Here is a 71,742-nt window from a genome sequence, read left to right as displayed (position 1 = left end):
AGAGGATGGGAGGTAGCCATTGACAACGGTGAAACCCTACATACAGCTTGCCATGGAAGGAGCCTTGCGTGTTTGAAGAAGAAGACAGTAGGAAAGCAGAGATTCAGAAGATGGAGCATCTCCAAAACCTCAACCTATTCTCCATTACTGCAAAACAAGTAATCATTTCATGTTCTTTTGTTCTTTTTCACAATCAATCCTGATAATTTCTGATATCCTGACTAAGATTTACAAGATAATCATAGCTTGCTTCAAGCCGACAATCTCCGTGGGATCGACCCTTGCTCACGCAAGGTATTACTTGGACGACCCAGTGCACTTGCTGGTTAGTTGTGCGGAGTTGCAAAAGTGTGATTGCAATTTCGTGCACCAAGTTTTTGGCGCCGTTGCCGGGGATTGTTCGAGTTTGGACAACTGACGGCTTATCTTGTTGCTTAGATTAGGACTATTTTGTTTTGTTGGTTTAGAGTCTTTTAGTTGAGTCTAGTTTCATATCTTAAGTTTGGTGTCAATTGCATGCTTTTGTTTTTCTTTTAATTTTCGAATTTGCATGTTTTTAGTCTCCTTTTGATCTTTAAAAATTCTAAGTTTGGTGTCCTCTTTGTGTTTTTCCTTAGAAATTTTCGAAAATTAGTGTGTGATTTTCTAAAAATTTTAAGTTTGGTGTCATTTTGTTGTTTTTCTCTTTCCTCTTTTCAAAAATCAAATCTTTTTCATAAAAATTTTTCAATCATACCTTTTTAATTGCTCTTTTCAAAATCTTTTTAATTAACTAATTGATTCAGTTCTCAATTTGCTTTGATCTTATTTTCTTTTTGATTTTCGAATTTTTATCTTAATTTCCTTTTATTTTATTTTATTTTTTTCGTTTAATTCAAAAAAAATAAAAAAAAATAAAAATAAAAATAAAAATAAATATATCTATTTGCAATCCATTATGGATCTAAGTGGAATTGATCAGTCCAAAAGGACTCTGGGGTCATATGCTAACCCCATTACAGCTGCATATGGGAGTAGCATATGTACACCTCCCATCAAAGCAAGCAGCTTTGAGCTAAATCCTCAACTCATTATCATAGTGCAGCAAAATTGCCAGTATTCCGGTCTTCCACAGGAAGAACCTACTGAGTTTCTGGCACAATTCTTACAAATTGCTGACACAGTACATGATAAAGAGGTGGATCAGGATGTCTACAGACTATTACTGTTTCCATTTGCTGTAAAAGATCAAGCTAAAAGGTGGTTAAATAACCAACCTATAGCAAGCATAAAGACATGGAAACAGTTATCAGACAAATTCCTGAATCACTTTTACCCTCCAAAGAGGATGACACAGCTAAGGCTGGACATCCAAGGCTTTAAACAAGAGAATAATGAATCCCTTTATAATGCCTGGGAGAGGTATAGAGGTATGCTAAGAAAATGCCCCTCCGAAATGTTTTCAGAGTGGGTACAGCTAGACATCTTCTACTATGGGCTCACAGAAAAAGCTCAGATGTCTTTAGATCACTCAGCTGGTGGATCTATCCACATGAGGAAGACAATTGAAGAAGCTCAAGAGCTTATAGACACTGTTGCTAGAAATCAATATTTGTACTCTAGCAATAAGTTCTCTCCAAAAGAGGAGGTCATGACAATAGTCACTGACACTAATCCTCAAGAACAGATGATTGAGCTTAATCAACAATTGCTCCTGATGACAGAACAGTTAGCAGAATTTAAAGAGATGCTCTATGAAACTAAAGTTGCTAACAAGAACATAGAACTGCAGTTGAATCAAGCAAAACAGCAAATATCTAAACAGATAACAGAGGAATGTCAAGCAGTTCAACTGAGGAGTGGGAAGACACTGAATAACACTGCTCAAGGTAGCAAAAAGCCAAACAATGAACAATTGACAGGGGACAACCAAACCACTGTTCAAAATCCCTCTGAGGACAGTAAGAGCCCGGAGAGGAATGTTATTGGCGTTCAAACGCCAGAGAGGGAAGGAAAGCTGGCGTTAAACGCCCATTCCTTGCCCAGTTCTGGCGTTCAAACGCCAGAAAAGGGGGAAAAGTTGGCGTTAAACGCCCATTTTCCACCCAATCCTGGCGTTCATACGCCAAGGGATGATCAGACACCTGAGAGTGCTGACAGTAATCCCTCTAACAAGGCTTCTTCAACCACTTCTGTAAGGAATAAACCTGCAGCATCTAAGGTTGAAGAATATAAAGCCAAGATGCCTTATCCTCAAAAACTCCGCCAAGCGGAGCAGGATAAGCAATTTGCCCGCTTTGCAGACTATCTAAGGACTCTTGAAATAAAGATTCCGTTTGCAGAGGCACTTGAGCAAATACCTTCTTATGCTAAGTTCATGAAAGAAATCTTACGTCATAAGAAGGATTGGAGAGAAACTGAAAAAGTGTTTCTCACTGAAGAATGCAGTGCAGTCATACTAAAGAGCTTACCAGAAAAGCTTCAAGATCCAGGAAGCTTTATGATACCATGCACATTAGAGGGTGCTTGCACCAAGACAGCCCTATGTGATCTTGGAGCAAGCATCAATCTAATACCTGCATCCACTATCAGAAAGCTTGGGTTGACTGGAGAAGTCAAACCAATCCGGATATGCCTCCAACTTGCTGATGGCTCCATTAAATATCCATCAGGCATAATAGAGGATATGATTGTCAAGGTTGGGCCATTCGCCTTTCCAACTGACTTTGTGGTGCTGGAAATGGAGGAGCACAAGAGTGCAACTCTCATTCTAGGAAGACCTTTCCTAGCAACTGGACGAACTCTCATTGATGTACAAAAAGGGGAAGTAACCTTGAGAGTCAATGAGGATGAGTTCAAGTTAAATGGTGTAAAAGCCATGCAGCATCCAGACACACCAAATGACTGCATGGGCGCTGACATTATTGACTCTCTAGTAGAAGAGATCAATATGGCTGAAAGCCTAGAATCAGAGCTTGAAGACATCTTCAAGGATGCTCAGCCTGATCAAGAAGAACTAGAGGAAGCAAAGGAATTTTCGAAAATTCCTCAGGAGGAGGATAAACCTCCCAAACCTGAACTCAAACCACTACCACCATCCCTGAAATACGCATTTCTGGGAGGGGGTGAAACTTTTCCAGTGATTATAAGCTCTGCCTTAAATTCACAGGAAGAGGAAGCACTGATTCAAGTGCTAAGGGCACACAAGACAGCTCTTGGGTGGTCCATAAGTGACCTTAAAGGCATTAGCCCAGCTAGATGCATGCACAAGATCCTGTTGGAGGATAATGCCAAACCAGTGGTCCAACCACAGAGGAGGCTAAATCCAGCCATGAAGGAGGTGGTGCAGAAAGAGGTCACTAAATTACTAGAGGCTGGGATTATTTATCCTATTTTTGATAGCCCCTGGGTGAGCCCTGTCCAAGTTATCCCCAAAAAGGGAGGCATGACAGTGGTTCATAATGAAAAAAATGAACTGGTTCCTACAAGAACAGTCACAGGGTGGCGTATGTGTATTGACTACAGAAGGCTCAATACAGCCACCAGAAAGGATCATTTTCCTTTACCATTCATAGACCAAATGCTAGAAAGATTAGCTGGTCATGACTATTACTGCTTTTTGGATGGCTATTCAGGCTACAACCAAATTGCAGTAGATCCTCAGGACCAAGAGAAAACAGCATTCACTTGCCCTTCTGGCGTGTTTGCCTACAGGAGGATGCCTTTTGGTCTGTGCAATGCACCTGCAACCTTTCAGAGGTGCATGCTCTCTATTTTCTCAGATATGGTAGAGAAATTTCTGGAAGTCTTCATGGATGACTTTTCAGTATATGGAGATTCATTTAGCTCCTGTCTTAATCACCTAGCACTTGTCCTGAAAAGATGCCAAGAGACTAACCTGGTTTTAAACTGGGAGAAATGTCACTTTATGGTGACTGAAGGAATTGTCCTTGGGCACAAAATTTCAAGCAAGGGAATAGAGGTGGATAAGGCAAAGGTAGAGGTAATTGAAAAATTACCACCACCTGCCAATGTTAAGGCAATCAGAAGCTTTCTGGGGCATGCAGGATTCTACAAAAGGTTTATAAAGGATTTTTCGAAAATTGCAAAACCTCTGAGTAACCTGTTAGCTGCTGACACACCATTTGTGTTTGACACACAGTGTCTGCAGGCATTTGAGACCCTGAAAGCTAAGCTGGTCACAGCACCAGTCATCTCTGCACCAGATTGGACATTGCCATTTGAATTAATGTGTGATGCCAGTGACCATGCCATTGGTGCAGTGTTGGGACAGAGGCATAACAAGCTTCTGCACGTCATTTATTATGCTAGCCGTGTTCTAAATGACGCACAGAAGAACTACACAACCACAGAAAAAGAGTTACTTGCAGTGGTTTATGCCATTGACAAGTTTAGATCCTATCTAGTGGGATCCAAAGTGGTTGTGTACACTGACCATGCTGCTCTTAAATACTTACTCACAAAGCAGGATTCAAAACCCAGGCTTATCAGATGGGTGTTGCTTCTGCAAGAGTTTGATATAGAAATAAGAGACAGAAAAGGGACAGAGAACCAAGTAGCTGACCATCTGTCCCGGATAGAACCAGTAGCTGGGGCGTCCCTCCCTTCTACTGAGATCTCTGAGACTTTCTCAGATGAGCAACTCTTTGCCATTCAGGAAGCTCCATGGTTTGCAGATATTGCAAATTATAAAGCTGTGAGGTTCATACCCAAGGAGTACAGCAGCGTGCAAAGAAAGAAATTAATTTCAGATGCCAAGTACTACCTCTGGGATGAACCATATCTCTTTAAGAGATGTGCTGACGGAGTGATCCGCAGATGTGTACCCAGAGAAGAAGCACAAAGGATCCTATGGCATTGCCACGGATCACAATATGGAGGACATTTTGGAAGTGAGCGAACAGCCACTAAAGTCCTCCAATGTGGCTTCTACTGGCCTACTCTCTATAAAGATTCCCGAGAGTTTGTGCGTAACTGTGACAGTTGCCAAAGAGCTGGTAACTTGCCTCACGGATATGCCATGCCTCAACAAGGGATATTAGAGATAGAGTTGTTTGATGTATGGGGCATTGACTTCATGGGGCCATTCCCACCATCATACTCAAACACTTATATTCTGGTGGCAGTGGACTATGTATCCAAGTGGGTAGAAGCAATTGCTACACCCACTAATGATACCAAGACCGTGCTAAAATTCCTCCAGAAACACATCTTCAGCAGGTTTGGTGTTCCCAGAGTACTAATCAGTGACGGGGGCACCCATTTCTGCAATAGACAGCTATACTCTGCTATGGTTAGATATGGAATTAGCCACAAAGTGGCAACTCCGTATCATCCACAGACAAATGGGCAGGCTGAGGTCTCTAACAGAGAGCTAAAAAGAATCCTGGAACGGACTGTGATAGCCCGAAGAAAGGATTGGGCAAAGAGCTTGGATGATGCTCTGTGGGCATACAGAACAGCATTCAAGACTCCTATAGGAACCTCTCCATACCAACTGGTGTATGGGAAGGCCTGTCATCTGCCCGTGGAACTGGAACATAAAGCCTACTGGGCAACCAGATTCCTAAACATGGATGCTCAGTTAGCTGGTGAAAAAAGATTACTCCAGCTAAATGAGCTAGAGGAGTTCAGACTCAATGCCTTTGAAAATGCAAAAATTTATAAGGAAAAGGCAAAGAAATGGCATGACAAGAAGTTGTTAACCAGAGTCTTTGAGCTAGGACAAAAAGTTCTGCTCTTCAACTCTAGGCTCAGACTGTTTCCAGGAAAACTCAAATCCCGGTGGAGGGGTCCATATGTGATTACAGGAGTATCACCATATGGATATGTTGAGCTTCAGGATATGGATTCTAACAAAAAGTTCATTGTTAATGGACAGAGAATCAAGCATTATCTTGAAGGCAATTTTGAGCAGGAATGCTCAAAACTGAGACTTGAGTGATTCTCAGTAAAGGTCCAGCTAAAGACAGTAAAGAAGCGCTTGCTGGGAGGCAACCCAGTCATTAGGAGATTGTATGAATTGTTCTTACAGAGGCAAGTATCAAAAATGAAGGAATTCACAGAGTTACAGAAGGATTCAGCTCAAAAAGCAGAGAAAAAGAGCTTACTGGCGAAAAAACGCCAGTAAGGGGCATTTTGGGCGTTAAACGCCAGAATGGGTACCATTCTGGGCGTTTAACGCCAGGAATGGTGCCATTTTGGGCGTTAAACGCCAGAATGGGCACCATTCTGGGCGTTTAACGCCAGGTGTGCAGCACCCTGGGCGTTTAGAAAAACGCCCAGTGATAAAGGAATTCTGGCGTTTAACGCCAGCCAGGGCACCTGGCTGGGCGTTAAACGCCCAAAAGGGGCAACAAATGGGCGTTAAACGCCAGAATGGGTGCCATTCTGGGCGTTTAACGCCAGAAAGGTGGGGGGACCACAATTTTGTTTTCAAATCAAATTTTTTCAAACTTTCCTTTTCCTACCCATACTTTTCTACAAAAACACATTTCAATCTCTCATCATTCACTTTCAAATTTTCAAAAATCTAAAATCATTCTTCAAATATCTCAAATCACTCCCAAATTTTGTTCAAAAACTCACCCTTCTCTCAATTTCTTTCCATATCTTCTCAAATCTCCTTTCAATTTTTTTCTTTTTTCGAAATCTCCTCCCCCCCACCTTATAAATACACGTTTGGCCCCCCTCATTCCACCACACCATTCGAATTTACTCTTCCTCTCTCTCCCTTCTTTCCTTTCTTTTGCTTGAGGACAAGCAAACCTCTAAGTTTGGTGTGCTTTTCCGTGATCACTAAGCCAAGATTCATCAAGATCATGGCTCCTAAGGGAAAACAAACCAATTTAAGAGGAAAGAAAGAGAATAATCCAAAGAATCTTTGGAATCAAGAGAAGTTCTTAACCAAAGAACATGAAGACCATTATCACAAAATAATGGGTCTGAGGTCAGTGATCCCGGAAGTTAAATTTGATCTGAAAGAAGATGAATATCCGGGGATCCAAGAGCAAATTCGAAACAGAGGATGGGAAGTTCTAACCAATCCTGAAATAAAGGTTGGAAGGAACATGGTTCAGGAATTCTACTCAAATCTGTGGCTAACAGATAAGCAGAGAATGACTGGAACTGCTTACCATACCTACAGAACCATGGTCAGAGGGAAAGTTATGTACTTCCATCTGGACAAAATAAGAGAAATCTTCAAACTACCTCAACTGCAAGATGATCCTGATTCCTTCAATAGGAGGATGGTGAGAGCAGATAAAGGGTTGGATCAAGTTCTAGAGAACATATGCCTCCCTGGAACTAAGTGGATAACCAATTCAAAGGGTGTCCCAAACCAACTCAAGAGGGGAGACCTCAAACCAATTGCAAGAGGTTGGCTAGACTTTATTGGGCGTTCCATATTGCCCACTAGCAACCGTTCTGAGGTCACCATCAAGAGAGCAGTGATGATTCATTGCATCATGCTTGGAAAAGAAGTGGAGGTTCATCATGTGATTGCTTGTGAGATCTACACAATTGCAAATAAGAATTCCACTGAAGCCAAATTAGCTTACCCAAGCTTGATTTCCTTGCTCTGTAAAGAGGCTGGGGTGAAGATGGGAGTAGATGAGTTCATACCCATTGAACACCCAATCACCAAGAAGTCAATGGAAGGACAAATGCAAGACAACTCTATCAAGAGGAGAGCGCAGGAATTCCTCCCTGAATTCCCAAGAATTGACTACTGGACCAGCTTAGAAGCATCTATTACCAAATTGCAAGAGACTATGGAGCAACTGAAGGAAGAACAGCAGAATCAGAACTGCATGCTCTGCAAATTGCTGAAGGAACAAGAGAAGCAGGGGCGTGAGCTCCAAGAGATGAAACGCCAAAAGTTCTCCTCTCAAGCTGAGGGAGCATCCACTTCTCAAAATCAAGGTTGTTGAGTCCTAACTCTGTGAAAACCTCTATCATTAGGAGCCTATGTTTTTGCATTTTTTTTGTTTTATTTTCTATTTTTAATTTTTTTAGTCTCATCTTATACTTATCTTTGAGTCTTGTTCTTAATTCAAAGTTAATAAAATTGAAATTTTATGCCTTAAAGCTATGAATGTCCTATGAATCCATCACCTCTCTTAAATGAAAAATGCTTTAATCACAAAAACAAGAAGTACAGGATTTCGAAATTTATCCTTGAAACTAGTTGAATTAGTTTGATGTGGTGACAATACTTTTTGTTTTCTGAATGAATGCTTGAACAGTGCATATGTCTTTTGAACTTGTTGTTTTGAGAATGTTAAAATTGTTGGCTCTTGAAAGAATGAGGAAAAAGAGAACTGTTATTGAGGATCTAAAAATCAATAGATTGATTCTTGAAGCAAGAAAAAGCAGTGGATACAAAAAAAAAGAGAGAGAGAAAAGAAAAAGAAAAAGAAATAAAGTTGTGATCCAAGGCAACAAGAGTGTGCTTAAGAACCCTGGACACCTCTAATTGGGGACTTTAGCAAAGCTGAGTCACAATCTGAAAAGGTTCACCCAATTATGTGTCTGTGGCATGTATGTATCCGGTGGTAATACTGGAAGACAGAGTGCTTTGGGCCACAGCCAAGACTCATACACTAGCTATGTTCAAGAATCATTATACTCAACTAAGAGAATCAATAACACTATCTGAGTTCTGAGTTCTTATAGATGCCAATCATTCTGAACTTCAAGGGATAGAGTGAGGTGCCAAAACTGTTCGGAGGCAAAAAGCTACTAGTCCCGCTCATCTAATTGGAGCTATGTTTCCTTGATATTTTGGAGTCTATAGTATATTCTCTTCTTTTTATCCTATCTTGATTTTCAGTTGCTTGGGGACAAGCAACAATTTAAGTTTGGTGTTGTGATGAGCGGATAATTTGTACGCTTTTTGGCATTGTTTTTAGTATGTTTTTAGTATATTTTAGTTAGTTTTTAGTATATTTTTATTAGTTTTTAGTTAAAATTCACTTTTCTGGACTTTACTATGAGTTTGTGTGTTTTTCTGTGATTTCAGGTATTTTCTGGCTGAAATTAAGGGTCCTGAGCAAAAATCTGATTCAGAGACTGAAATGGACTGCAGATGCTGTTGGATTCTGACATCCCTGCACTCGAAGTGGATTTTCTGGAGCTACAGACGCCCAATTGGCGCGCTCTCAACGGCGTTGGAAAGTAGACATCCTGGGCTTTCCAGCAATATATGATAGTCCATACTTTGCCCGAGATTTGATGGCCCAAACCGGCGTGGCAAATCAGCCTCAGAAATTCCAGCGTTTAACGCTGGAACTGGCATAAAACTTGGAGTTAAACGCCCAAACTGGCATAAAAGCTGGCGTTTAACTCCAGAAAAGGTCTCTACACGAAAATGCTTCATTGCTCAGCCCAAGCACACACCAAGTGGACCCAGAAGTGGATTTTTACGTCATTTACTCATTTCTGTATACCCTAGGTTACTAGTTTACTATTAATAGGATCTTTTGACATTGTATCGATACCTCATGACACTTTACACGTTTTCTTTGTGTATCTTCCACGGCATGAGTCTCTAAACCCCATGGTTGGGGGTGAGGAGCTCTGCTGTGTCTTGATGGATTAATGCAATTACTACTGTTTCTCATTCAATCATGCTTGCTTCCATTCTAAGATAATACTTGTTCTTAACCCGGATGAATGTGATGATCCGTGACAATCATCATCATTCTCAACTATGAACGTGTGCCTGACAACCACCTCCGTTCTACCTTAGATTAAGTAGTTATCTCTTGGATTCTTTAACTGGAATCTTCGTGGTATAAGCTAGAACTGATGGCGGCATTCAAGAGAATCCGGAAGGTCTAAACCTTGTCTGTGGTATTCTGAGTAGGATTCAATGATTGGATGACTGTGACGTGCTTCAAACTCCTAGCAGGCGGGGCGTTAGTGACAGACGCAAAAGAATCATTGGATTCTATTCCGGCCTGACCGAGAACCGACAGATGATTAGCCATGCTGTGACAGAGCATAGGAACATTTTCACTGAGAGGATGGGAGGTAGCCATTGACAACGGTGAAACCCTACATACAGCTTGCCATGGAAGGAGTCTTGCGTGTTTGAAGAAGAAGACAGTAGGAAAGCAGAGATTCAGAAGATGGAGCATCTCCAAAACCTCAACATATTCTCCATTACTGCAAAACAAGTAATCATTTCATGTTCTTTTGTTCTTTTTCACAATCAATCCTGATAATTTCTGATATCCTGACTAAGATTTACAAGATAATCATAGCTTGCTTCAAGCCGACAATCTCCGTGGGATCGACCCTTGCTCACGCAAGGTATTACTTGGACGACCCAGTGCACTTGCTGGTTAGTTGTGCGGAGTTGCAAAAGTGTGATTGCAATTTCGTGCACCAGTAGCCATTGACAATGGTGATCCACCAACATACAGCTTGCCATAGAAAGAGCCTTGCGTGCGTGAAGAAGAAGACAGTAGGAAAGCAGAGATTCAGAAGACAAAGAATCTCCAAAACTCCATCCCATTCTCCATTACTGCATAACAAGTATTTATTTCATGTTCTTTTATTTTTCGCAATTAAAACTAAGAACTATTATTGATATCCTGACTAAGAATAATAAGATAACCATAGCTTGCTTCAAGCCGGCAATCTCTGTGGGATCGACCCTTACTCACGTAAGGTATTACTTGGATGACCCAGTGCACTTGCTGGTTAGTTGTACGAGTTGTAAAAAGTGTGATTTACAATTTCGTACACCACGTGCGAATCACGAATGATGGGTACGTGCAACCCATGTGTACGTGCAACCATGAAACCTCCAATATTTTATGCGTACACATCTGCCATGTTACGCACAAGAGGGCAGATTTCCAAAACTTTATTTCTTCATGGTTCCTCCTTCGCATGATTTTTCTCTATTTCTTCAAGCCATTATTGCCTTCTAAATCTTAAATCACTCAAACAATCATATGAAGGCATCAAATGGGAGAAAAGTGAATTAAAATTGGTAATTCTAAGTATAAAAAGCATGTTTTTAACAATTAAGTACAATTAGGAAGAGATTCACAAAAAATATGCAATTTCAAGGAATGAATGCAAGGTAAGTTGATAAAATCCACTATTTTCAAGCCAAAAATAATCATAAATTACGGATTTATCAAATTTTCACACTTAACCAAAAGCATGTCCTCATGCTAAGCATTAAAAAAGATAAGATCAAGAGATGTCACACTTATTAAAAGTAAACTATATATGTTTATTCTATCTATTTCTATCTATCTATCTACTTGTATCTATTTATATCTACTTGGTCAAAATAAATTAATTTTCAAGAAAACATACAAACATAGAGTGCTAAAGCAATATAGCAAACAATGTAGTCCCATGAATCAATTTGAGTTCTAAAAGATATACTAACTTGCAAGATAATAGATGATAAAAGGTGGAAACATAGAATTGAGCGATTGAACCCCTCACTGGATGTATATGCTCTCTAATCGCTCAAGTTTATAGGGGTTATTTACTCAATTCTCTTCTAATCTTGCTTTCTAAGATTTGTTCTTCTTCTAACAATCAACAAATATTTAATGTATGCATACATGTATCGTGAGGACTTTTCAAGGTTGTAGTTATGGCTAGAAGTGAGCCTAGCTAGATCAAGCTCAAGTTTGGCTCACGAAAATTAAGCTTGGCTCACAGCTCGCCTCATTAATAATCAAGCCTATTTCGTAAGCTCAAACTCGGCTCAACGAAAGCTCATGAGATGTCTCGAGCTCACGAGTCAGCTCAAATAATAGAAACATAATTTATAATTCTATATCAATAAATTATAACTTATATATATTAAAAATATTAAAAAAATAAATTTTATATATTGTCTATCTATCAATTATAAATTTTTTATTTATGTCCTACATCAAAATTATATATAAAAGATGACTATAAAATTTTAAATAATTAAAAATATTAATATATATGGAAAAATATATATTACTGTTTTATATGTATATATATATATATATATATTAAATTATTAATATGCATATCATATATGCATTTAATCTATATTTTTAATATTATATATATAATCGAGCCAGCTCATGAGCTAATAAGCTGAGCTTATCCAAGCTAAAGCTCGGCTCACCAGCTCACGAGTTTAGCTTATCACGCTATTAATGAGTCGAGCTCGAGTTGGCTCATGAGTTAGCTTGACTCACTTCCAACCCTAGCTGTAATGGGGTTAGGATCAAAGCAAGGATGTATATGGTCAAGTGGACTTAAAACATCCACCTAACCTACAACAACCTATTCAACTATAATGCAACCTAACTACCCATTATTCACTTTTCTACACAGTCATGCATTCTTTTCAATTCACATCACATATGTATTTATTTTTCATACTTTTCTTTTGGGTAACCTTTGTCCCTTTTTATTGTTTTCTTTTTCTTTTTTTCTTTTCTTTTTTTTTTCTTTTCTTTTCTTTTGAAACATAATATATACACAATTTTCTTTTCAAAAGATAAATGCATATGGTTTAAGTATTTAATGCATGAATATGTACCCAATTTCCAAAATTTCTAATGAATACCCAAAATACACTTTTATTTTCTACCGATGTTCCCAAACTCCCCCACACTTAGATGATGCACACTCCCACTAGCCTAAGCTAATCAAAGATTCAAATAAAGGATATTTATTATTTTTCACTTAAGGTTAGTGATGTGCTAAATTAAGAACAAAGGGAGATTAATAAGGCTAAAAATTGGCTGACAAAGGTAGATAAGAAGGTAAGGCTATATGGGTAAGTGAGCTTAATGATAACAGCCTCAATCATATAAATACATTCATACATAGAATAATGAACATAAAGAACCAAACAAGTCAAAGATTACAATCATAGAAAGAGAATAACATACAAGAATAAAGATAGCGGTTAATATGATATAACCACACATTAAAGCTCAAAACTCACAAGGTTGTGTTCTAGCTCTAAAACTATGTTCCACAATATAGTTCAAGCAAGTTTAATAAAAAAAATTAACTCAAATCAATTGGGATGTCAATGCTCTATATAAAAATAAATTGTCTTGAAAATTTCATTATCTGACTAAGTTTATTCTATATATATATATATATATATATATATATATATATATATATATATATATATATATAATTAATGTGATTGGATGAAAATTTCAAGATTCCTAAGTTTATTTCCTATTCTCAATCAAACTAAATCGTTAAATGCATATAGGAAACTAACCTAGGTGCAATTATCACATTATCCAATCACAACCAACAATTAAAGACTAAAGGCATATATACAAGTCAAAATAAAAGTGCAGTAAACTATAAAGATACTAGTTATGTATAAACCAAACTAATAGAAGTACAATAACCTAAAATGTATCCAAAATATCAAAATGACAACAAAATATCTAAAAAGCATAATAAAAACTAAAACTGAAGTGTTTGAAATAGAATAAATATCACCGAAATTCACCAATACGGTCGGACGACCTCCCCACACTTAAAATCAAGCATTGTCCTCGGTGTTCATATGGAATGAAAGGAGTCATTGTCATCTCCATCTCTAGCTAGTGGATCCTGCTCCTCCTTCCTGTGGTGTTCAGATGGGGTGTCCAACTCTTCAATCATCTCATCCAACTCCCGGTTCTGGCGCTTAATGTTCTCGTAGCGTCGCTTGGAGTGCCGCTTCAAGCGAGCTATCTCCTTGAGAAGCCAGTGGACTATATGGTAGATTGGCTTTGATGATGATGGTGTTACTGCTGGAGCTGCTGATGCTGAGGGACTTACATCCCCTGTGGATGCTGGCTGACGACACCTCTGCGTCTGGCGGTCGGCTGAGACCTGTACCAGTCACGAGTGGTATCACTTTCTTACTTCCAATGACTGTCGGCCTCTCATCAATGGTCACCCAGACAACCTCAGCCTCCATAGCTAACTGAGTGATCAAACATGAGAAGGCCAGGTTGCCAATGTAGTAAGCTTGACCCATATGCTTTTTGATGAGCCTTGGAAGGTACAATTGTTTACCCTCTAAGACTCACCAGATCAAGACTGTCATGTTTGCAGTAATTTCTATCTCGTGGGTGTTTGGCGTCATGTAATTGGACAAGATCTACTGCCATATCCTAGCCTCCACCGTCAGGGTGTGAACTGAAATAGACTTGGAAGCTATCTTGTCAGATCCATATATCTACTGACTCCCATGCTTCGCAATGATGTCCATCACTTTATCCCAGTTGAATGTCAGCATTTTTCTCTCACTTTCTGCCGCTTTATAAGCATCATTGTCAACTGTCTTAGGCAGAAAGTGGAGGATTCTCTTGATTGACTCCTTAGTAACTGAGATCTTCTTGCCCCTCAGGTGAACTACATCGAGGGACCCCGTGTAGTAATTGGCGTAGAACTCACAGACCCACGATGCATTCATAGCCACCAATTTCCGGTCTAAAAATACCCATCACCATTAAGAAATCTGATCCTCAGTATATTGGTTCCACTCATCGGGGATTTGCAGCTTCTACGTGCAAATTATGCTTCTAAAAGTCCAGGAACTTTAGCTCTAAGTACAAGTTAGAGAACTTGAACTTAATAGTAGGAGGTAAACTCTGATTCTCTTTATCTCTCCTATTGATGGTTCTTTCTGTTTGAGCTTCATTTGCTAATTCAGCGGCATGTTGGGTTCTCTTTATTTTACCTGACGCTGTGGCTTTATCCTTTCTTTTTCTATTAGACATATTGAAAAAGAGCAAAGAAAACGGGCATATGAAATGCATTCTAAAGACACACAAAGCAAAACGATATAACAAGCAGGCAAGCATTAAGAAAATAAGGTAAATGACAACATAATTGTGAAGTCAATGGAGAAAATAAAATTTATTGGAAGTGTATGTAAAATTCAAAATAAAACCAAGCAAAAATCACACTCCCATCAATCAAAGTCAATTAAAGTTTGTTAACTTGCCTGTTTAACAAAAAAAAAAGTAAGGAAACATTGTTTCTATTCACTTAGAGAAAGAAAAAGAATTAGTTGAAAAAGAAAAGTTAGGGTTACGTGCATAGCAAACATAGTCCTTAACTTGGAAACGTTTTCAACAAGTTGCAAAATAGACAAGTTCATGTTCAACTTCACAAACAATGCATTATGCTAAAAATGACTTATTCAAGATATTTGTAGCACACATATTCAGCAGTGAAATCTTAACATGTCATTAGAGCATAACTATAGCACCTGATGATGAAACAAGTAAGAAAAAGTTGAAAATGAGGCATATTCATACATCAATGTGTTTAACCACTAAGATTGCAAGATTGATGTGAAAAAGAGTAAGATTGATGCCTAATGTAATATAAAAAAAATCATTTTATCAACAAACAGAGTGAATGGGTGGTTACATAGATCAAAATACACCAACTTTGCAAGCATAGTCAAAAGGAACCTCAAATATGCACAATTCATTACTTCAATGTAGTTAGGTAGAATGAATCGAGAACAAATATTTAGTGAGTCATGGTAAGTGGTGATTGCCATGTGTGAATTGATTGTTAAATTAATGAGTTTTGGATGAATTGAGAAGTGTTGTATGTTGTTGTTGTTGTCAATGGGTGTATTTGACGGAATGTGCTAAATGAATTAGAATTGGGTTTACTAGGGTTGAAATAGTTGGGAATTGATAATTGAGTGTTGAGAAGGCTTATAAATGGTTTGAAATTGAACTGGATTTGGAGGTCAAAATGAGCGTTGTGTGAAATTTGGTAAAAATATGTTTTTGACCAACTTCAACGGGTCATAACTTAGCGTTCGGAGCATGAATTTGAGTGAAATCTATCTTGAATTAAAGTTAGTTAAAAGATCTTCAAAAAAGTCTAAGAACGGGTGAAAAATGAATTTTGTACCAAAAGTTATGAGTTTTAAAAAATTGGGATTTAGAACTGAATTTTGCAAAAGTTGCAAAAAATTGGGGTCTTGCGTACGCACGACTCATGCGTATGCATGACATGCTTTATAGAACTGAAATTTTTGTGTGTGTATCCATGCATACGCGCAAGGGCAGAATCATGCGTACGCATGAAGCATGCATACGAATGACTTGAAATTTTCGAAAATCCAGAATTGACTTCTTTTTGTGCATGTCCCGCGCATACGCATGAGGCATACGTACACATGACTGTCCTATTTTTCGAAAATGATTATTTTTAATTCTTTTTGCCTATCCAATATGCTTTTTCACCTCTGTAACCTCTATTTAAGGTCCGATAACTCGTTTTTAAGCTCTAGATAAAGTGTGGCTAAGTCCAATGATTTAAATTGAATTATACCCGGAATGAACATATAGTTGGCCAAAGGAGATGTTGCGAGAATGGTGGTTTTATCCTGCCGCGGTAAGGACAGAGGTTTCATCCCACTCACATGTTAATGAAATTGATAAATCGATAATAAAGTGGAGTTAACGGGTTTGATAACTTATGAGATTACTAAAAGGCATTGATATTGACTGTTTGTGGCCTAAATGGCTGGATTGGCAAAGTCTGGGTGGTATCCCGCTTGTTCGTGGTTGCGGTGTCGTTGTGGGATGATGGTTTTGCCCCCCGACGGTGAAGACGGTGGTATTGTCCCGCTCACAGATTTGACAAGTTGAGGATACATGATTCCTTCTCTTGTTGTGGTATGGATGTGGAGAAGGTGGAAAGGCATTCTCTTTCGTATTGTTTTCTCCCACATCTCTCTCTGGTTGCAAGGTAGAAAGGCACACTCCTTCGAAATTTCTCCAGGCTCCTTCGATGTGAAAAGACACTCGCTTTCGTTTGTATTCTTGCTAGGGATGCACAACCTAGAGACCATGTCGGGATTAGCTACCGGATGTATCAAATTTTGGCAATTTAACCAACATGTGAGCTCATAGACAGTAGGACAGGCATGCATCATGCTGTATTTGTTTGCATTTGCTTGGGTTTGCATAATTACTTGGCTTGCCTAATTGACATCCTATTAATTTCTAATTATACTACTTGTCGTACTTGCTCTCTATGTGTCATTGTCTGCTTGTTTGTTTGATTACTTGTGACTTGTTGGTTTGGAGTGTGGTGGCATGTAAGTGATGATATTGTTTTGGGCTACAGGCTGAGATTTGATATTATTGTGGGATGGAGGCTGAGATTTAATTATTTTGGGCCGGAGGCCGTGAATGGTTGGGCCAGAGGTCATAATTTGGTAAGTTGTTAAAGGCTGATATGCACTTTGACTTGTGGTGGATTGTATGTTGATTGATTTTGCTTGGGTCGGAGGTTGTGATTGATTATGTGATGGGTCGAAGGCCGTGATTGATTTGTGTTAAGGTTTAGTAAAGTATGAAAAATCAAACTGGTTCAGCATAAACTTAATGAACCTATGCTTGGAACAGGTTGGTCATTCATACAATTTAAGTAACTAAGATTTTATAATGAAAATATGAATTTGGATTTTGAGAAAGTAACTGTTGGTTTTTGAAAAGATTCATAAGACGAGCGATAATCACTGCGGTTGAAATCTATTCTTTTCTTTACACATATCCTCTTATGATAATTCTAAACTTTCTGGTGAGACTGTGTAGTTAGGTTCTCGCCCCCTACAGGCTTCTCTTTTCAGGAAGCAGACGAGAAAGCTTATGATGTGACTTCTGTACTTTATAGTTGTATTATCATAAATGTTTTTTCTATTGCCTTGTTATTGAGATTTATACTTTTGTAAAGAGGGATAGGAGTCATGATTGTAATGATGATTAATTTTTGTAAGTTACTTGTTTAAAGTATGTGTGTGTGTGTGTGTGTGTGTGTGTGTGTGTAGTATTGTGATTGGTATTGTATGTATGCATGCTTGTAAAATGAATGAAAAAGTATTTTTAGTTTTTCAAAGAAAAACAACGAAACAGTTTCGAGTTAAAGCCTTTTATTTTATTATTATATATGTATGGTAGTCGTCATAATATCCGCTCTATCAGAGTAGCGCAGCCAAAAGTGTGACATTGGTAGTAAGGATGTTACAATATTAGCCAACAAAACAATCAATAAAATTGTATCTACAAAATAAAAATGAATGCTACCTAGCTCAGATTAGATTTGGCTTAGATTTCCTAAATGTTTCTTGGTGTCTAAATTAGGAGCTTAGCCCCAACACTCCTGGAATAAGGCGACTACACTCTTCTCAACCTCATGTAAGTCATTTAAGTTGTACTTAATAACTACAGGATTTTTCTCCCAATACAAGCTAAAATGGGGTTCATCCTTCTCATCCAGAAAGAAAGGTTAGACACCCTTAACAAATCGGATTTTAAGAAGTAATTTTTAAAGTCGTGGAAAGAGTAATAAAAATGGCAAAGACCTTCCTCCTTTGAACAACTCAAGAGGAAACCCAACCCTGCTTTTTAGAGCTAAAGGGTTTAGTAAGAACAAAAAGGTAAAAGAAAACTTTAAGAGAAGGAAGGACATCGAGTTCACGGTAGAGAAGTTGATAAATTTTCAGAAAACCCCAAGAGATGAGATAGAGCTGGGAAGGACCGACTCTACAAAGTCTAAGGACCTCGGACTCAGAGTTGATGAAAGGAAGATTTACCCCCCAACTTTGTAAAAAAGAATTCATACACATATATGAAATGGCGTTATGACTTATTAAGTTGGGAAAAACAAACCCTCTTTTCAGGATTGGCAACTATGACCTCATATCTACGCTCATCCTCCCGGTTTATACACAAACTATGATGCCTACGAAGGGTCTCAACATACTCATTACCAATAATGGGAACGATAGAAAGAACAGATACATCTACCCAAGTTAAGTCAGATGAGACTTTATATGACATATTGAGAATTACTGAACAATAGAGAAAAATGACACCATTTGGGAGTAACATAGAGAAAAATCCCACACTCAGATTCAAAACGGCAACAACAATTAAAGTTCAAGAAAGAAGCAAATTTTCAAACTTGATTTCCAAACATAACACATCAAATGAATAAAGAATCATCGGTAAAGTGGCAAAATAAATTCAAGGCAAAAGCATATCACCAAGTATGTAAATACAAAAAAGGAATACCAACCTTGATTGAAAGTAAAACGAAGCGCACATAAGCAGCAAAAATACTAATGTTCCTCTCAAAGAAAGCACGAGCAAAGCCTTCAAAGTCTCAAGATAAGGAAATTTTGAACAAAAGAATGGTCGCAGTAAAGAAATTGAAAAGATTGAAAAAGGGAGAATGATGAATGCAAACGTTTCAGCAAAGAAGCAAAAAAGAAGAAAAAGAAAGGAGTTTGGGTATTTATAAGATACTAAAGGGAAAAGAGTAATTTTCCACCTCTCATTTATGGTGCACGGTTACCAAGGTAACCGTAGAGTAACGTGCGTAGAACTACGAAAAAACGTAATGCCTCAAATTTTAAAACACGTCGAATATCCGATTTAGCCCCAAGGAACGCGGTTTGTCCGATCTGATGTTCTAATCCTCAAGAAACGGGTCTGATCTACAAATGCTTGAGTCCGACCTTATAAAGCTAGAACTCGAGCAGGGACACTATTCATATTCTGCCCTAAAAACATAGCCAGATCCAAAATAAATAAAAGTCCACCCAAGAGAGCTGGTCTCATCTACACCTACACCTACTCGAACTCATAGAGGTCGGGCACAACAACGACAACACAGCTCTACTTATCTGAATAAGTAACTAACTCCTAACATATCTCTCATTTATCTAGAAGAGAGATCTCAACAACTTCCTTAGAAAAAGGGAACAGTTATCCACCATCAAATGTGGAGCTACACTAAAAGGTGGGTATCTATTCAATTATAAATACACTGACATCCTTAGGTATATTGAGAGTTCAATCTATTAAAACCTGCTTAAACAATTGCTAACTTAAGTATCGGAGTCCCTTGTAAGTACTATCTCCCACTTTTTCATGAGGAACTCGGACGACAATACCTTGATACCAATAGAAGTCGGATGCTGCCCTAAAAGAAATTTGAACCTCATATTCAGACGCAAAAATAATCTTGTTTCAGACAATTTTCGGAACAATTCTCGTACACTTATTCTCAACTAGGTGCTATAATTGATTCTTAAAACATATACCGTTAAAAAAACTTTGATATCAACAATAAAAAATAAATTTAACAAAAAATGTTTTTTTTTACCGACCAAAAAGTGTGTTTAAATTTAAAAATTGTCATATATTTAGTAGAACAATGTGACGTTATAACTTTAGTTATAATTTACAAGTATGTTAAAATTTTATAACTACGATAAATACGTAGAAATAACAAAATAAACATATTTTTTTCCTATTTGTTTTAATGAGATTGGATGAATGAAAAAGATAAAATTATATATATTTTAGGATCATCAAAAAACATTTAATTTTATCCATTTTAATATACATATGTTATGTTTTTTTTCAAAGATATATGTTATTTATTAGAACTTAAAAAAATAACAAGAGATCCAAAATTGAAACCAATACAAGAAATGGGGGCCTCCCAAATGACACTAATACAGGTGTCAGAGCAAAAAGAATTAAAGATAAGGAGAAACGAAAAAGTAAAGGTATGTAGTGAAGCACTCAAGCATGGGAACCAAACAAATCAAGCAAGACATGTTTCCAGAATTTCGTTGGTTAGCTTGTGAGAATCTTGAGCCAATTTATTTGTAGAGCTTATTTTCTTATCAAAGACGTACCGGTTCCTTGCCTTCTAGTAATTCCAGCAGAGCACTACCAGAAATGTGTTTAGTCGGCGTCCATCCAAATTTCCAGTCCCACGCATGCAAACTTTTTGTCACCAATGGGAAAAAGACTCTAAGCAATCATTCCACATATTTTCATTAATCAATGCTGATCTCCAAATTGCTGCAGAGAGGGGGCATTGAAAGAGACAGTGGCAGATGATTTCTTCTTGGACTAGACAGCGAGGGCAAGTACCAAGAGTGCCTGAGAATTTGCTATGCAATAAGCTCATCACAGAGAATTTTTCATGTAAGCATTTCCACAGAAAATTTTTTATCTTGTGCGGCAACTTCATTTTTCATAGACTATCCCAAACTTTGTGATTTTGAAAAGATTGGGGGCATTGAAAAAGTGGTAGATGGTAGAAAGAATAAACAATTTTATAATCTGAATTTACCTCGTATGTTTCTGATTTGGACCAGATCCAACTAATTTTATCTTCCCCTTCTGCTGGTGTTATTGACAGGGTTCTCGAGCTAATAGCCGTAGTGAAAGTGGACTCTATTAGCGTTTGGTTCCGTCTTCGATCAAGAGTCATTAGATTGCTGACATAGAATAGAGAGTGGTTAGGTTGCTGCTAAAAGCCTGATAAGGGATCAAATGAATGGCACCGGGGGAGGCAACCAAGGATCTTATGTAATTCTGACTGATATTTCAGAGCCTATTCTTTATGACAAGCCCTTTTTAACCACTTTTCAGCCCTCTAAGATGCTGCACCAGTCCTAAGAAGGTACATTACCTAACTCAGCTCTCAGTATATCACTATATCTAAAGTCTCATGTTTTTCATTCATCTATCTCATTGAAAAATAATTTATGTAAAAATATTCTCAATTCAAATAAATTAACTATTGAAAATATTTAGTGTGTTTAGATGTATTTTTTTTACAAGTCGTCTTAAGTTGATAATTTTTTTTATTATATATAAATAGTTCTAATTTGATGTGTTTAAAATATTGCACATAAATAATTACAGAGATGATTGTATTTTAACTTTTGTGAATAAATCGTCTTAATCTAGAATGGTTTATATTTTTTTTCTAAATTACATTAGTCTTTGAAGATTAAGAGTGTGTATTTGATTTAACGTTTAAATTATTAAAAACATAATTTAATTGTCTGAAAAGTCTCAATTTTTACATAAATATGATTCTATATTTTAACTCTAGTTTATATTTTAATTTTTACCTTCAATAATTACAGTTGGATAAAAATAAAAATTTTTTTATTTATCAATTTTGTTCTTTATTTTTATGTGATGTATACTGTTGTCTTTATATATATATATATATATATATATATATATATATATATATATATATAGAATTTTTAATACTCATCACCCATATAAAAATTTTAATCATTTTTACTAATGCAATTTTTTATGGAACTTTTTTTTTATTATTTTTTGTTTAATTTTATATAATTTTTATTATGAATTCTTGGATTAAAATGTACTTTATTCATGGTTGTTAATTTTTTATAATATGAATTATTAATTTTATTAAAAAAATCAAATTAAATAAAAAAATACTCAAAAAGGGTACCTAAAAGAATATTAAATTTTAATACAAAAATTTAAATTTAAGTTCTTTTAAAAAATAATTATAGCAAAAAATAATAAAAAATGTGATTTTGAATAATAAAAATTCATGTATTTTTTAATAATTTTTGTTTAGACGTGATTTTAAATAAAATAATTTATTTTATTATAATTCATTTTTATATAAAAATTACTAAACATAAATTACGTTAATACTAACTTTTTTTTTTTATCAAAATAAAAAAATTTATTTAATATAAACTCCTTCTTATAAATTTTAATTCAAACACACACTAACTCACATATGGTAATATAATCATTTTAGATTATGAAATTTATATTTAAACTTAAAGTTAGGTTTACTAGAATAACTTATAATAATAATAATAATTTCATATCTTTGAATTTAATTTTGAAAAATATGTAATTTTGAGGTAATTTTAATTTATTTATGTAACATAAAAATTGCATTCAAATTATCAAATATTAAATTTAGGTAAAAATTTAAATGCAGTAATTAATAATTAAAATTTAACTAAATTTTTATTTAATAACTCTTAATTATCAATTTTACGTAAAATTGACTGTATCTAAATTTCTACCTAAATTTAAATAGTCACCAAATAAAATGGTTAAATTTAAAAAATTTATTCAGTTTTATAGATTTACTACCTAAAACCCGGAATGAAACGACATTGTTTTGGTGGTGAGAAAGTGGGAGAGAAAGTGAGCAAGGGCATTTGAAGAGGAAGGCGAAGGGGTGTGAGTGTGACGACTGACGAGTGAAACGCTGAGGCATAGACCAGAGTTCAACGACGTTGTTCTCTTCGCCTTAGGTATCTTCACCCTCTCGGTCTTTGCCATCTTTCTTCCTGCTGCCCTATAATTTAAGTTTGTTTTCTGTCTCCATTCACCCTTCTCTTTTCTTTCCCTAATCTTCATTACCAATTCGTTAAAACCTTTAACTATTTTTCTATAACCTTTTACTGTACCTTTACTCTTTCTTTTGTCTCTTTTTGACCTTTTTTTTTCCCCTCTGCTTTTCGGCATCTCCTTTTTCCTTTGATTGTCTGGTCTTGCATTGTATGCTTTGTTTTAAGCATATGCAAAATTGGGAAACTGAAAGGCTTTTCTTCTTCTTCATGTGCTCGAGGGTTGAAGGGTTTTAGTTCCAAAAAGATTAGCTTCAAGATTACTCAGCAAAATGGTTTGATCACAAAGTTGATGAAAACATTTATTTAACTTTCACAACTGTAGTTTTGTACTGTAATGAGGAGAGTTACCTTTTTTTTTTTTTTCACTTAGCTATTGCAATCTTGATCAAAATATTACATTTGGAGGTTTCTCCTGCATTTTGATTCTGTTCAAGCTTTTATTGTAATCTTTGCTTCATGAACGACTCAGTTGTTAAGAATGGGGTTCTATGTATATGCAGTAATTGTGTTTTCATGATGAGAGCTATTTGTTTCAGGCGTCTTTGGTGGGAAAATGCGCCATTTTACTTATCTGTTTTTGCTTGTTTCTTTTCCTGAGAAAGTTGTGCATCGGGTTTTGATTGTACTGTAAAGACTAAACAGGAAAGTTTTTTTTTTTTTTTTCATTTAGAGTAGAAATACTTGAGCAGTGATACATGCATATAATTCTTTCTACTTTCCATTAGCAACTTCATGCTATTTCAGTTGTTGGAGTTGTTTTATATGGAAGCCATGACACATTGCATGAATTCTTTCTCTTTACAGCGTTTTAAGAATGTCCCTTAAGTTGATGGCCGTTAACACCTGTTGTACTTTTGGCCAAAAACCAATGGTCTGTCATATTTGCATTATTGCTTTATTTGTATAGTTCTGTTGCCACTTACTGTAAAAATGCTTTGTCATTTTTGTTTTTCCCACAGTTAATAGCTTTATGCAAAAAGAAGAAATTAACTTAATGCTCATATTTCTGGCGTATTTCTTGATGTCAAACTGTTGCCTTTGTCATTTGATAACAGGATGTATTTTTCATCTGGAAATTATTGATTTACTAAACCCCTTGACTTTCACATTTGCTGCTAAATTATCTGAATGCAATGGATAGCAGCCAACATGAAAATGGTAGGCATAACGTGGACTACTACAGAGGAGCACATTCCCTGGTAAAGATAAGCATATATGTGGTATTCCTTTTTCAAGCTTGCACACACTACTGGATTTATTTGTATTAGATTTTAAATGTGTAGTGGAATATGGATTCCCAGCATCAAGTAAAGGAGCCAAATGCATTAGTCATGAATAAAAAAATAAGGTCCATTATGGCTGAAAGGCAGGCTGCCATTCTAGAACACGAACTAGAGGCTGCTATATCTGAAAAGAATGAAGCCTTGGCTGCTCGTGATTTGGCCCTTCGACAAAGGGATGAAGCACTTGCGCAAAGGGATAATGCCCTAAAGGAACGGGATAATGCCCTCACAGCACTTAAAAGTCAGAACATTTTCAAGTCAGGTGATGGAGCTCAACGTGGATCAAAGCGGATGCGCCAAACTGCATGCAGCCCAAAGGATATATCCAGAAGGGATGTCTCTCCAATGACGGCTAAAGTTTCTGAAGCTGTCAAATCTAATCAAGCTAAAAGAATGAAGGATGAAAATGTAATTAATTCTAAGGTATCAAAACCACATAGCAAGGCAAAGAAAATGGGCGAGGATTTAAATAGGCAGGCAGCTTCTGAAGGGATAAAGTTCAAATCTGAATGGGATATGCAGGATGTTGGCTTGAATTTGGTTGCATTTGATGAAACTATCATGCCTGTCCCAATATGCACCTGCACTGGAGTACCCCGGCAGTGCTACAAATGGGGGAATGGCGGATGGCAGTCTTCTTGTTGTACCACGACGTTGTCAGTGTATCCACTGCCACAGCTTCCAAACAAGCGCCACGCCCGCATTGGGGGACGAAAGATGAGTGGGAGTGTCTTTACAAGATTGCTTAGTAGGTTTGCTTCGCAAGGTCATGACTTATCTACACCATTGGATCTTAAGAACTACTGGGCTAGACACGGAACAAATCGGTACATTACTATCAAGTAGCTTGTAGGCATTCATTTGTATGGAGTTATGCTTTTCATTTTGGACCCTCTTTTGACATTTGAGATCATGCCTTGGTGAGTAAGATATGCTTGAATTTTGTGAATTCATCGAGTGAATTTGGTCAGAGGGTTGTTTCCATCTCTTATTTTTAGTTGGTTTGACCCAACTGAAAATTGGATAGTTGTAAGTTATCATGATATTTGTACATGTGACTTTCAAGCTGATAAGAAGTAGGAGTTGTGTATGTTTCTAACTCTCTTGAGTATGTGGTTATAACGTCAGTTTGGATCTTAAATCAAATCACGTGAGAAAATATAAAGTATATTATATAATGAGAAATTATGACATTGATTTTTTTAAGCAAATTCAATATCTTCTCTTCTATATGCTATTTGGATAGATTATCTTTAACTTTGGCGTGATAAATTTTATTTATTTTTGTAGCAAGATTACAAGCCAAGGTTGCAGTTTGGGTATGCAAGGTGTAATAACCACTTAGTATGGATTTTGGATTCGGAGGTGTCTCTATTATTTAATGCCTAGTTAAACAGCTACTCATGCTCCCCTTTTCTTTCCATTCCAAACAAATAACACCAAGTAGAAAACAAGTGCCTAAGAGAACAACTGTTCTACATACATTCGCTTCTTCTGTATCAATCCTTAAATTAAAGAGGATTCTCTTTGAAGTTCATTGAGGATATTACAGTAAGTATGAACAATGAAACAATTGAGACATATGAAAACACGAGCGAAATGGTGACCCTGTCACAGAATTTCCCATAATAACCGCAGATAGAACCCCAACCTGCATGGGAATTTCCATGCAGCCCCACCTCTCCTATAGCTGTTGCAGCTGCACATCCCCCAATCTCCATTGTTAACATCATCTGTCATGTTCACAACATACATATTTTCTTGCTGTTACTCACTTTGAGGAACAAAGATGAGTTGATAAGTTGGACAGAATGTTTAATTTAGAACGAAATCATGTATCATACCATGTCATTCAGGAAGAACAAGTAGCTGCATTTATTGGTGGGGCATGCGCCTCGAAGGTAGAAAACGATTGTAGCAAGTAAAGATAGGAATATAAAGAAGCATGCAACAGCATTTGCATAAACAAAGAACCTGCAAGATAGAAGAGATAGATAAGGTCCATGTGTAAAATTAGCATGATTGATGATGTGATCTTTATACCTGAAAGCAGGAGAGTAGCTATATCGAGCATCGAGTGGCGTGCCCAACATTGTGGTAGATTGGTGGCTGGTTATCATACAAAGCATTGCAATGAATGTAGTAACAATAGTCACAAGTCTGAGTGTGATCTTGGCTCCCTTCAAAAACCTTGGTGTTTTGAAAAATGGGAATGCTTCAAATTTGGCATGACATGTGAGGAGTTCATTTTCAGAGGAAACACTCATCATGTCCTTCTCCTTTTCAGCTTTGGCTTCTTCTTTGTCCATTATTCAATCTTGAGGCGAAGACATGCTGTTCTTCGGCAACAGATTGAGCATATATATATATATATTGGTGTGTGGTAGTTTAGCTTTGGAAGAGACAAATTTTACGCAAATTGAATGTATGGTAGTTAGCTTTCATAACCGATTTTCATAATGGTAATGATAGAGAGATTAAAAAAAAAAGCTCAAATTTGCCTTATTGCTACAATTAATATGGTAATGCTAGGAAAACAAAAGAAATAACCAAAACTTTTTTATTTAGCATTTATTAATAATTACAATAATTAATAAATGTTAAATAAGAAAAATTTTAGCTAATTTTGGTTATTAATTTTTTGTTACCAAATATTATTGCCTTCCTGACAGGGATCTGGTTGATACGTCACGTTTGGGTAGTTAATAGCCTTTAATTTCCTCATAGATGAGTGCATGCTGTCAAGCAATCCATTTCCCCTAATTAGTAGTGTCCTTTTGTACTTCCTAATACAGAAGATAGCATTTAAACTCCTATTAATATGAAGTTTCTTAATCTAGATTGAACCACCCCTCCCCCCTTTTTTTCTCTAACAATTAATGGATTTTTGGTGGTCGTGGACAAGGACGGATACAAGCATTAAATCCATCGCTTGACATGTACTATGTAGTTTCCTTCATTCATGTGCTCAAATATGTATACCTACATATCTTAAATCTTGGATTTCCTTTTAGCTTCTATTATATTTCCTTAGCCTATATGCATTCAGCCTTCCTTTTCAAGATAAAGTTTTATGAGTTGTCTATGATGATGGAAATGCTACCAAGATTACAAACTAGTGTAGCATTCTCATAAGGGAGGGTTTCTATAACTATTTGACATTATTTATGCCAATTTGAATAAACTGTATGTGACTCAGTTAAAAATATATTCGTTACTCTCTTCCTTCGTAATGGAAAATAATAATAAAATATACTAGGAAATAGATCGAAGCACAATCATGAATGGGTATCATGCATTCATTAGATGAGAATGAGTAACATTGTAACAAAGTGCCAAACTTCCATTATTGATGCTATATTTGAATCATATTAACATAACAATGAGTGCGATAGAGAGGCGCCTACTACTAATAAGTTTGGACTGTGTTATAAAAAGAGATGTAAATAACACTTAAGTAACAGTTTTAGAAGTTGTTAGTATGGTTTAGTTGGTTGATAAGTTAGTTAGATTCTATTTTTTATTGTCTATAAATAGCTATGTTATAGTTAGCTTAGTTTATTATGTATTTTTTATTGTAAATTTTGTAAAAACTAGATAGATTTTTTCTTTTGAGTTGGTAGTTCTAATTGTGTAAAATCTTTTAAGGAGTACCAATTGACAATCCCTAATACAACAATAAAATCTACCTATTCTATTAGTGCTGATTTTATCATTAGTATCTGAGCTTGAGAATCTTAGTACTGAATGATACAATTGAGATCAAGAAAAATGGAGACATGATTTGACACAATTGAGTCGTGTAAATCCCAGGTAATAAATAAGTAGTTACCAATAAATTAATTTTTATTTAAAGAAATTTAAAAATTAAATTTGATAAGTTAGAGTGGTAGAAATAATTAAAATATAAATTTTGACACTAATTTTAAAATTTGTGGCCCAAAAACGGACTAACGTGCCAAACCGGTTGGACTGGCCCAAATTAGACCCAAAGCCCACATATAAATATAAGAATTCAGCCTTCTCTTCCTCATCCTTTCATTTGAAGCACGCTGAACTTTAATTTGGGAGGAGCAGAACCTAATCCCAAATTTCATATCATTTTCAAACTTCTATATCTTTCAACCCGGAACTCCGATTGTCGCATCGTTTGTGGCCATGCGACTACCGCGTTGAACTCTACAAAACTCACTAAACAATTTGGTAAGTACCTTACAATCACTTGCTCAGCCACTCTCTCCTAAATTTTAAAGTTGAGATTTTAATTTTGAGAGATTATGTGATTTGACACAATCTTGTCGCGCATGGAGGAGATATTCCGATCGATGCTGGAGACGCTGCAGTAGTTCTATTTCAGAATAGATTTGTTCAAAAATTGTGTGGCTAATCGGAACGATTATCGTTCACCGGGATCGCACTAGGTTGCAGGCGCATCAGCGGGAAACCGTGACGTGTCGGAGTAATGGCAGAAGCTGGAAATTCTAATATCCCGCAGTAGTGATGCGGTAGTTTGGATTGAATGCATGGAGCAATTTTCTTGGTGTGCGTAGTGCCAGAGAAGAAATGGCTCACAATCGCCACCTTTGCGATGGAAGGAAGGGCATTCACGTGGTTCAGGTGGTGGGAGGCAACGACGTTGGTGCTTCAATGGTGATTGTTCTGTGTGGCACTGCTACGACATTTTCAACTGTAATGGCTACAAAGACCGTATCAGATGTTGCTGAAGCTAAAATAGACGAACTCGGTTCAGGACTACGTCGACCAGTTTGTGCTTAACGCTTGACCTCTCCGCGTAATCGCATCAGAATTGATAATAGACCTATTATTGAACGGGCTGAAATTGGAAGTCAATGAGGAATGTAAATTGTTTCCATATCAGTTAGTGGATGAGTTAATGGAGTTGGCACTAAAGGTAGAAAATCGCAATGCTGCCTTGCGAGGAGTATTAAAACACAGTAAACGACTGGCTTCCAACTTCGTCATGGCCAATTTCCCTACCATCAAAGCTGTGCACCCTACTACAGCACCCAATTCTGCACCAAACATGGGCACGGAGTCGACGACGGATCCCTTGCGATGGCACAGATTCAGACATCTCAATAATAAGGAGTATAGGGCGAACCACGTTGGGGGAATGCTTCCTCTATGATGAACTATACACTGCAGATCACGTTTGCAAGAATAAGGAGTTGAAGCTTTTGATCATGGAGCCCAACTTTGAAGCTGATTGGTTACAACATAAGGCGGTTCTAGAAGCAGGGAAGCAAGAGCAATTGGAACTCAAATTCGTGAGTTTGAGTGTACATCACAAGTCAATTAAGGCTTGGGTAGAGATAAATGGCCATTGTGTCCTCATTATCATAGATTGTGGAGCTTCAGACAACTTCGCGACACCAGAGATCATCACCGAGTTGGGTTTACGGATTGATAACACCCCTAAGTTCTAGGTTAGGATAGTGGACGACAACAATAAGGGTGGGGGGGGACAAGAAACATGTTTAGGTGTAACTCTCCAATTTAAGGAATTGGATATCAAGGAAGACTTCCTTATTTTCTCAACTGATGAAACGGAGTTTGTGTTAGGCTGGCATGGCTAGATAAGTTAGGAGATGTCATCACAAGCTTCAACAAATCACACATTTGATTTTGGAATGAGATAACATGTTTACTTTATAGGGGCACTCAGAGTTGAGCTATGCAGGCATATACCTTCAATCTACAGTTTTATCCATTTAAAAAAGGGAGAAGGATTTATGGTCTAGTTGTGCTCCATGACTTTGCAGGCTGCCACTGTACTACAGGTGCTAGAGGTGATATAATCGGTGTTAGCTTTTAATGTTAAGATGTTTCAGACCTTATTGGGGCTACTACCGCACCATCACCATGATCATGCCATTACATTGAAGAAAGGAGTTTCAATCCCAAATATAAGACCCTACTGCTACCCGCACCCTCAGAAATCGGTGATTGAACAAATGGTGAGAGAGAAGCTAGCCTTAGGGATAATTAAGCCAAGCTCTAGCCCTTATGCTAGCCCAATATTGTTGGTGAAGCAAAAGGGCAACAACTGGAGATTTTGCATCAATTATAGGGCGTTAAATGGTGTTATAGTACCAGATAAATTTCGTATCTCCATCATTGATAAGCTACTCGATGAATTGGTGGGAGCTACAGTTTTCTCTAAGATTGATTTGAAATCCGGGTACCACCAGATCCAGATGAGGGATCAAGACATTCACAAGACTACTTTCCGCACTCATGAGGGTCATTACAAGTTTCTAGTCATGCGCTTTGGCTTGACCAATGCCCCTAGCTCTTTCCAAGCCTTGATGAATCACATTCTTAAGCTTCTATTGTGAAAATTCATCTTGGTCTTTTTCGATGACATCCTTATCTATAGCTATGATATGGTGAGCCATGTCCTTCACCTCCAATAAATTTTTCAGATCTTATTGGAGAACTAGCTGGTATTGAATGATAAGAAATGCACATTTGCAGTAAGCTCAATGAAATACTTGGGTCATATTGTATCGGCACAAGGGATTTCAGCTGATCCTAACAAAACCACAGCGATGTTAGAGTGGTTGGTGTCTATGGACCAATAGGCTTTACGGGGATTCCTGAGCCTTACTAGATATTATAGGCGTTTTGTGCAAGGATATGTGGTTATGACCAAGTTGCTAACAGAATTGACAGAGATAAATGCATTTGAATGGAATGACAAGGCCCAAGAAACTTTAGAGAGATTGAAGAAGCTGATGATATACTTACCGACTCTAGTAGTTTCAGATTTCAATCAAGACTTCATGTTGGAAACTGACGCATTAAGTGAGGGGTTGGGTGTGGTATTGTCTTAGCAAGGTATACCAATAACATTCCTAAGCCAAGAACTATCTCCAAGGACCCGGCAAAAATCTGCGTATGAGTGGGAGTTGATGGCCATTGTCTTTACTGTCTAAAAGTGGCATCATTACTTGTTAGGTCGCCATTTTATTGTCCTCACAGATCAGCAGAGTCTGAAATTCTTCACGGACCAGCAATTCATGGACCCTGCTTATTTGAAATGGACTACTAAATTGTTGGGCTTGGATTTCAAGATCAGGTACTAGCCGGGCCTTGAGAATAAGGCGACAGATGCGTTGTCATGGCAAATGATGGCAAGGGCAATCTTAGTAGTGTATATGAACATTTCGAAAACGATGGATGAAGAGGTAGTTCAAGACCAAGAGATGCAAATTTTTGTAATTGTAACACCCTAAATTTTTATACTAAAACGACATTTTTTGAAATCTTGTTTTTCAGTGACTAGTTTTAGCTTGACGAGCCGGTTTCAATTCTCGAGATAAAATAAATAATAATATGATATTGTTATTACATTTTTATTTTATTTTATATTCTATAATCAAAATAGATTTTAGATAATAATATTATTATCGAGTTCGATATTTGCCGATACAAGTAAATACCAGTACTTTTCGATGGATTTAGCTTCACTAATGTTTTACATGAATTTTATATTCTTTTGATCACTAAGTTACTAATGTCATTTATATTAGTAACTCATATATATTTACCTCTATATGTATTATTACTTGTGTTTTAATACATTTAGCTTTCATGATTATCTATTTAAGATATTTATAACTTGACCCGCTGTCTCAACAGCCTAGAACCTTAACACGTGGCCCCTCTAGTGACACTTGTCCTTTTAATTAACCACATCATCACCATCATCAACATCTAATCTCATTTCTCTTCTCCTTCACCGAACCTGAACCTTGAGGAAAGAAAAAGAAAGAATTTCATGGAAGCCATGAAACTTCAGAGCTTGATTTTTTGAGTTCCGTAACTCCCATAAAAAATAAAATCGATTAAAGTATTTGTCTTTTCTTCCTTTTCACAATGGTATCGGTTTTTCTAGAGGGAAGTTAGGCGTGGAGTGGTTGTCCTCTCATGCATGGTTCGGTCAAGATGAGCTCTGAGATGGATCGGAGTAGCCAAATTTTGACGTTTTCTTCTTCGATTTCTCATTCAAAAAACTTCCTTGGTGTTTTGATTTGGTGGCTGTTATAGAAAATTAGGGTTTGATAATCTTTGTGATTAATAAATATATTAATGTTGTATGATTGTTGGGCTGTGAATTTGTGCTTGAATTTGAGTGTTATTATGTTTGAATTACGTTGAAAATTGATGAAATATTCGGTTCCATGGACTGCTAGAAAACCGAACTGAACAACCATGTTTAACGATTAATGTAATATGGAATCATGGTGGAAATGATGTGATTTGGTAGTTGGAAATTGATCTTAAATATTGAAAAAAATCGGTTATCGAAAAGATTAAAAAATTAATTAAAAATCAAGCTAAGTAAAATTTAATGAATTTTTTATGAGTTTGTTTTGGTTTCTTGAAGAACATTAAACCCTCATGTTTTAATTATTCTGTGGCTAAATTATTATTAAGAAAGAATTTTGGGGCTGAAAGTTAATTAAAAAAATTTTTGGGTCAAAATTAATTTTTAAAAGTTTTGAGTAACTAAATATTATTAATTAAATTTTTAACTTCGAAATATTATAATATATTATTATTATTTTTATTTAAATAATTATCTTAATAATAATTATAAGTTTGTTTTGGTTTCTTGAAGAACATTAAACCCTCATGTTTTAATTATTCTGTGGCTAAATTATTATTAAGAAAGAGTTTTGAAGCTGAAAGTTAATTAAAAAAATTTATGGGTCAAAATGAATTTTTAAAAGTTTTGAGTAACTAAATATTATTAATTAAATTTTTAACTTTAAAATATTATAATATATTATTATTATTTTTATTTAAATAATTATCTTAATAATAAAAGATATGATATAACTACAAGTGATGAGCAGACAAAATTTTTTAAAAGATTTAGGAAGACAATTTTAAACATAGAATTTCATAATCTTTTTCATAAAATACCTAAGGAAAGGTATGAAGAGATTACTATAATTGATTCAGATATTAAATATGATTAATTAAAGAAAGAATAATTGTCTTGTAAAAATAGAAAACAGAAAATTGATGGTTAGATAAAGAGAAAGACATAGAAAATGGTAAAAGAGAATTAAAAGATTAAAGATTGGCCTGTCAAGTACTAGGGTTCTGTCCCACTTGCTCAGTGCACAAAGTATTAAATGTTTAAAGGCAGAGAAAATCTACGAATTGATAATAATTTATTATAGGGTTAATCCACAAACTGTTGAATCATTAAATGCGGGTAAAATCCACAAACTGTTGTGTTGGTCTTGGGGATGCCCACTAATTGAGGATTGCAGTTTTTCCTTGTGCGTATAATATGGCGTCGAGTTTTGCGTTGATTGCCAGTGGTCCCAACTGATGCTACTTTTAACCACAAACACGTATGCACGAAGGACACAATGGAAAATCATATATGAGACTAGTTCTTAGGTAATGTCAGGTTATAGGGTGTAAACCGACACATGAGCTCATAGCCTGCATAGGACAAATATGCATCATACTTCTTTGTACATATTCCTTTGTTATATGTTTCTGTGATTCATGTGTATGTGTTTCTTGATTAATTATTTTCATGTACCTTTGGTTGTTAAAGTTTGTATGTATCCTGTGGTTGTTGCTGTTGGCTAAGTATAACATAAAATGAATCTAACTAACTACCCTAACCTTACTAAGAACTTTCCAGTTCTTACCCTTCTTTTTCACCATTTTAGTTACAGGTACGAAGACTTATTGTGAAGCTGCAGATGCGTGGAGGAGTTTGTTTGCGAGTAGAGTATTTGTTAGAATTTACTTATTTTCCCTCACTTGGTTAGTTGAAGTTTTATTCAAAGGGGTAGGCTTGTGATCTCTGACAAATCTTAAGTTATTGAACTCTAATTCCTTGGTAATTCAACATCTCTTGACTTAATCAATTACTAATTCTTTGATCAATTGCTCATGAGAAGAGATGAAGTTCATTTTCTGATTCTTAAACCACACAACTCTTAAGATCTGAATTTAGTTGATTCAATGTCACAAACCAAATCTAAATTCAAAATCAGAATAATTAAGAAAGAGGATCTTTAAGCTTAATTCCTATGATTCAATTTTTCAATTGATCATGAAATTCAACCCAGATTCAAACCATCTTCCAATGAATTTGAATCATTCAAATGAAGAACGAAGATTCTTTCTTAGAAACAATAATGCATAGATCAAATATAGTGAATCAAAGAAATCATTCCATTAGAAATTAATAGAGCTCTTCCCCCCAATGAAAAAAATTTAGTAACTCATGTCTTAGAGAAATTACAAGAATGAAAAGTAATGTAAATGGGAAAAAACGGTAAAAACCCCTTCTCAGTTCTCTCTTCTTCCTTATATACTTCCTTTCCAAGTTGCCTTCAGATTTAAATTCTAATTTCTATCAAATTCAGGTCGAATTCATGTTGGGTTCAAGTCCAATTCAACCTAAATTCAACCCATGGATTTTAGCAAGTTAATTCATCTCCTAACTTCACCAAATTAGTTGATTACTCAAGCCTTTTAAAAGTTGGAGTTGATCTTGTGAAATTTGCCATTGAGAACCCTCAATGTAGCCGTGGGATGCCAAGTTAATTGCCACTCTATTTTGACCCAAAACACTCTCTATCCACTTTGTCGTGGCATGCTAAAATAGAGTCGCGGAATGCCAAGCTTTCTTTCATTATTTTGGCCCAAAAATATTCTTTGCATGCTTTGCCGTGGTACGCCAAGCAATAGTCGTAGGATGCCAAAGTATTTTTATTCCTAAATGGTCCAAAAAATTAAATATGACAGTACCAGTCGTTGTACGCTAAAGAGCTAGCGTGGGACGCAAAACGGGATTCATACGTACTCATGAGGGATGCGTACGCACGATCTTGCTAATGGCACTGGTTGTGTGTACGCATGAGGGATGCGTATGCACAACATTGGAAATATGCTACCAACATATGTATACTTGAAAAATTTGTACACATGACCTCCTTGATCTACCATAATTGCATGTACGCATGATAAATGCGTATACATGTTTTTCCCTTTTTGTCATATTTGCGTGTATGCATACTAAATATGTACGCATGATTGCCATTGGATGCCAATTTCTTCCCGTTGAACGGCAATTGATTCACGCTTCAAATTTGGTAACTTTGAGCCTAAAAGAGTGTCCTTTAAAACGTTGCCTTAAATTCAAAGTGTATCTTTGGCTTGAAAGTATATTCTTAGCTCCTTTTTTTTCTCTTGGATCTCATTTTGCTTGGTTTATCTTCGAAATCTCCTAAAACATATTATTCAAAGCATTAACATACTTTCTATTAATCTAAAAATTTATTGCTCATAAAAACAAAAACTATTAACTATTTAAATGAAATTCTAAAGAAAAACAACTAATGATACAAATGCATCAGCTTGTATTTATTGTTCATTTGAATAACTATAATGTATTACTAGTAACTATAATGTATAAAAAATTCACGAACTGTTGTGTGTTGATTTTGAGGATGCCCACTAATTGAGGATCACAGTTTTCTTTGTGCGTATATTATGGCGTCGAGTTTTACGTTGATTGCCTATGGTCCTGAACTTATGGTACTCTTAACCACAAACACGTATGCACGAAAGACTCAATGAAAAATCATATCTGAGACTAGTTCTTAGGTAATGTCGGGTTGCAGAGTGTAAACCGACATATGGGCTCATGGCCTACATAGGACAGACATGCATCATACTTGTTAGCGCATATTTCTTTGTTATATGTTTCTGTGATTCGTGTGTATGTGTTTCCTGATTAATTGTTTTTATGTACCTTTGGTTGTTAAAGTTTGTATGTATCCTGTGGTTGTTGCTGTTGGCTAAGTATAACATAAAATGAACCTAACTATCTATCCCAATCTTTCTAAGAACTCTTTAGTTCTTACCCCTTCTTTCCCACCCTTTCAGTTACAGGTACGAAGACTTATTGTAATGTTACAGATGCGTGAAGGAGTTTGTTTTCGAATTGAGTATTTATTAGAATTTATTTATTTCCCTTCGCTTGGTTAGTTGAAGTTTTATTTAGAGGTATAGACTTGTATTTATTGTTTATTTGAATAACTATAATGTATTATTAGTAATTATGTAATTATTTTTTATTGGAAGTGTTTGTTGAACAATTTTTAATAAATAAAAACAAAATTTATTAGTTTTTTTCTAAAATTGAAAATGTATCAACATCGTAAAGGTTCAATATTAAATAAATAATAAAAAAATAAGTCAATAATATTTTACTTTTAGTACGATCATATCGTGCTAAAAATTGGATCTTACTGTAATCACTTTGTAGCAGGGTTAGGATGACTAATCGGGATTTTCCCCACATAAAGGTAGGATGTTTTATCAAGGGATGCAATTTGTCTCAAGAAGATTCCATAAAGTAAAGAAAACTAACGAAACTTAGTTGGAACCTTGAAAGGACTATAAAACATTAGGAAAACATTATCATCATCATCATCATTAGGAAAAGGAAATCCTATCAAGTGTAAATTTCAATTTAAAGAAGCAAATTCTACATGATGGCCATACCATATAATGACTTATGTACTATAAGGTAGCGTTTGTTTTCAGGTACTGAGACAGAGACTGAGAGACTGAGATTTAATATTGTATTTGTTAGTTCAGAGACTGGTACTAAAATTTTTGTCTGTCTCCAAAATTTCAGTATTTCAGTACTTCCAAAAAGTAAGGACACAGGGGACTGAAATTTTTAGAGATGGAAACTGAAACTTTAATAACATTTTATACCTTAAATACTTTCATTTCAATTAATTAATTTCAATTTTACCCTTTGTGCAAATTAAATTAGAGTTTCATTCTTGTTTCAATTCCTGTCTCCCATTTTGCACCAAACAGAATACTGAGATTTGTTTCAATCCTTGTCTCTCAGTCTCAGTCTTTTTGTCTTTGTCTCTCCACCAAACGCTACCTAAAACGCTACCTAAAAGACATGTGTCAACAATAATACTCAAATTTATTCAAAAAATAGCCACACCCCTCAAGAAAGAGTCAGAGAGAGAACAGCGGTGTTATGATCATCAACTACCAGCTGGCGCAACATCTTTTCAACTAGGAGCCAACTTTACCAACTTTCATATAATGTCGTGTACTTGGAAGTGGACCATCTCGTATTAGAAAATTGATGCTGGTAGTAGTACTCCATAGACCAGAAACATGAAGACAAATTTGAGATTAAGTTATAGTCTAATTTATAGGTATATGAAAAGATGGTAAACATAAAATACGAAAGCAATATTATTTTCTTTTATTTTAAAACTTTTCAAACATGTACACTTCTAAGGTCATGAACATGAAGATAATGTAACCATTTGGGAATGTGCTCGAGAACACTGTACAGAAGTGGGATTTGGCCCTATAGATTTACAGATATATACAACAAACTCTTTTATGTCAAATGAAGTACCAAAAATTGGACCAACAGGAAAAAGAACAAGAACAAATACCACTAAGCAATGGTAAAATCCATAGTAATTGATTAATTCCTTCTAAATAATAAATCAGATGAAAGGCCAACAATTGTTGGCTTGAATGCACGCATAAATTTCCAAGATGACACCATCTTCGAATCTGCTTTGTTTGATGTCCTTCCTTTGGAATTAGGCCTAGGCCTAGCAGCAGCAGCAGCAATACTAGTTCCAAGAGTTCTTGAAGTTTTTGAGCCAAAGGAAGTGTCACTGGCACAAAATAAAACAGTTCCTCTGTTTGATGCATTCAATGGATATCCAACAGCTCCATCCTGATGTGGAGGTGGGAATTTCTCACTCTTGCTTTTGGCATTTGCATTTGTCACAACTCTCCACCTCTGACATTCGGTTAGAAATTTAAAACAATTGTGGTGATGAAGAAGAATCTAGCTCTCAAGTTGTAAATATCAATATAATTCATTCACAACATATTTGTCTCCAAATTGTGAAAATGACTTGGTATCGTGAAGGGTTAGTCCAAGAATCTATGATAGTGATAGAATTGAGTGCATGAACTTCAGTTTGTTGAAGATATTGCAAGGAAATCAAACTCAATTAGGTATAACAGAGTTAGGAGAAACAGATAAACATAAAGAAAATATCTGACATACATCTAAATTTGTTTGGATCTCTGGAATGGCCAAAGCGCACTCAAGCGCTCTAACTCTTGTTGCAGCATCAACTGCAACAGCTTTTCCGCTTAAAGCTTTCTGCCTAAGAACCAAAATCAAATAAACAAAAACAAGATCAACAAGACATTATCGTTGCATAAGTTATCAAAAACAACAACAGAATAAGAGAACCTTCTTGCTTCTTTGACTCTTAGCTTTACATCGAGTTCTTTGCAAGGAGGATACATTGGTAAACATGATGGTTCACAAGCATAGGGCTCGGTGTTAAAGAACTGTAGACAAAGATGCTGATTTTAAGTAAATAATCATCACATGTCTAATAGAGTGAAAGTGAAGGCTAATTAACTTGACTATTTAGAGCTGCAGAGGTAGTGCCGCGATGATCGGGATCTATTGCAAGAAGAGTATCAATTAGAGGTAATGAAGAAGACGGGAAATCCTTGAAAGTTTGCAGGATGCATCTTTTATATTGGTGGTGTGGCTTATAGAGTGTAGCATTTTGCAATCTATATTTCTTCCAGTAATCCTCTGATGGAGAGCCGCATAACTTGAATATTTTGTGCAGTTGGTCAACCTAGATAGATCAAGTTAAAACTCTTTAGGCAAGTGAGTGAAAGGAGCAATAAATATGAACACACACACCTCTGTTCGGGCAGGCATGATAGGCTTTCCGGCAAGTAGCTCCGCGAAGATGCATCCGGCACTCCAGAGGTCGATACCAACACCATAGAAGGTAGCTCCAAGAAGAAGCTCCGGCGGACGATACCAAAGAGTGACGACTCTGTTGGTCATGGGACGGGTTTGTTTGGAATCATAGAAAGCGGCGAGTCCAAAATCAGCAATTTTAAGGATTCCTTGATTGTCAATAAGCAGATTGGAGCCCTTTATATCACGGTGTAATACACCTCTGCTGTGGCAATGCTCAAGCCCACATAGTAATTGCTTCATATAGCATTTAATCTGTCATAATACACAAATCAGCCTTTCTATATTTAATCTGTCAGAAGCACTGAATTTGAGGTACCTGACCTGAGGCTGAGTGAAGTTGAGACCATGGCCAGCAACAAGGCCAGCAAGATCATGGTCCATGTACTCAAACACCAAGTAGATACTGGAACAGATCCTTGAAGTAACCAAGCCTTCAAGTTTCACAACATTCGGGTGATCAAGCTTCTTCAGGACAAGAATCTCTCTGGCCATGAACTTCACACTCTCTCCTTCTAAGTGATCAAATCTCACCTTCTTCAAAGCCACTATCTTTCCACTCACTAGGTCTCTGGCTTTGTACACATTGCTATAAGTCCCTTGCCCAATCTGCAAGTGGAGAACACCATAAAATAAACATTCACTAAGAATAAAAATTGAAGGTTCCAAGTAAACAGAACCTTAGAAAGCTTTTCGAAGGTGTTGGCGCGGCGAGGAGTCCAGTCTTGGATGGCGTCGCCGACAACCTCCATCAACCACGGCGGCCAACCCTGTTGGGTCGGAATGTAGCGGTGAACATTGCTGGGTTGGTTGTTCCCTTGCCTCTCTGGAGGCGCAGCGGGATTTGGTCGGGATCGCGCCGGCTTTGGGAGCGCGCAGCCCATCCTTCAGAGGCGGGAGTGGATGGCGGAAGCAGAGTATCCGAAAAACACGGAGTTAGAAAACTAGGAAGTTGTAGAAGCAAATAACTAACTAACCGACTAAGCAGATAAGCAAAGCACTCATGGCTCGCCATAAATCAGGCATGGGTTTTCGTTCAAATGACGGAATTGCCACTGATCTATGTCTCTCAATTCTCAAACTGCTGTCAGTGAAATGCTGGCTCTGTGTCTGCCTAATTGCCTATCATTATTTTGTACTGATTGTTAAAATGATTTAAGAGAGTTAACTCTAAAGTGGTCACTGAGGTTCACAAAATGCACCGATTTAGTCCCTGATTTTTCAATTGCACTAATTAAGTCTTCCAGATTGGAAAAAATACATCAAGGTGGTCCCCCTCGTATTTTCCGGTCATGTTCGTTGCCGGCGGGAGTGACGTGGCCAATGAGTGCCACGCTGGAGTGTCTAACGGTTGGCTGATGTGGCAAATGAAACTTTTTAAGACCCAATTTGGTCTCTGACCCCTTTTTAAACCCTAACTCACAAGTAGCGCAGCACTTCTTCGTCAGCTACGTTCTTCATCTTCTTCTTCTTGTTCTTCTTCTTCTTCCCTGGTTATTCTTGTACCCATTGCTTTGCTGGTTCAATGATGGTTGGACGTGCAGTTGATGGAGAGGGAAGTTCAATGTGATCAACCACAAGGAGGCCAAGTCAGAGTAGAGGCACGCGAGTACCAGAGCGATGTGGGTGTGAAAAACGTCCTGTGCTCCGATGGTCTGGAACGAAAATCCACCCAAATAAGCCCTTCTTTGGATGCCCGAATTACAACGTGAGTGTTTTCTGAAGATGTGTTGTTGACTATTTTGATGGTAACTGTTAAATTTCATGTTCACAGAGTAGTGGAAGAAGATGGTGTGGGTTCTTTCGATGGGTAGACATTGATGAAGATGATAAAGGAAATTTGGAAGACACTGCGGCATACAACAATGAAGAAGTGAACGTCAGTCTTGCTTTGAGGATTGGAAATTTGGAGGCTGAGTTAAGGACCCAGAAATATATGATGCAGATGTTAGGGTTGCTTTTTTTCTCTGTTAGTTGTTGTTTTAGTCGTGATGGTAAAAATGTAAGAACTGTATTTGAAAGCATCTGTTAATGAATGTATGGGAATTGTTTAGCTTATTGGTGTGTTATTTGTAGATAGATTTTACAAAAATAGAATACAAACTGAATGAAGAGAAGAGGTAAATTGATAATAGTAGTTGTAGATTATAAACAAAACATTGTAAATGTAACACAGTATCATTTGACCACATAAGGATAAACAAACTGGAACAGCCACAATGGAGCATAAACTCTGATATAGTATTTACTACTAGAAAATCAAAATAAACTAAACAGTCTAGCTAAGAGCCATTCCTTTAGAGAAATAACAAAAAAAAAACCCAAAAAATCAACCAATGCCCAAATCCCATATATGTTCTTAAACAAGCTGATAGAACATCCAAAATTAAGGGTTTTTCTTCCTTGGCGCCTTGAACTGTGGTGTTGGAACAAACTTCATGAACCTTTCCAACCTTGAAGATGTGGCTGCACTTACTCCTTGTATGGAATTGACAGAAGTAGTTACTGGTTGTTGTGGCGTCCTCCTTTTGGTTGGTAATTTAGGTGGCCTTGTTGTTGTTGGTGGTGGTGCCTGCGTAAAGTGTAATAATTTGTATGAATAGTGTAAACAGGAAATAAACAACAAATATTTTGGGATCTTTTATACCTCATCTTGTGTTCCACCATAGCTTGGTTGGGATAATTCAACCTCTTCAGCTTGCGGTGCAGACACTAGTGGTGAAATGTCAGCTGCTGGTGGTCCCGGAGTGACAGTGTTGCTTGGTTCAGTTGCAGGTGTACTCCCACTAGCACTTGCTTTGGCCTTGGAAGCTGCCACAGTAGCTGCTGCAGCTGCAAGAGCAGCAGCTAGCTCATCAGCTCTCTTCTGTTTGCAACCCCTCTTGGTGTGGCCCTTTACACCACAATACTTGCATGTGAATGGCTTGAGCTGTCTCTTTAGGGTAACAGTATGCTTAGCTTTCTTGTGCACACTAGTACCTTCATCAGCGTTCTTTCTTCTTTTGGTTGTGAGCTTTCCTGGTTTCCGTTTGATGTTTGGAGCCTGTGGCTGACTATATGCTGATTTTTTCCACATGGATTGGCCCGGAAGAGGATTGATGTAATGTTCATAAGTCTTCCTGTATGACTCTATTGTGACCAAGGGGTGACAGAAATCCTCTGGTCTCCTGTTCACCCGTGCAAGAGCAGCACAAGCGTGAACACAGGGAATGCCTAAAGCACAACAAACAAAAGACAGTTCAAGTCCAGACCATGCCATTTAATAGTTCAAGTAAAAACCACCTAAATTGAATATGATGATAATGTAAATGAATTTAATGAAAATAAATATAATTTTAGTGTAACTTTACCTGTTAACATCCAGAACTGGCAGGTGCAAAGTCTTTTTCCTAGATCGATAACCATGTTTGTTGGTTGTCCATGGACCTCAAACTTTTCATAGGCTTCATCCCCAGTCCATATAGGAACCCAGTTCTTGGACTCTTTCCTTACCTTTTCCAACCGGCTCTGAATAACTGGAGGAAGTTTTCCCATGTGGTTGTTCAACTTTATTTTGTTCTTTGCAATGGACCTCATAACGAACATCCTTACCTCTTCAAGCAGTGTGATTATTGGCTTGCTCCTAGCCTCTTTGATCCTTGCGTTGAAGACCTCACATGCATTGTTGCATATATTATCCAGCTTTGGCCTGTGGCTAAATTGAGACTTCGTCCATGAATGCCTAGGCCACTTGTTAAGGTATGTCCATGCTTCCTCATTGATTCTCTTGATCTTGTCCATGTTGCCAATAAAATCTTGGAAGGTGGTTGATCTTGCAGCATCCCAAAGGAGTCTCTGCAGCTCAAGATCCTTCCACTGTTTGTTGAAATTTCGCCACAGGTGCCAAACACAGAAACGATGGTGGACCTGTGGCATGACCTCCTCCACAGCCGCTATCAACCCCTGCAATTGATAGAAAGATACAGCAGACACCAAACACCAAAAATACCCAAAGTTCATAAATAACCAACCTACCTACATAACCAATCACCCTAAATAATCAATCTACCTAATTCAGACTACCTAAATAACCAAACAACCTATCCTAACAAGTGAAATCAGCAAGTTCCAATCATCCATTACAATAAAAGCAAGTTCCAATCAGCAAGTTCCAATCATCAGCAAGTTACAATCATCAGCAAACAGTTTATACAATAAACACACATACAAGTTCCAATCAGCAAGTTCCAATAATCAGCATGTTACATGGAAGCAAACAATTTATACAATAAACACACATACATTTTGCTTACAAAATAAACTGTCTAACCTTCTGCATATCAGAAATGAAGCACCACCCGTTAGCCTTATAGTCTCCTAAATCTTCATGGAGTAACTCCAAAAACCATTTCCAGTTTTCCTTGTTTTCAATGTTGACTATAGCCCAAGCAACCACATAAATGTGGTGATTAGCATCTTGTGCGACAGCTGATAATATCTGTCTACCAATCTGCGTCTTTAGAAATGCACCATCGAGGCCGATTAAAGGTCGACACCCGGATTTAAACCCGTTCTTGCAACCACCCAGGCAGATGTACATTTTATCAAAAATTACTTGGCCGTCAGGCATTGGAGTAACCCCGATCCTTATAGTGGATCCCGGATTGGTTTTTAGCAGCGTTTCAGCATAATCCCTTAACAAGGTATACTGTGCCTTTTCATTCCCGTATACAACATTTCTCGCATCAGCCAAGGCTCTTGCAATTGAATTTCTATGCAATATGAGGTCACACTTTGACCTGAAGTATGTTGCAGCCTCACATTGCTTGAAATTCGGGTACTTCCTAACCTTTTTTACCAACTTACTTGCCAGCCAAGCTCTGTTTGCAGCCCTATTAGAATTCTCTCTCGGACATGTATGATCGTCATTAAAAGTCTTGATTTGCCAGCAAGAGTCCTCATGATCCCTTGAGGCATAAACCGCCCATGAGCACTCTTCTACCTGGCACACTGCCCTACACCTCACGTTGTCATTCTTTACAAACTTAATCCTCCTACCCTCCTGAATGGTAAACTCTCGCACAGCATCCCTGAAGTCTTGTTTAGTATTAAACTTCATGCCCACTTGCAGTTGCAACTCACCAAATCTCTAGCCCTCTTGGAAGATTGGAAACTCATCCGACTCTCCATCAGATTCCAATTCAACTTCAGAATTTGGAAGAGTCTTCATCTCCTCCGAGTGCCACGAGTTGGCACCATCAGATTCTGCACCCAGGTCAAGAGAATCATACATCAATCCATCCCCTGGACTTCCAAGAAAACCAAGGTCCACCTCTACATCAGATAAGTCTGCCACAATTGCATCATCATCTTGCATAATAGTGTCTTTATACATCTTTTCCTTCCCTTTGGCCATGGCTGAGGCCTTCTTAAGCTTCTTAACCTTCTTGGCCTCTTTCCTGATTGGTTGTGTAACCAATTCATCATCACTACTAGAGCTGGCCTCCTGCACAAGGACATAACAATCATCCTCTGAACTGCCTTCATTACTGCTTAATCCGTTTCCAGTTAAATCCACATGATCAGATTGCTTCCTTTTGCTAGCTCTCCAATGTCCCCTTGCCTGAGATCTTGTGATTCTTTTAGGTGGGTTAAATTTGGGCTTGGTTTTTGAAGTAAACTTGGGTTTGGGCTTTGGTTGAGTTTTCTTGGGCTTCTGGTTCTGCTTGGGTTTTTTATTCTTCTTGACAGTTGGGGTTGTATTGGGCTTTGTGGTGGGTTTTGGTTTGGGTATATGATGGAGTTTGGGGTTCTCATGATCAGCCATGGACTTGGTGTCATCATGTGTAGGTCTTGTGGTGGGGGTGTTAGCAGGAACTGCGATTCCAATTGGACTGTTTGGAATGGGGATTGAAGTAGGAGGAGCTGGGTCAGGATCACATTTGTCATGTGGCATTTCATTTAAGGTATCCTCAGAGGTGTTCTTCTTGTTTAAGTCACCACCAGGCTGCTCTTATAGAATATAATCCAGACACAGGACAGCTTCTTTCTCCTCCATCAGTTCAGGTGTTGAAACTCCATGTTCGAAATAAACATCAACTACTCCATCATTCCTCTGTGCATGGAAGCACATTTCCCTTAATTCATCATCAGTGGTCAGAGCTCTCAATCCAACCTCCAAACTCCTCTCCAGAACCAACCACTAGCACTCAACTACCTTGTCATATCCGAGCTCCTTAAAATAGTTCCTGACGAAGAAGACGTCAAGTGTATCCTCATCTAAATCTCCTAAGCAAGCTCTATTATCAGGTGAGTAAACCAACTTTCCATCAGCATTCTTCTTAAACGTTCCACCATGATGGAACATTATATCCAACAACTTCTCCATCTATAATGGAAAAAAATATACAACATTTTTACTAACATATGGAATCAGCAAACAACAACATATCATATTCCAAAATTGCTAACTAGCAACTACTTCAGTTACTATGCCATTATAGAAATACCCATACTTTCAGTTTGAAAACAGAGCATTTCGATAACCCCTACCCGCACCACCCAATGCAAAAACCCTAGATACTAACATAGTATCCATGGTTTTCCATCAATCTACACCAATTTTCCAAGTAAAATCCATAACGATGGATACCTTACTGATGCGTGAGCATCTTGTCTATCTTTTCCTAGTGAATTTGCACTTAAATTGTTGAGTTTAATTGAGAATTAATTATATTTTAGCCATTATGGATGCTATTTTGAGTTCTGTGTAATTATATTTATTTTAGGTAGCATTCAGATGGATTTGATGAAGTTTCTGCAGAGAAAAAGAAGAAACCAAAGAGATGACCAGCGAAGACCGACGCGGACGCATGGCTCACGCGACCGCGCAGAATGGAGAAATCGCAATGACGTGATCGTGTGCCTAACGCGAACGCGTGGACTATAATCTGCACAAATGACACGAACGCGTGGACGACGCAGACGCGTCACATGCGCCACGTGCAGAAAAATACAAAAAACGCTGGGAGCGATTTCTGGGCTGTTTTGACCCTGTTTCTAGCCTAGAAAACACAGATTAGAAGCTGTAGAATGGACAAATCAAGTGGTCCCCACCCATCAACTGAAGATCTGTTAATTAATTCGAATTTAATTTCAAATCTTATCTTTTAGGAAAAGATATTATTTTTTTATTTAGATAATTAGATTTTAAATTCATTAGGATTAGTTATAAATAAAAATTTACATGCCATTAGATTAGAACTCTGTACATTCAGATCAGAAACAGTTTACCTATATCCTAGTTTTCTATTCTGAATCATGAGCAACTAATCCTCTACTGTTAAGGTTAGGAGCTATGTCTATTTTCATGGATTAATTCGTTTGATCTTTTTAATTTAATTCACGTCTTGATTTATATTTCAATAATTGTTTTCGTTCTTTATTTTATGAATGTGGGTGGAACGGAACTATGACCCATGTTTTAATTGAGTTCTTGTAAAATTTGGAAAAGCTCTTTACTTGAACAACAGCTTGAAAACATATTATACTGAATTTCTAATAGTTTGTATTTAACGGGATACGTGACATATAATCCCTTTATTTTTGGATAATTAAGATTCTTTTGGCATATAAACTAGAAATTGATCATCACCCTCTAATTGGAATTAATTGACCAAGGAATTGGCAATTAATGAATTTTAGAGGAGACTAGGAAGGTCTAAGGAATTAGGGTCTAGTCACATATAGTTTGCCATGAAATTATATCTTGCATGATTAAATTAGTTAGTAATAAAAGTTAATCCGGAAAATAGATAACTCTGAAACCTTAACTGTTTTCTCAATATTTTATTCCCAACTTATTTATTTGTCTATCCTTTTGATATTCTGAGTTCGAACTTAAACTTTTTGAACATCTCAAAACCAATTTTTGCTTGCCTAACTAAGCCAATCAATCAATCATTGTTGCTTGATCCATCAATCCTCGTGGGATCGACCCTTACTCACGTAAGGTATTACTTGGTACGACCCGGTGTACTTGTCGGTTAGTAGTGTGGGTTGTAAAATACCGCATCAAGTTTTTGGCGCCGTTGCCGGGGATTGATTGTGATTGACAACTATTAGTTGTTTGACTGCTTAGATTAGGCATTTTTGTTTTAATTTTATTTAAAAAATTTTGCTTTAAATTTTCAAAAAAAATTATTTTAATTCTCTTTATTTCACTATTTATTTTTTTTCTTTCTTTCTTCTTGGATTTTGCTTTAAAAATTTTTTTTCTTACGTTAATTTTTCTTTTTTCTTTTCTTTACGTTAATTTTTTTCCTTTTTCCTTTCGTTTACGTTATTTGTTTTTCTCTTTTCCTTTTCGTTTACTTTCTTTCCCCCTCCCCTGTTTCGTTTTATTTTTTTCTTTTATTACTTGATTTTCAAAAAAAAAAAGATTAAATAAATAGCACCAATATTTTTTTATTATTTTCTGAAATTAAGTTTGGTGTTACCTATTCATTATTTCTTTTCTATTTAGTATTTTTTACACAGGTTACCTCACTGGGAATTCTCTGCACTCTGACGTAGAGATTCCCATCTTTTCTTGTTTTCTGTTTGTTTATGCGTAGGAACAGAGACAAAGAACATCTCTTAGGCTTTGATCCTGAACCTGAAAGGACTTTCAGGCGGCGTTTACAACAAGAAAGACTTTATAAGGCTGCAGAATCCACTATGGATCCGACTAATACTGAGAATACCAATGCGGCAAACCCGAATGGGAATGAACAAATGAGAGTACTTGGCTCTTTCTCTGCTCCTACTGTAGATCTTTATGGAAAGAGCATTGTGGTGCCTCCTATTACTGCGAACAACTTTGAGTTGAAGCCTCAACTGGTCACCCTGGTGCAACAAAACTGCCAGTATCATGGTCTTCCCCACGAAGACCCAAATCAATTCATTTCAAGTTTTCTGCAGATTTGTGATACTGTGAAGACAAACGAAGTGAACTCAGATGTGTACAAACTAATGCTCTTCCCGTTTGCTCTGAGGGATGGAGCAAAACTATGGCTAGATTCTCAACCCAAGGACAGTTTGGATGCTTGGAACAAAGTGGTTACTGAGTTTCTCACAAAATTTTTCCCACCAAAGAAGCTGACTAAGCTTAGGATGGAGGTTCAGATCTTCAGATAGAAGGATGGTGAGACTCTGTATGAAGCTTGGGAGAGATACAAGCTACTGACTAGGCAATGCCCTCTAGACGTGTTCTCCAAATGGACACAAATAGACATATTTTATGAAGGCTTGGGTGAAATGTCAAAAATGTGCTTAGATAATTCTGCAGGAGGTTCATTGCTCAAGAAGAAGACACCGGAGGAGACTATTGAGCTTATTGAATTGGTTGCTAGCAACCAATATTTATATTCCTCTAACAGGAATCCTGTGAATTCTAAAACCCCTCAGAAGAGAGGCGTGTTGGAAGTAGATGCTATTAATGCTCTTCTTGCTCAGAACAAGCTGATGTCTCAACAAATAAATCTACTTACTCAACAGATGGGTGGCATGCAAGTCTCAGCTATCAACACCCAAAATCCACAACAAGAAGTCTCCTATGACATGGCAGGTAATTTTGTGCAAAATGATAATTATGATTATGCTCAACCTTCTTTTGAACAGGTGAATTACATGGGGAGTGGTCCTAGGAATCCCAACAATGACCCATATTCTAAGACATACAACCAGGGATGGAGGAATCACCCAAATTTTGGATGGAGGGATCAACCTCAGAGACCTCAGAACTTCAACAATAATTCTCAGGGCGGTTTCCAACAGAACAATGATTTGGAAGCAATATTGACAGGTTTTAGACAGGAAACCAGAGCATCCATCAAGAACCTGGAGATTCAAATGGGTCAAATAGCCACCAGAGTTAATGAAATTGATCAAAGGACCACTAATAGCCTTCTGATGAGCGGATATTTTATACGCTTTTTGGGGGTAATTTCATGTAGATTTTAACATGTTTTAATTAGTTTTTAGTAGAATATCTTTAGTTTTTAGGCAAAAATCATATTTCTGGACTTTACTATGAGTTTGTGTGTTTTTCTGTGCTTCTAGGTATTTTCTGGCTGAAATTGAGGGAGCTGAGCAAAAATCTGAGTTAGGCTGAAAAAGGACTGCTGATGCTGTTGGATCCTGACTTCCCTGCACTCGGAATGGAATTTTTGGAGCTACAGAAGTCTAATTGACGCGCTCTCAATTGGGTTGGAAAGTAGACATCCAGCGCTTTCTAGCAATATATAATAGTCCATACTTTGCGCGAAGATAGACGACGTAAACTGGCATTCAACGGCAGTTCTATGTTGTAGTCTGGTGTCCAGCGCCAGAAACAAGTTACAAGTTGGAGTTCAACGCCAGAAACAGGTTACAACCTAGCGTTGAACGCCCAAAACAGCCCAGGCACGTGAGAAGCTTAAGTCTCAGCCCCAGCACACACCAAGTGGGCCCCAGAAATGGATTTCTGCACTATCTATCATACTTTACTCATTTTCTGTAAACCTAGGTTATTAGTTTACTATTTAAACAACTTTTAGAGACTTAATTTGTATCTCATGACATTTTCAGATCTGAATTTTATACACTTTGACGGCATGAGTCTCTAAACTCCATTGTTGGGGGGTGAGGAGTGGTGCACGAAATTGCAATCACACTTTTGCAACTCCGCACAACTAACCAGCAAGTGCACTGGGTCGTCCAAGTAATACCTTGCGTGAGCAAGGGTCGATCCCACGGAGATTGTCGGCTTGAAGCAAGCTATGGTTATCTTGTAAATCTTAGTCAGGATATCAGAAATTATCAGGATTGATTGTGAAAGACAAAAGAACATGAAATTATTACTTGTTTTGCAGTAATGGAGAATAGGTTGAGGTTTTGGAGATGCTCAATCTTCAGAATCTCTGCTTTCCTACTGTCTTCTTCATCAAACACGCAAGACTCCTTCCATGGCAAGCTGTATGTAGGGTTTCACCGTTGTCAATGGCTACCTCCCATCCTCTCAGTGAAAATGTTCCTATGCTCTGTCACAGCATGGCTAATCATCTGTCGGTTCTCAGTCAGGCCGGAATAGAATCCCGCGATTCTTTTGCGTCTGTCACTAACGCCCCGCCTGCTAGGAGTTTGAAGCACGTCACAGTCATTCAATCATTGAATCCTACTTAGAATACCACAGACAAGGTTTAGACCTTCCAGATTCTCTTGAATGCCGCCATCAGTTCTAGCTTATACCACGAAGATTCCGGTTAAAGAATCCAAGAGATAACTACTTAATCTAAGGTAGAACGGAGGTGGTTGTCAGGCACACGTTCATAGTTGAGAATGATGATGATTGTCACGGATCATCACATTCATCCGGGTTAAGAACAAGTATTATCTTAGAATGGAAGCAAGCATGATTGAATGAGAAACAGTAGTAATTGCATTAATCCATCAAGACACAGCAGAGCTCCTCACCCCCAACCATGGGGTTTAGAGACTCATGCCGTGGAAAATACACAAAGAAACGTGTAAAGTGTCATGAGGTACTGATACAATGTCAAATGATCCTATTAATAGTAAACTAGTAGCCTAGGGTATACAGAGATGAGTAAATGACTTAAAAATCCACTTCCGGGCCCACTTGGTGTGTGCTTGGGTTGAGCAATGAAGCATTTTCGTGTAGAGACCCTTTTTGGAGTTAAACGCCAGCTTTCATGCCAGTTTGGGCGTTTAACTCCAAGTTTCATGCCAGTTCCAGCGTTAAACGCTGGAATTTCTGAGGCTGATTTTCTACGCCGGTTTGGGCCATCAAATCTTGGGCAAAGTATGGACTATCATATATTGCTGGAAAGCCCAGGATGTCTACTTTCCAACGCCGTTAAGAGCGCGGCAATTGGGCTTCTGTAGCTCCAGAAAATTGACTTCGAGTGCAGGGAGGTCAGAATCCAACAGCATCTGTAGTCCTTTTCAGTCTCTGAATCAGATTTTTGCTCAGAACCCTCAATTTCAGCCAGAAAATACCTGAAATCACAGAAAAACACACAAACTCATAGTAAAGTCCAGAAAAGTGAATTTTAGCTAAAAACTAATAAAAATATACTAAAAACTAACTAGATTATACTAAAAACATACTAAAAATAATACCAAAAAGCGTATAAATTATCCGCTCATCACAACACCAAACTTAAATTGTTGCTTGTCCCCAAGCAACTGAAAATCAAAATAGGATAAAAAGAAGAGAATATACTATAGACTCCAAAATATCAAGGAAACATAGCTCCAATTAGATGAGCGGGACTAGTAGCTTTTTGCCTCCGAACAGTTTTGGCATCTCACTCTATCCTTTGAGGTTCAGAATGATTGGCATCTATAAGAACTCAGAACTCAGATAGTGTTATTGATTCTCCTAATTAAGCATAATGATTCTTGAACATAGCTAGTGTATGAGTCTTGGCTGTGGCCCAAAGCACTCTGTCTTCCAGTATTACCACCGGATACATACATGCCACAGACACATAATTGGGTGAACCTTTTCAGATTGTGACTCAGCTTTGCTAGAGTCCCCAATTAGAGGTGTCCAGGGTTCTTAAGCACACTCTTTTTGCCTTGGATCACAACTTTATTTCTTTCTTTTTCTGTTTCTTTTCTCTTTTTTTTTTCGAAATTTTTTTTTTGTATCCACTGCTTTTTCTTGCTTCAAGAATCAATGTAATGATTTTTTAGATCCTCAATAACAGTTCTCTTTTTCCTCATTCTTTCAAGAGCCAACAATGTTAACATTCTCAAAACAAAAAATTCAAAAGACATATGCACTGTTCAAGCATTCATTCAGAAAACAAAAAGTATTGTCACCACATCAAGCTAATTCAACTAGTTTCAAGGATAAATTTTGAAATCCTGTACTTCTTGTTCTTTTGTGATTAAAGCATTTTTCATTTAAGAGAGGTGATGGATTCATAAGACATTCATAGCTTTAAGGCATAAAATTTCAATTTTATTAATTATGAATTAAGAACAAGACTCAAAAATAGATATAAGACTAAGAAATAAAAATAGAAAACAAAACAAAAGAAAAAGAAAACGCAAAAACATAGGCTCCTAATGATAGAGGTTTTCATAGAGTTAGGACTCAACAACCTTGATTTTGAGAAGTGGATGCTCCCTCAGCTTGAGAGGAGAGCTTTTGGCGTTTCAACTCTTGGAGTTCACGCCCCTGCTTCTCTTGTTCCTTCAGCAATTTGCAGAGCATGCAGTTCTGATTCTGCTGTTCTTCCTTCATTTGCTCCATAGTTTCTTGCAACTTGGTGATACATGCTTCTAGGCTGGTCCAGTAGTCAATTCTTGGGAATTCAGGGAGGAATTCCTGCGCCCTCCTCTTGATAGAGTTGTCTTGCATTTGTCCTTCCATTGACTTCTTGGTGATTGGGTGTTCAATGGGTATGAACTCATCTACTCCCATCTTCACCCCAGCCTTTTTACAGAGCAAGGAAATCAAGCTTGGGTAAGCCAATTTGGCTTCAGTGGAATTTTTATTTGCAATTGTGTAGATCTCACAAGCAATCACATGATGAACCTCCACTTCTTTTCCAAGCATAATGCAATGAATCATCACTGCTCTCTTGATGGTGACCTCAGAACGGTTGCTAGTGGGCAATATAGAACGCCCAATAAAGTCTAGCCAACCTCTTGCAATTGGTTTGAGGTCTCCCCTCTTGAGTTGGTTTGGGACACCCTTTGAATTGGTTATCCACTTAGTTCCAGGGAGGCATATGTCCTCTAGAACTTGATCCAACCCTTTATCTGCTCTCACCATCCTCCTATTAAAGGATTCAGGATCATCTTGCAGTTGAGGTAGTTTGAAGATTTCTCTTATTTTGTCCAGATGGAAGTACATAACTTTCCCTCTGACCATGGTTCTGTAGGTATGGTAAGCAGTTCCAGTCATTCTTTGCTTATCTGTTAACCACAGATTAGAGTAGAATTCCTGAACCATCTTCCTTCCAACCTTTATTTCAGGATTGGTCAGAACTTCCCATCCTCTGTTTCGAATTTGCTCTTGGATCCCCGGATATTCATCTTCTTTCAGATCAAATTTAACTTCCGGGATCACTGACCTCAGACCCATTATTTTGTGATAATGGTCTTCATGTTCTTTAGTTAAGAACTTCTCTTGATTCCAAAGATTCTTTGGATTATTCTCTTTCTTTCCTCTTAAATTGGTTTGTTTTCCCTTAGGAGCCATGATCTTGATGAATCTTGGCTTAGTGATCACGGAAAAGCACACAAACTTAGAGGTTTGCTTGTCCTCAAGCAAAAGAAAGGAAAGAAGAGAGAGAGAGGAAGAGGAAATTCGAATGGTGTGGTGGGAAGAGGGAGCCAAACGTGTATTTATAAGGTGGGGAGGGGAGTTTTTTCGAAAAAAAAAAGAGAGATTTGAAAGGAGATTTGAGAAGATATGGAAAGAAATTGAGAAAAGGGTGATTTTTTTGAACAAAATTTGGGAATGATTTGAATGATTTGAAAAGTGATTTTGAAAATTTGAAAGTGAATGATGAGAGATTGAAATGTATTTTTGTAGAAAAATATGGGTGAGAAAAGGAAAGTTTGAAAAAATTTGATTTGAAAACAAAATTGTGGTCCCCCCACCTTTCTGGCGTTAAACGCCCAGAATGGCACCCATTCTGGCGTTTAACGCCCATTTGGTGCCCCTTTTGGGCGTTTAACGCCCAGCCAGGTGCCCTGGCTGGCGTTAAACGCCAGAAATCCTTTATCACTGGGCGTTTTTCTGAACGCCCAGGATGCTGCACACCTGGCGTTAAACGCCCAGAATGGTGCCCATTCTGGCGTTTAACGCCCAAAATGGCACCATTCCTGGCGTTAAACGCCCAGAATGGGTACCATTCTGGGCGTTTAACGCCCAAAATGCCCCTTACTGGCGTTTTTTCGCCAGTAAGCTCTTTTTCTCTGCTTTTTGAGCTGAATCCTTCTGTAACTCTGCGAATTCCTTCATTTTTGATACTTGCCTTTGTAAGAACAATTCATACAACTTCCTAATGACTGGGTTGCCTCCCAGCAAGCGCTTCTTTACTGTCTTTAGCTGGACCTTTACTGAGAATCACTCAAGTCTCAGTTTTGAGCATTCCTGCTCAAAATTGCTTTCAAGATAATGCTTGATTCTCTGTCCATTAACAATGAACTTTTTGTCAGAATCAATATCCTGAAGCTCAACATATCCATATGGTGACACTCCTGTAATCACATACGGACCCCTCCATCGGGATTTGAGTTTTCCCGGAAACAGTCTGAGCCTAGAGTTAAAGAGCAGAACTTTTTGTCCTGGCTCAAAGACTCTGGTTGACAATTTCTTGTCATGCCATTTCTTTGCCTTTTCCTTATAAATTTTTGCATTTTCAAAGGCATTAAGTCTGAACTCCTCTAGCTCATTTAGCTGGAGCAGTCTCTTTTCACCAGCTAACGGTGCATCCATGTTTAGGAATCTGGTTGCCCAGTAGGCTTTATGTTCCAGTTCCACGGGCAGATGACAGGCCTTCCCATACACCAGTTGGTATGGAGAGGTTCCTATAGGAGTCTTAAATGCTATTCTGTATGCCCACAGAGCATCATCCAAGCTCTTTGCCCAATCCTTTCTTCGGGCCATCACAGTCCGTTCCAGGATTCTCTTTAGTTCTCTGTTAGAGACTTCAGCTTGCCCATTTGTCTGTGGATGGTACGGAGTTGCCACTTTGTGGCTAATTCCATATCTAACCATAGCAGAGTATAGCTGTCTGTTGCAGAAATGAGTGCCTCCGTCACTGATTAGTACTCTGGGAACACCAAATCTGCTGAAGATGTGTTTCTGGAGGAATTTTAGCACGGTCTTGGTATCATTAGTGGGTGTAGCAATTGCTTCTATCCACTTAGATACATAGTCCACTGCCACCAGAATGTAAGTGTTTGAGTATGATGGTGGGAATGGCCCCATGAAGTCAATGCCCCATACATCAAACAATTCTATCTCTAATATCCCTTGTTGAGGCATGGCATATCCGTGAGGCAAGTTACCAGCTCTTTGGCAACTGTCACAGTTACGCACAAACTCTCGGGAATCTTTATAGAGAGTAGGCCAGTAGAAGCCACATTGGAGGACTTTAGTGGCTGTTCGCTCACTTCCAAAATGTCCTCCATACTGTGATCCATGGCAGTGCCATAGGATCCTTTGTGCTTCTTCTCTGGGCACACATCTGCGGATCACTCCGTCAGCATATCTCTTAAAGAGATATGGTTCATCCCAGAGGTAGTACTTGGCATCTGAAATTAATTTCTTTCTCTGCACGTAGCTGTACTCCTTGGGTATGAACCTCACAGCTTTATAATTTGCAATATCTGCAAACCATGGAGCTTCCTGAATGGCAAAGAGTTGCTCATCTGGGAAGGTCTCAGAAATCTCAGTAGAAGGGAGGGACGTCCCAGCTACTGGTTCTATTCGGGACAGATGATCAGCTACTTGGTTCTCTGTCCCCTTTCTGTCTCTTATTTCTATATCAAACTCTTGCAGAAGCAACACCCATCTTATAAGCCTGGGTTTTGAATCCTGCTTTGTGAGTAAGTATTTAAGAGCAGCATGGTCAGTGTACACAACCACTTTGGATCCCACTAGATAGGATCTAAACTTGTCAATGGCATAGACTACTGCAAGTAACTCTTTTTCTGTGGTTGTGTAATTCTTCTGTGCGTCATTTAGAACACGGCTGGCATAATAAATGACGTGTAGAAGCTTGTTATGCCTTTGTCCCAACACTGCACCAATGGCATGGTCACTGGCATCACACATTAATTCAAATGGCAATGTCCAATCTGGTGCAGAGATGACTGGTGCTGTGACCAGCTTAGCTTTCAGGGTCTCAAATGCCTGCAGACATTGTGTGTCAAACACAAATGGTGTGTCAGCAGCTAGCAGATTACTCAGAGGTTTTGCAATTTTTGAAAAATCTTTTATAAACCTTCTGTAGAATCCTGCATGCCCCAGAAAGCTTCTGATTGCCTTAACATTGGCAGGTGGTGGTAATTTTTCAATTACCTCTACCTTTGCCTTATCCACCTCTATTCCCTTGCTTGAAATTTTATGCCCAAGGACAATTCCTTCAGTCACCATAAAGTGACATTTCTCCCAGTTTAAAACCAGGTTAGTCTCTTGGCATCTTTTCAGGACAAGTGCTAGGTGATTAAGACAGGAGCTGAATGAGTCTCCATATACTGAGAAGTCATCCATGAAGACTTCCAGAAATTTCTCTACCATATCTGAGAAGATAGAGAGCATGCACCTTTGAAAGGTTGCAGGTGCATTACACAGACCAAAAGGCATCCTTCTGTAGGCAAACACGCCAGAAGGGCAAGTAAATGCTGTTTTTTCTTGGTCCTGAGGATCTACTGCAATTTGGTTGTAACCTGAATAGCCATCCAAAAAGCAGTAGTAGTCATGACCAGCTAGTCTTTCTAGCATTTGGTCTATGAATGGCAAAGGAAAATGATCCTTTCTGGTGGCTGTATTGAGCCTTCTGTAGTCAATACACATGCGCCACCCTGTGACTGTCCTTGTAGGAACCAGTTCATTTTTTTCATTATGAACCACTGTCATGCCTCCCTTTTTGGGAACAACTTGGACAGGGCTCACCCAGGGGCTATCAGAAATAGGATAAATAATCCCAGCCTCTAGTAATTTAGTGACCTCTTTCTGCACCACCTCCTTCATGGCTGGATTTAGCCTCCTCTGTGGTTGGACCACTGGTTTGGCATTATCCTCCAATAGGATCTTGTGCATGCATCTAGCTGGGCTAATGCCCTTAAGATCACTTATGGACCACCCAAGAGCTGTCTTGTGTGTCCTTAGCACTTGAATCAGTGCTTCCTCTTCCTGTGGATTTAAAGCAAAGCTTATAATCACTGGAAAAGTTTCACCCCCTCCCAGAAATGCATATTTCAGGGATGGTGGTAGTGGTTTGAGTTCAGGTTTGGGAGGCTTATCCTCCTCCTGAGGAATTTTCGAAAATTCCTTTACTTCCTCTGGTTTTTCTTGATCAGGTTGAGCATCCTTGAAGATGTCCTCAAGCTCTGATTCTAGGCTTTCAGCCATATTGATCTCTTCTACCAGAGAGTCAATAATGTCAGCACCCATGCAGTCATTTGGTGTGTCTGGATGCTGCATGGCTTTTACAGCATTCAACTTGAACTCATCCTCATTGACTCTTAGGGTTACTTCCCCTTTTTGTACATCAATGAGAGTTCATCCAGTTGCTAGGAAAGGTCTTCCTAGAATGAGAGTTGCACTCTTGTGCTCCTCCATTTCCAGCACCACAAAGTCAGTTGGAAAGGCGAACGGCCCAACCTTGACAATCATATCCTCTATTATGCCTGATGGATATTTAATGGAGCCATCAGCAAGTTGGAGGCATATCCGGGTTGGTTTGACTTCTCCAGTCAACCCAAGCCTTCTGATAGTGGATGCAGGTATTAGATTGATGCTTGCTCCAAGATCACATAGGGCTGTCTTGGTGCAAGAACCTTCTAATGTGCATGGTATCATAAAGCTTCCTGGATCTTGAAGCTTTTCTGGTAAGCTTTTTAATATGACTGCACTGCATTCTTCAGTGAGAAACACTTTTTCAGTTTCTCTCCAATCCTTCTTATGACTTAAGATTTCTTTCATGAACTTAGCATAAGAAGGTATTTGCTCAAGTGCCTCTGCAAACGGAATCTTTATTTCAAGAGTCCTTAGATAGTCTGCAAAGCGAGCAAATTGCTTATCCTGTTCCGCTTGGCGGAGTTTTTGAGGATAAGGCATCTTGGCTTTATATTCTTCAACCTTAGATGCTGCAGGTTTATTCCTTACAGAAGTGGTTGAAGAAGCCTTGTTAGAGGGATTACTGTCAGCACTTTCAGGTGTCTGATCCCCCTAGGCGTCTGAACGCCAGGATTGGGTGGAAAATGGGCGTTTAACGCCAACTTTTCCCCCTTTTCTGGCGTTTGAACGCCAGAACTGGGCAAGGAATGGGCGTTTAACGCCAGATTTCCTTCCCTTTCTGGAGTTTGAACGCCAATAATATTCCTCTCTGGGCTCTTACTGTCCTCAGAGGGATTTTGCACAGTGGTTTGGTTGTCCTCTGTCAATTGTTCCTTGTTTGGCTTTTTGCTCTTCTGAGCAGTGTTATTCAGTGTCTTCCCACTCCTCAGTTGAACTGCTTGACATTCCTCTGTTATCTGTTTGGATATTTGCTGTTTTGCTTGCTTCAACTGCAGTTCTATGCTCTTGTTAGCAACTTTAGTTTCATGGAGCATTTCTTTAAAGTCTGCTAACTGTTCTGTCATCAGGAGCAATTGTTGATTAAGCTCAATTATCTGTTCTTGAGGACTAGGGTCAGTGACTACTGCCATGACTTCCTCTTTTGGAGAGAACTCATTGCTAGAGTACAAATATTGGTTTCTAGCAACAGTGTCTATAAGCTCTTGAGCTTCTTCAATTGTCTTCCTCATGTGTATAGATCCACCAGCTGAGTGGTCTAAAGACATCTGAGCTTTTTCTGTAAGCCCATAGTAGAAAATGTCTAACTGTACCCACTCTGAAAACATTTCAGAGGGACATTTCCTTAGCATACCTCTATACCTCTCCCAGGCATTGTAAAGAGATTCATTATCCTCTTGTTTAAAGCCTTGGATGTCCAGCCTTAGCTGTGTCATCCTCTTTGGAGGGTAAAAATGATTCAGAAATTTGTCTGACAACTGTTTCCATGTCTTTATGCTTGCTGTAGGTTGGTTATTCAACCACCTTTTAGCCTGATCTTTTATAGCAAATGGAAACAGTAATAGTCTGTAGACATCCTGATCCACCTCTTTATCATGTACTGTGTCAGCAATTTGTAAGAACTGTGCCAGAAACGCAGTAGGTTCTTCCTGTGGAAGACTGGAATACTGGCAATTTTGCTGCACTATGATAATGAGTTGAGGATTTAGCTCAAAGCTGCTTGCTTTGATGGGAGGTGTACATATGCTGCTCCCATATGCAGCTGTAATGGGGTTAGCATATGACCCCAGAGTCCTTTTGGACTGATCAATTCCACTTAGATCCATAATGGATTGCAAATAGATATAATTTTTTTTGAATTAAACGAAAAAAAATAAAATAAAACAAAAGAAAATTAAAGTGAAAATTCGAAAATCAAAAAGAAAATAAGATCAAAGCAAATTGAGAACTGAATCAATTAGTTGATCAAAAAGATTTTGAAAACAGCAATTAAAAAGATATGATTGAAAAATTTTTATGAAAAAGATTTGATTTTTGAAAAGAGGAAAGAGAAAAACACAAAAGACACCAAACTTAAAATTTTTAGAAAATCAAACACTAATTTTTCGAAAATTTTTAACGGAAAAACACAAAGAGGACACCAAACTTAGAATTTTTATGAATCAAAAAGGGACTAAGAACATGCAAATTCGAAAATTAAAAGAAAAACAAAAGCATGCAATTGACACCAAACTTAAAATATGAACTAGACTCAACTAAAAGACTCTAAACCAACAAAAATAAAACAGTCCTAATCTAAGCAACAAGATAAGCCGTCAGTTGTCCAAACTCGAACAATCCCCGGCAACGGCGCCAAAAACTTGGTGCACGAAATTGCAATCACACTTTTGCAACTCCGCACAACTAACCAGCAAGTGCACTGGGTCGTCCAAGTAATACCTTGCGTGAGCAAGGGTCGATCCCACGGAGATTGTCGGCTTGAAGCAAGCTATGGTTATCTTGTAAATCTTAGTCAGGATATCAGAAATTATCAGGATTGATTGTGAAAGACAAAAGAACATGAAATGATTACTTGTTTTGCAGTAATGGAGAATAGGTTGAGGTTTTGGAGATGCTCCATCTTCTGAATCTCTGCTTTCCTACTGTCTTCTTCATCAAACACGCAAGACTCCTTCCATGGCAAGCTGTATGTAGGGTTTCACCGTTGTCAATGGCTACCTCCCATCCTCTCAGTGAAAATGTTCCTATGCTCTGTCACAGCATGGCTAATCATCTGTCGGTTCTCGGTCAGGCCGGAATAGAATCCCGCGATTCTTTTGCGTCTGTCACTAACGCCCCGCCTGCTAGGAGTTTGAAGCACGTCACAGTCATTCAATCATTGAATCCTACTTAGAATACCACAGACAAGGTTTAGACCTTCCGGATTCTCTTGAATGCCGCCATCAGTTCTAGCTTATACCACAAAGATTCCGGTTAAAGAATCCAAGAGATAACTACTTAATCTAAGGTAGAACGGAGGTGGTTGTCAGGCACGCGTTCATAGTTGAGAATGATGATGATTGTCACGGATCATCACATTCATCCGGGTTAAGAACAAGTATTATCTTAGAATGGAAGCAAGCATGATTGAATGAGAAACAGTAGTAATTGCATTAATCCATCAAGACACAGCAGAGCTCCTCACCCCCAACCATGGGGTTTAGAGACTCATGCCGTGGAAAATACACAAAGAAACGTGTAAAGTGTCATGAGGTACTGATACAATGTCAAATGATCCTATTAATAGTAAACTAGTAGCCTAGGGTATACAGAGATGAGTAAATGACTTAAAAATCCACTTCCGGGCCCACTTGGTGTGTGCTTGGGTTGAGCAATGAAGCATTTTCGTGTAGAGACCCTTTTTGGAGTTAAACGCCAGCTTTCATGCCAGTTTGGGCGTTTAACTCCAAGTTTCATGCCAGTTCCAGCGTTAAACGCTGGAATTTCTGAGGCTGATTTGCTACGCCGGTTTGGGCCATCAAATCTTGGGCAAAGTATGGACTATCATATATTGCTGGAAAGCCCAGGATGTCTACTTTCCAACGCCGTTGAGAGCGCGCCAATTAGGCTTCTGTAGCTCCAGAAAATTCACTTAGAGTGCAGGGAGGTCAGAATCCAACAGCATCTGTAGTCCTTTTTAGTCTCTGAATCAGATTTTTGCTCAGAACCCTCAATTTCAGCCAGAAAATACCTGAAATCACAGAAAAACACACAAACTCATAGTAAAGTCGAGAAAAGTGAATTTTAGCTAAAAACTAATAAAAATATACTAAAAACTAACTAGATTATACTAAAAACATACTAAAAACAATGCCAAAAAGCGTATAAATTATCCGCTCATCAAGGAGCTCTGCAGCGTCTCAATGAATTAATGCAATTGTTTCTATTTCTCCATTCAAACGTGTGTGTGTTCCTATCTAAGATGTTTATTCGCGCTTAATTGTGAAGGAGGTGATGATCCGTGACACTCATCACCTTCCTCAATCTATGAACGTGTGCCTGACAAACACCTCTGTTCTACATCAGATTGAATGAGCATCTCTTAGCTTCCTTAATCAGAATCTTCGTGGTATAAGCTAGAACTGATGGCGGCCACTCTTGAGGATCCGGAAAGTCTAAACCTTGTCTGTGGTATTCCGAGTAGGATTCAAGGATTGAATGTCTGTGACGCGCTTCAAACTCGTGATTGCTGGGCGTGATGACAAACGCAAAAGGATCAATGGATCCTATTCCAACATGATCGAGAACCAATAGCTGATTAGCCGTGTTGTGACAGAGCATCTGGACCGTTTTCACTGAGAGGATGGGAAGTAGCCACTGACAATGGTGACACCCTACATACAGCTTGCTATGGATGGAACTTTACAAACAATTGAGTTGAATATTACATTGCAGAAATTCAGAGGACAAAGCATCTCCAAAACTCCAACATATCCTCCATTAATAAAGTAACAATTACTTATTCCAAACACTTTTACTTCTTACAATTAAATCCAAATAATCTTATTGGCATCCTGACTAAGATTAATAAAATAAACATAGCTTGCTTCAAACCAATAATCTCCGTGGGATCGACCCTTACTCACGTAAGGTATTACTTGGACGACCCAGTGCACTTGCTGGTCAGTTGTACGGATTGCAAATTCGTGCACCAAGTTTTTGGCGCCGTTGCCGGGGATTATTCGAGTTTGAACAACTAAAGGTTTATTTTGTTGCTTAGATTAGGAATAATTTATTTTTGTTGTTATAGAGTCATTAAATTCTGAGTCCTTTATTCCCTTTTCAAAAATTTTTCAAAAATATATTATTTTTCTTTATCAATTTCTAATTTTCGTGAGTTTAGTGTCTTGTTCTATGTTTGGTGTCAATTGCATGTTTTTCCTTGTCTTGTTCTGTGTCTTTTCTTGTTTTTCTTGTGCTTTTTCAAAACATTAGTTTTCAAAAAAAATTATTCTTATCTATAAAAATAATACATCTTTAAAATACATTACATTTTTAGCTCAATTGGTTAGAGCGTTGGCTTATGTTCTTTGCAATTGGGTATCTTCTTTTTAAAATCTTTTCTTCAAAAAGAATTTTTCTTGATTTAATCTTGTGCCAAACTTTAAGTTTGGTGTTTTCTTGTTGATCTTTCTTTAATTTTCGAAAATTTATCTTGGTTTTCTAAAAATTTTAAGTTTGGTGTTCCTTGGTGTTTTCCCTCCAAAATTTTCGAAAATAAGGAGCATTAGATCTAAAAACTTTAAGTCTTGTGTCTTTTGTGTGTTTTTCTCTTTCATCATAAAATTCAAAATTCAAAAAAAATATATCTTTTCTAACTAATTTTAAATTACATTTTCGAATTTTTTTATATAAAAATTCAGATTTCAATTTCAAAATTTTTCAATTCTTATCTTTTTAAGTTTAAATATATATATATATATATATATATATATATATATATATATCTTTTTCAAAAATATCCTAACCACTTTCTCTCTCCTCAAATTTTCAAAAATCTTCATAAAAGTTTTCAAATTTTTAATTTTTAATTTTCTTTCTTTATTTATTTTATTTTTATTTCGATTTTTTTATTTTAATTTATTTTATTATTTCAAAAATCAATTTTCTTTATATAATAAATTAAATAAAATAGACAATATCAACATCTATACCATCTCCCTTGCTCCATCATGGAACTAAGTGGAAATGAACGGTCCAGGAGGACTCTGGGGTCATATGCTAACCCCACTACTGCTTCATATGGGAGTAGTATCTGTATACCCTCCATTGGAGTTAGTAGCTTTGAGTTGAATCCTCAGCTCATTATCATGGTGCAGCAAAGCTGGCAGTATAACGGTCTTCCACATGAAGAACCTACAGAGTTTCTGGCACAATTTTTACAAATTGTTGACACAGTGCATGATAAGGAAGTAGATCAGGATGTCTACAGATTACTACTGTTTTCATTTGCTGTAAAAGATCAAGCTAAGAGGTGGTTAAATAACCAACCTAAGAACATTATAAAGACATGGAAACAGTTGTCAAAAAAATTCCTGAATCACTATTTTCCTCCAAAATGGATGACACAGCTAAGGCTAAGCATCCAAGGCTTCAAACAAGGAGATAATGAATCCCTTTATGATGCCTGGGAGAGATACAGAGAGATGCTAAGAAAATGCCCCTCTGAGATGTTTTCAGAGTGGGTGCAATTAGACATCTTCTACTATGGGCTTATAGAAAAAGTTTAGATTTCTCTAGATCACTCAGCTGGTGGATCTATACATATAAAAAAAATAATTGAAGAAGCTCAAGAGCTTATTGATACAGTTGCCAGAAATCAGCATCTGTACCTAAGCAGTGAATCTTCCATGAAAGAAGAAGCTAAAACAGTAACTGCTGAACTCAGTCCTGTAGATCAGGCTAATGAATTCAATCAGCAATTAGACTTTCTAACTCAGTAGCTAGCCGAATTCAAGGAAATACTACAGGAAACAAGAATGGCTAACAGGAATATGGAAGTACAGTTAAAGCAAACAGAAAAGCAACTGTCAAAACAAATAACAGAAGAATGCCAAGCAGTTCAATTAAGAAGTGGGAAAACATTAAATACCTCACTTCAAAGCAGCAGGAAGCCAAGAAATGAACAAATGGCTACTCAAAATCCCTCTGAGGACAATCAGAGCCTAGAGAGGAATAAGGCTGGCACTGAACACTCAGACCATGCTCATTCCTGGCGTTCAACGCCAGAAACAAGCATGAATCCGGCGTTGAACGCCCAAGGGGAGCACAGTTCTGGCGTTCAGACGCCAGTAACAGATAAGGAGTTGGCGTCTAACGCCACTCCAGCTTCCACCCCTGGCATTCAAACGCCAGTGGGGGATCAGTCACATACAAGTGCTGATAACAACTCTTCTAAAAAGGCTTCCCAACCCACTTCTACAGGTAATTAACCTGTAGCAACTAAGGTTGAGGAATAAGGGGCCAAAATGCCTTATCCTCAAAAACTCTGCCAAGAGGAACAGGATAAGCAATTTGCCCGCTTTGCAGACTATCTCAGGATTCTTGAAATAAAGATTCCGTTTGCAGAAGCACTTGAGCAAATACCCTCTTATGCCAAGTTCATGAAAGAGATCTTAAGTCATAAGAAGGATTGGAGGAAAACTGAAAAAGTTTACCTCACTGAAGAATGCAGTGCAGTTATCCTAAAAAGCTTACCTGAGAAGCCTAAGGATCTCGGAAGCTTTATGATACCATGCACATTAGAGGGTACTTGTACCAAGCAGGCTTTATGTGATCTTGGGGCAAGTATCAACTTAATACCTGCATCTATTATCACAAAGCTTGGTTTGACTGAAGAAGTCAAACCAACCCGGATATGTCTTCAACTTGCTGATGGCTCCATTAAATACCCATCAGGCGTGATTGAAGACATGATTGTCAAGGTTGGGCCATTTGCCTTTCCTACTGACTTTGTGGTGCTGGAAATTGAGGAACACAAGCAACTCTCATTCTAGGAAGACCTTTCCTAGCAACTGGCCGAACCCTCATTGACGTCCAAAAAGGGGAAGTAACCCTGAGAGTCAATGAGGAGGAGTTCAAGTTGAATGTTGTCAAAGCCATGCAACATCCAGACACCCCAAATGACTGCATGAGTGTTGATATCATTGACTCTCTAGTAAGAGAGGTCAATATGGCTGAGAGTCTCGAATCAGAGCTAGAAGACATCTTTAAAGATGTTCAGCCTGATTTGGAGGAATCAGAGATAATAATAGAACCTCTAAAAATCCCTCAGGAAGAGGAGAAACCTCCCAAACCCGAGCTCAAACCATTACCACCATCCCTAAAATATGCATTTCTGGGAGAAGATGATACCTTTCTTGTAATCATAAGCTCTACCTTAGAGCCACAGGAAGAGGAAGCACTAATTCAAGTGCTAAGGACACACAAGACAGCTCTTGGGTGGTCCATCAGTGATCTTAAGGGCATTAGCCCAGCCAGATGCATGCACAAGATCCTATTGGAGGGTGATGTCAAGCCAGTGGTCCAACCACAAAGGCGGCTGAATCCAGCCATGAAGGAAGTGGTGCAGAAGGAGGTCACTAAATTACTAGAGGCTGGGATTATTTATCCTATTTTTGACAGCCCCTGGGTAAGCCCTGTCCAAGTCGTCCCTAAGAAGGGAGGCATGACAGTGGTTCATAATGAAAAAAATGAACTGGTTCCTACAAGAACAGTTACAGGGTGGCGTATGTGTATTGATTATAGAAGGCTCAATACAGCCACCAGAAAGGATCATTTTCCTTTACCATTCATAGACCAGATGCTAGAAAGACTAACAGGTCATGAATAATACTGCTTCCTGGATGGATATTCAGGTTATAATCAAATTGCAGTATATCCCCAGGATCAAGAGAAAACAGCATTCACATGTCCATCTGGAGTATTTGCATACAGAAGGATGCCATTTGGCCTGTGCAATGCACCTGCAACCTTTCAGAGGTGCATGCTCTCAATTTTCTTTGATATGGTGGAAAAATTTTTGGAAGTTTTCATGGATGACTTTTCAGTATTTGGAGACTCATTCAGCTCCTGTCTTGACCATCTAGCACTTGTTCTAAAGAGATGCCAAGAGACTAACCTGGTTTTAAACTGGGAAAAGTGTCACTTTATGGTAACTGAAGGAATTGTCCTTAGGCACAAAATTTCGAACAAGGGAATAGAGGTGGATCAAGCTAAGGTAGAGGTAATTGAAAAATTACCACCACCTGCCAATGTTAAGGCAATCAGAAGCTTTTTGGGGCATGCAGGATTCTATAGAAGGTTTATAAAGGATTTTTCAAAAATTGCCAAACCTCTGAGCAACCTGCTAGCTGCTGACACGCCATTTATCTTTGATAAAGAGTGTTTGTAGGCATTTGAGACTCTGAAAGCTAAATTGGTCACAGCACCAATCATCTCTGCACCAAACTGGACATTGCCATTTGAACTAATATGTGATGCCAGTGACCATGCCATTGGTGCAGTGTTAGGACAGAGGCATGACAAGCTTCTGCACGTCATTTACTATGCCAATCGTGTTTTAAATGACGCACAAAAGAATTACACAACTACAAAAAAAGAGCTGCTTGCAGTGGTTTATGCCATTGACAAATTCAGATCCTATTTAGTAGGATCAAAAGTGATTGTGTACACTGATCATGCTGCTCTTAAATATCTACTCACAAAGCAGGATTCAAAACCCAGACTTATAAGATGGGTGTTGCTTCTGCAAGAGTTTGATATAGAAATAAGAGACAGAAAAGGGACAGAGAATCAGGTAGCAGACCACCTGTCCCGAATAGAACCAGTAGAAGGGGCGTCCATCCCTCTTACTGAGATCTCTGAAAACTTTTCGGATGAGCAACTCTTTGCCGTCCAGGAAGTGCCATGGTTTGCAGACATTGCAAACTACAAGGCAGTGAGATTCATACCCAAAGAATATAGTAGGCAGCAATCAAAGAAGCTGATCACGGATGCAAAGTATTATCTTTGGGATGAGCCATATCTCTTTAAGAGATGTGCAGACGGAGTAATCCATAGATGTGTGCCTAAAGAAGAAGCACAGAAGATTCTATGGCATTGCCATGGATCCCATTATGGAGGACATTTTGGAAGTGAGCGAACAGCCACAAGAGTCCTCCAATGTGGCTTCTACTGGCCTACTCTCTATAAAGATTCCCGAGTATTTGTACTTAATTGTGACAGTTGCCAAAGATCTGGTAATCCGCCTTACAGTTATGCCATGCTTCAACAAGGGATCTTGGAGATTGAGTTGTTTGATGTATGGGGTATTGACTTCATGGGACCTTTCCCACCATCATACTCAAACACTTATATTCTGGTGGCAGTGGATTATGTATCCAAATGGGTGGAAGCTATTGCAACACCTACTAATGACACTAAAACAGTGTTAAAATTCCTCCAAAAACACATCTTCAGCAGATTTGGTACCCCTAGAGTATTAATCAGTGATGGGGGCACTCATTTCTGCAATAAACAGCTTTACTCTGCTTTGGTTCGTTATGGAGTTAGCCACAGGGTAGCCACTCCATATCATCCATAGACAAATGGGCAAGCTGAAGTCTCTAACAGAGAACTTAAAAGAATCCTGGAACAGACTGTAATTAACCGTAGAAAGGATTGGGCAAGAAGCTTAGATGATGCTCTGTGGGCATACAGAACAGCATTCAAGACCCCTATAGGGACCTTTCCATACCAGTTTGTGTATGGAAAGGCATGTCACTTGCCAGTGGAACTGGAACATAAGACCTACTGGGCAACCAGATTCCTGAACCTTGATGCCAAGTTAGCTGGAGAAAAACGATTGCTTCAGTTAAATGAGCTAGAGGAATTTAGACTCAATGCTTTTGAGAATGCAAAAATTTACAAAGAGAAAGCAAAAAGATGGCATGATAAGAAATTATCATCCAGAGTCTTTGAGCCGGGGCAGAAAGTTCTGCTATTTAATTCTAGGTTCAAATTATTCCCCGGGAAATTAAAATTCCGGTGGAGAGGTCCATATGTAATTACAAGTGTATCACCATATGGATACGTAGAGCTTCAGGATAATGACTCCAACAAAAAGTTCATTGTTAATGGACAGAGAGTTAAACATTATCTTGAAAGCAATTTTGAGCAAGAATGCTCAAAACTGAGACTTAATTAAAGCTCAGTAATAGTCCAACTAACGACATTAAAGAAGCGCGTGCTGGGAGGCAACCCAGCCATTCACAAAATTTAATTTAATTTTTATTTATTTTTGTTAATTAATTGATTTTTACAGGTATATGTCAAAGTATCTTCAAGGTAAAAAAGCAATTGATTGAATTCACAGAGTTACAGGGGAATTTGGAAGCTCACTGGCGTGAAAAAGCCAGTAAGAAATGTTTTGGGCGTTGAATGCCCAAAAGAAGCATCCACTGGGCGTTGAACGCCAGAAAGGAGCATCTTCTGGGCGTTGAACGCCAGAAAGGAGCATCTTCTTGGTGTTGAACGCCAGAAAGAAGCTCTTTCTGGGCGTTTAACGCCAGAATTACAGCATCCTGGGCGTTTAGAAAAACGCCCAGTAACAAAGGACTGCCTGGCGTTCAACGCTAGAAAGAAGCAACAGCTGGGTGTTGAACGCCCAGGAGAAGCAGCAATTGGGCGTTAAACGCCCAAAACATGCAGCATTTGGGCGTTTAACGCCAGGATGGTGGGGAGGAGGTAAAATTCGTTTTTCTTTACAAATTTTCCAAATTTTTATGTCTCAAATCATGATTTCTTGCATAAACATGTTTCAAAATGTCCTCCTTCAAATCAAAATAGTTTTCTAAGAACCCTAATTTCTAAAATCCTTTTTTCAAAAATAATATAGCTTCATACATAAACATAAACCTTTTTCCAATCCAATCCAACTCTTTTTCCAATTTTTTTTAAAACTTAATTATCTTTTAAAATCTTTTTCAAATTAAAGATTTATTTTTAAATATCATCTTTTTAAATTATGTTCTTTTCTTATCATAGTTATCTTTTATAAATCATATCTTTTATCTTATATCTTTTTCTTATTTTCGAAAACCCACCCCCTCCCTTTATATCCACTTTCGGTGCCCCTCTCATCATCCACCATTCTACACCTGCTCTCCTTCTATCCCTCTTCTCTCTTTTCTTTTGCTTGAGGACAAGCAAACCTCTAAGTTTGGTGTGCTTATCCGTGATCACAAAAACATACTCACTTTGATCATGGCCCCTAAAGGAAAACAACCCAACCCAAGAGGTAAGAAAGAGAATATTTCAAAGCCACTTTGGAATCAAGGGAAGTTCTTAACTAAAGAACATTCAGACCATTACTACAAAATAATGAGTCTAAGATCAGTGATCCCGGAAGTCAAGTTCGATCTGAAAGAAGATGAATATCCGGAGATCCAAGAACAAATTCGAAACAGGAACTGGGAAATCCTAGCTAATCCTAAAACGAAAGTGGGAATGAATATGGTTCAGGAGTTCTATGCAAATCTATGGCAGACAGACAGGCAAAGAATAATTGGAGCTGCCCTCTATGATCATCGAACCTTAGTCAGAGGAAAGATTGTTCACACCCATCCTGACAAAATCAGGGAGATCTTTAAGCTTCCTCAACTGAAGGATGACCCAGACTCCTTTAATAGGAGAATAATGAGGGTAAACAAAGGCCTGGACAAGATTCTAGAGGATATATGCATCCCTGAAGCCAGGTGGACCACCAGCACCACTAGCATCCCAAATCAACTCAAAAGAGAAGATCTCAAACCAGCTGCCAGAGGCTGGCTGGATTTTATTGGGCGTTCTATATTGCCTACCAGCAACCGTTCTGAAGTTACTGTTAAAAGAGCAGTGATGATTCATTGCATCATGTTGGGAAAAGAAGTAGAAGTTCATCAACTGATCTCGTGTGAACTATACAAAATAGCAAACAAGAATTCCAAGGATGCCAGATTGGCCTATCCAAGCTTAATTTCTATGCTCTGCAGAGATGCCGGAGTGAAGATGGGAACAACAGAGTATATCTCAGTTGAGAGGCCAATCACTAAAATATCAATGGAAAGACAACAGCTGCAGGATAATCCAATCAAGAGGAGAGCACAAGAAGTCCTCCCAGAACTTCCTCAATTCGAATATTGGGAACATCTTGAGGCATCTATTTCCAAATTGCAAGAAGCTATGAACCAAATAAAGGAAGAACAGAAGAATCAAAGTAGCATGCTTTGCAAACTACTTAAGGAACAAGAAGAGCAATGGCGTAATTTAAGGGAGCTGAAGCGCCAGAAATTAATCCTTGAAGGACCAAGCACCCCATAGATCAGAGGAACATCCACTTCCCAAAACACAGGTTGTTGAGTTCTAATTTTAGCTTTAACTCTGTGATAGTGTTATTATAGAAATTTACCTTAGAAGTTATACAGTAGTAGTAGTAGTAGTAATTAGCGTATCTATTCTGGTTTTATTTCCAATTAAGTTATAAATTATTTTTCTCATCATCATCAGACATGAATAAAATAGTAGATTTTTAGAATAAAGAAGTAATTTATATTTTTCGAGTTCTTAATAATAAAAATTATAATTAATTATATGTGGTGGCAATACTTTTTGTTCTCTGAATGAGTGCTTGAACAGTGCATATTTTATCCTGAATTTTACGAATGTTGGCTCCTGAAAGAATGAGGAACACGAAAAATATTATTGATGATCTGAAAAGTCATGAATTTGATTCTTGAAGCAAGAAAAAGCAGTGAAAAAAAAACTTGTACAAGAAATCATTGGATCAAGAAAACGAAAAAGCCAATAGCCCTTAAAACCAAAAGGCAAGGGTGAAAAGGATCCGAGGCTTTGAGCATCAGTGGATAGGAGGGCCCAAGGAAGTAATTCCAGGCCTAAGCGGCTAAATCAAGCTGTCCCTAACCATGTGCTTGTGGCATGCAGGTCCAAGTGAAAAGCTTGAGACTGAGTGGTTAAAGTCGTGATCCAAAGCAAAAAGAGTGTGTTTAAGAGCTCTGGACACCTCTAACTGGGGACTTTAGCAAAGCTGAGTCACAATCTGAAAAGGTTCACCCAGTCATATGTTTGTGGCATTTATGTATCCGGTGGTAATACTGGAAAACAAAGTGCTTAGGGCCACGGCCAAGACTCATAAAGTAACTGTGTTCAAGAATCAACATACTACACTAGGAGAATCAATAATACTATCTGAATTCTGAGTTCCTATGGATGCCAATCATTCTGAATTTCAAAGGATAAAGGGAGATGCCAAAACTGTTCAGAAACAAAAAGCTACTAGCCCCGCTCATCTAAATTAGAATCTGAGCTTCACTTAAAACTCGGAGATTTTATTACTCCTTAAATTCTTTTTATCCTATTTTGATCATCTAGTTGCTTGGAGACAAGCAACAGTTTAAGTTTGGTGTTGTGATGAGCGGATATTTTATACGCTTTTTGGGGGTAATTTCATGTAGATTTT

The 71,742-nt window shown here is 37.8% G+C and overlaps 4 protein-coding genes across 13 annotated transcripts; 1 reads left to right on the top strand and 3 right to left on the bottom strand.

Annotated features, from left to right (window-relative positions):
• The first annotated feature begins 23,011 nt into the window (after positions 1 to 23,011).
• On the top strand, positions 23,012 to 27,050 carry LOC112790973 (protein BASIC PENTACYSTEINE4). Of its 9 annotated transcripts, none has more exons than XM_072233286.1 (4): positions 23,012 to 23,164; positions 24,319 to 24,462; positions 24,565 to 25,373; positions 25,837 to 27,050. In XM_072233286.1, the coding sequence occupies exons 2-4, from the start codon at positions 24,397 to 24,399 to the stop codon at positions 25,889 to 25,891; spliced, it is 930 nt and encodes a 309-aa protein (XP_072089387.1). In that variant the 5' UTR covers positions 23,012 to 23,164; positions 24,319 to 24,396; the 3' UTR covers positions 25,892 to 27,050. The 9 variants fall into 9 exon arrangements, with proteins under 9 accessions (XP_072089387.1, XP_072089386.1, XP_072089384.1 ...); XM_072233285.1 differs by having other exon boundaries at positions 24,547 to 25,373; positions 25,841 to 27,050; XM_072233283.1 differs by having other exon boundaries at positions 24,547 to 25,373.
• Positions 25,792 to 26,883, bottom strand: LOC112790974 (CASP-like protein 1F2). Its single transcript, XM_025833617.3, has 3 exons — positions 26,590 to 26,883; positions 26,391 to 26,520; positions 25,792 to 26,279 (listed from the first exon to the last, which is right to left on the bottom strand). The coding sequence occupies exons 1-3, from the start codon at positions 26,853 to 26,855 to the stop codon at positions 26,058 to 26,060; spliced, it is 618 nt and encodes a 205-aa protein (XP_025689402.1). The 5' UTR covers positions 26,856 to 26,883; the 3' UTR covers positions 25,792 to 26,057.
• Positions 27,051 to 37,835: 10,785 nt separating the features above from the next.
• LOC112790972 (probable serine/threonine-protein kinase At1g54610) lies at positions 37,836 to 40,500 on the bottom strand. 2 transcript variants are annotated; one of them, XM_025833608.3, is made up of 7 exons: positions 40,096 to 40,500; positions 39,740 to 40,024; positions 39,353 to 39,670; positions 39,057 to 39,284; positions 38,882 to 38,982; positions 38,690 to 38,792; positions 37,836 to 38,416 (listed from the first exon to the last, which is right to left on the bottom strand). In XM_025833608.3, the coding sequence occupies exons 1-7, from the start codon at positions 40,297 to 40,299 to the stop codon at positions 38,090 to 38,092; spliced, it is 1,566 nt and encodes a 521-aa protein (XP_025689393.1). In that variant the 5' UTR covers positions 40,300 to 40,500; the 3' UTR covers positions 37,836 to 38,089. The 2 variants fall into 2 exon arrangements, with proteins under 2 accessions (XP_025689393.1, XP_025689395.1); XM_025833610.3 differs by having other exon boundaries at positions 39,057 to 39,257.
• A 1,301-nt stretch (positions 40,501 to 41,801) lies between these two features.
• Positions 41,802 to 44,513, bottom strand: LOC112779824 (uncharacterized). Its single transcript, XM_025824175.1, has 4 exons — positions 43,725 to 44,513; positions 42,766 to 43,357; positions 42,063 to 42,628; positions 41,802 to 41,987 (listed from the first exon to the last, which is right to left on the bottom strand). Exons 1-4 carry the CDS (start codon positions 44,511 to 44,513, stop codon positions 41,802 to 41,804), a joined length of 2,133 nt encoding a protein of 710 aa, XP_025679960.1.
• Positions 44,514 to 71,742: the final 27,229 nt, after the last annotated feature.

This window comes from Arachis hypogaea, chromosome 3 (assembly GCF_003086295.3).
Source record: "Arachis hypogaea cultivar Tifrunner chromosome 3, arahy.Tifrunner.gnm2.J5K5, whole genome shotgun sequence".
NCBI classification, from domain to species: domain Eukaryota; kingdom Viridiplantae; phylum Streptophyta; class Magnoliopsida; order Fabales; family Fabaceae; genus Arachis; species Arachis hypogaea.
This window is presented reverse-complemented; position numbering and strand designations above follow the sequence as displayed.

Coding starts and splice junctions, on each gene's coding strand:
- LOC112790973 (XM_072233283.1), top strand. CDS start 24,397: ATGGATAGCAGCCAACATGAAAATGGTAGGCATAACGTGGACTACTAC. Junction 24,463..24,546: donor ACAGAGGAGCACATTCCCTG/GTAAAGATAAGC, acceptor TTAAATGTGTAG/TGGAATATGGATTCCCAGCA. Junction 25,374..25,836: donor GCTAGACACGGAACAAATCG/GTACATTACTAT, acceptor TTATTTTTGTAG/CAAGATTACAAGCCAAGGTT.
- LOC112790972 (XM_025833608.3), bottom strand. CDS start 40,299: ATGGGCTGCGCGCTCCCAAAGCCGGCGCGATCCCGACCAAATCCCGCT. Junction 40,025..40,095: donor CCTTCGAAAAGCTTTCTAAG/GTTCTGTTTACT, acceptor CTCCACTTGCAG/ATTGGGCAAGGGACTTATAG. Junction 38,983..39,056: donor CTGCAGCTCTAAATAGTCAA/GTTAATTAGCCT, acceptor CTTTGTCTACAG/TTCTTTAACACCGAGCCCTA.
- LOC112779824 (XM_025824175.1), bottom strand. CDS start 44,513: ATGAAGTTTAATACTAAACAAGACTTCAGGGATGCTGTGCGAGAGTTT. Junction 43,358..43,724: donor TCATTTCTGATATGCAGAAG/GTTAGACAGTTT, acceptor TATCAATTGCAG/GGGTTGATAGCGGCTGTGGA. Junction 42,629..42,765: donor CCAGTTCTGGATGTTAACAG/GTAAAGTTACAC, acceptor GTTGTGCTTTAG/GCATTCCCTGTGTTCACGCT.
- LOC112790974 (XM_025833617.3), bottom strand. CDS start 26,855: ATGGACAAAGAAGAAGCCAAAGCTGAAAAGGAGAAGGACATGATGAGT. Junction 26,521..26,589: donor AGCTACTCTCCTGCTTTCAG/GTATAAAGATCA, acceptor TCTATCTTGCAG/GTTCTTTGTTTATGCAAATG. Junction 26,280..26,390: donor TGTTCTTCCTGAATGACATG/GTATGATACATG, acceptor TGAACATGACAG/ATGATGTTAACAATGGAGAT.